The sequence below is a fragment of the Amblyraja radiata genome, chromosome 47 (genome assembly GCF_010909765.2).
Source record: "Amblyraja radiata isolate CabotCenter1 chromosome 47, sAmbRad1.1.pri, whole genome shotgun sequence".
NCBI classification, from domain to species: domain Eukaryota; kingdom Metazoa; phylum Chordata; class Chondrichthyes; order Rajiformes; family Rajidae; genus Amblyraja; species Amblyraja radiata.
The window spans coordinates 5,080,997-5,152,384 of NC_046002.1; the positions used below are offsets into that span (position 1 = coordinate 5,080,997).

The 71,388-nt window shown below is 48.0% G+C and overlaps 2 protein-coding genes across 6 annotated transcripts in view; both read right to left on the reverse strand.

Moving 5' to 3' along the window:
* Positions 1 to 240: 240 nt before the first annotated feature.
* hormad1 (HORMA domain containing 1) lies at positions 241 to 23,498 on the reverse strand. The gene is made up of 14 exons (XM_033015884.1): positions 23,212 to 23,498; positions 21,406 to 21,550; positions 19,356 to 19,419; positions 14,997 to 15,033; positions 12,325 to 12,345; positions 12,079 to 12,108; positions 10,064 to 10,131; positions 8,994 to 9,145; positions 6,959 to 7,209; positions 6,209 to 6,287; positions 5,004 to 5,068; positions 3,379 to 3,462; positions 1,828 to 1,920; positions 241 to 747 (listed from the first exon to the last, which is right to left on the reverse strand). Exons 1-14 carry the CDS (start codon positions 23,242 to 23,244, stop codon positions 658 to 660), a joined length of 1,212 nt encoding a protein of 403 aa, XP_032871775.1. The 5' UTR covers positions 23,245 to 23,498; the 3' UTR covers positions 241 to 657.
* Positions 23,499 to 32,782: 9,284 nt separating this feature from the next.
* LOC116968900 (aryl hydrocarbon receptor nuclear translocator-like) overlaps positions 32,783 to 71,388 on the reverse strand; it is a 66,945-nt gene continuing 28,339 nt past the window's right edge. For 2 of the 5 annotated variants that reach the window (XM_033015883.1, XM_033015879.1), the window contains exons 6-20: positions 69,588 to 69,801; positions 68,250 to 68,358; positions 64,456 to 64,521; positions 61,667 to 61,752; positions 59,389 to 59,465; positions 54,443 to 54,577; positions 50,731 to 50,805; positions 46,630 to 46,781; positions 43,790 to 43,850; positions 42,735 to 42,849; positions 42,142 to 42,244; positions 41,145 to 41,286; positions 39,744 to 39,912; positions 36,367 to 36,512; positions 32,783 to 33,730 (exon numbers count right to left, since the gene is read on the reverse strand). In XM_033015883.1, the coding sequence (XP_032871774.1) occupies positions 33,641 to 33,730; positions 36,367 to 36,512; positions 39,744 to 39,912; positions 41,145 to 41,286; positions 42,142 to 42,244; positions 42,735 to 42,849; positions 43,790 to 43,850; positions 46,630 to 46,781; positions 50,731 to 50,805; positions 54,443 to 54,577; positions 59,389 to 59,465; positions 61,667 to 61,752; positions 64,456 to 64,521; positions 68,250 to 68,358; positions 69,588 to 69,801 (1,740 nt within the window). In that variant the 3' untranslated portion in view covers positions 32,783 to 33,640. The remainder of the gene's footprint in view (positions 33,731 to 36,366; positions 36,513 to 39,743; positions 39,913 to 41,144; positions 41,287 to 42,141; positions 42,245 to 42,734; positions 42,850 to 43,789; positions 43,851 to 46,629; positions 46,782 to 50,730; positions 50,806 to 54,442; positions 54,578 to 59,388; positions 59,466 to 61,666; positions 61,753 to 64,455; positions 64,522 to 68,249; positions 68,359 to 69,587; positions 69,802 to 71,388) is intronic. The other 3 variants (XM_033015881.1, XM_033015882.1, XM_033015880.1) reach the window with 3 other exon arrangements.

The window sequence follows — 71,388 nt, forward strand, 5'->3', positions numbered from 1 at the left end:
GGGTGAGGCAGCATCTATGGAGCGAAGGAATAGGTGACATTTCGGGTCGAGACCCCACATCAGTCTGAAGGGTTTCGACCCGAAACGTCGCCTATTTCCTTCGCTCCATAGATGCTGCCTCACCCGCTGAGTTTCTCCAGCATTTTGTCTACCTTTGATTTTTCCAGCATTCGCAGTTCTTTCTTAAACATAGGAATCTGAGGGGTGAATTTTTCACACAAAGGGTGGTGGGTGTATGGAATGAGCTGCCAGAGGAGGTAGTTGAGATGTCACCCATTCATTCCTACTGTCCAAAGATGCTGCTTGTCCCGATGAGTTACTCCAGTATTTTGTATCTGTGCAAGGTTCTGTGCAGTTCAGGTGATGGAGGAAGAGGTGAAGTGCGTACAACAGCGGTGGAACAGGCTCATGGGGGTTGTGCAAGCATAACCCTGACGAGGGAGCAGAGATGAAATGCAGGACTGGGCAGGGGGGGCATTCTTCAGGGGACGGGGTCATTTAAGGAAGTTGGTATTCCTGCCTCACCCCCAAACTTCACGGCAGCATCCAGGAAGAGGAAAAGCCCGACGGACATTTCGTACCATCGAGAAAAAAGACAGCTATGCCCGAGCAGACAAATAAATCACGAGAGCTGATGAATGCTGCTGACTTTGTCGGCTAACGAAACCGCTCCTTAGGCTCGCTGAATTTCTTCCTTTTCCTCATCGAGACTTCGTCCTGGCTGCAAGGGATTTCAAACTGATATACCTGGAGAGAGAGAGAGAGAGAGACACGGACAATGAGGAAGGGTGGCGCAGCAGGTAGAGGTCACTGCGCCAGAGACCCAGGTTCGATCCTGACCAAGGGTGCCCTCTGTATGGAGTTTGTACGTTCTCCCCGTGACTTGACTCTAGCACAGTAGTAAAATGGTATGAATCCCTCCCCCTCCCAATTCGCACTAGTCTGTTTCCTTCACCACCATCATCACCACTTTTTTGCATATCTTTCATTCATTGTTCTTTATCTCTCCACATCATCTCCTATATCTCTCGTTTCCCATATCGCAGTCTATTGCAGTTGCTGCTTCAAAAAGGCTGCCAGCATCATCAAGGACCCACACCATCCTGGCCTCATCTCCCTGCTGCCTTCAGATAGAAGGTACAGGAGCCTGAAATCTGCAACATCCAGGTTCAGGAATAGCTACTTTCCCTTCAGCCATCAGGCTGTTAAACTCAACACAAACAAAACTCTGATCATTAATAGCCCATTGTACTTTATCTGTTTATTTATGTGTGAGTGTATATATATATTCATTGGTATATGGACACACTGATCAGTTCTGTGCTGTATTTATTTATGCCTACAATATTCTGTTGTGCTGAAGCAAAGCAAGAATTTCATTGTCCTATCTGGGACACATGACAACAAACTCTCTTGAATCTTGAATCCCTAACCAGTCTGAAGAAGGGTCTCGACCCGAAACATCACCCATTCCTTCTCCCCAGAGATGCTCCCCCCGTGACCTGCGTGGATTTTCTCCGAGATCTTCAGTTTCCTCCAAAAGACGCGCAGGTTTGAAGGTTAATTTGTTGCAAAATTAATTGCAAAATGTCCCTTGTGTGCGTAGGATAGAGTTAGTATGCGGCGGTGGCTGGCCGGCACGCACTCAGTGGGCGGAAGGGCGTTTCCGTGCTGTATCGCTGACCTAAACCAAGTTACTTGTTAGAGTTGTTTGCACTTGTTTTGTGGGCATCTGTTTTACTCGGATAAAAAACCTCACACTCCAGGGCAACCGGACTCTTCCCCAACAGACCTCAAAGGCTCATTAATGGGTGATTCTGAACTCACTGGTTTTGATTGTTCCCTGCCGGTCGGCCTCTTCCCCACCACCTTTTTCTTTGAGTTCTCCTCTTGCTCGTTGTCCAACGGCTCCACGGATGCCTAGAATTTTTTTTTGAGGAATATAAAATTACGACAGGCATGGATAGATAAGGAAGGGTAAGGCAGTCAGAACCTGCGTCCCCCGGGTGGAAACGTCAAAGACTAGACAGCACAGCTTTAGCGCGAGAAGAGCAAGGTTTAAAGGAGACTAGACCAAGCGCAGACCCGTTGGGTCTGTTCCCCCAACGTGTGGTTGCGGGGGAAGGGGGGGCTGGGGGGCAGCATGCTGCGTCACACACACCAACTACCCCCCCGCACACACGTTAACTATCCCCCTTGGCACGTCTAGAGGGGGGGGGGTAGAGAGTGAGGGCAGAGAGAGAATGGGGAGAGACAGAGAGCGAAAGGGGCAGAGGCAGAAGGGCAAGTGACAGAGGGAGAGCTTTAGTGTGAGAAGAGCAAGGTTTAAAGGAGATAAGACACAAAAATGCCGGAGTAACTCAGCGGGGCAGGCGGCATCTCTGGAGTGAAGGAATGGGCGACGTTTTGGCTCGAAACCCTTCAGCATCTTCGGTTTAAACCAGTATCGGCAGTTCCTTCCTGTACAAGGTTTAAAGGAGCCCGGGCACTGGAGGGAAGGTAGAGGAAAACGACGGCTGACTCTGTACAAGGGACGGTAAGAAGAACTGGGAGGGGGTGGGATGGTTTGGCCCTAAACTGGTTGCCAAACACTTTTAACTCCCCTTTGCCATTCCCACACTGACCTTTCTGTCCTGGGCCTCCTCCACTGTCAGAGTGAGGCCCAGCGCAAATTGGAGGATCAGCACCTCATATTTCACTCAGGCAGCTTATACCCCAGCGGTATGAACATTGAATTCTCTTACTTCAAGTAACCCCTGCATTCCCTCTCTCTCTGTCCCTCCCCCATCCTATTCTCCGACTAGTTTCACTGTCCTCCTGATTGTACGCCTCGTTGTCACCTTCACCATATCCAGCAATGAACCATTGTACATTTAGACAATAGACAATAGGTGCAGGAGTAGGCTAGTCGGCCCTTCGAGCCAGCACCGCCATTCAATGTGATCATGGCTGATCATCCCCAATCAGTGCCCCGTTCCTGCCTTCTCCCCATATGCCCCTGACTCCGCTATTTTTAAGAGCCCTATCTAGCTCTCTCTTGAAAGAATCCAGAGAACCGGCCTCTGAGGCAGATCATCGTCTGATTTGATCAGATCATCTCGACCCGAAACGTCACCTATTCCTTTTCGCCAGAGATGCTGCCTGTCCCGCTGAGTTACTCCAGCTTTTTGAGTCTATCTTCTGTCTTTTCATGCCATGCATGCTCTTTGTACCCTTCCATATCTGGTTTCCCTCTCCCCTGACTCTCAGTCTGAAGAAGGGTCTCGACCGGAAACGTCACCCATGCCTTTTCTCCAGAGAAGCTGCCTGTCCCGCTGAGTTACTCCAGCATTTTGTGTCTGTCTAAAGTGCAGCGGTTACAATTAGATGGCTACTCACAAAGCTTCCGTCAAAACGCCTTCCGCTCCGGGTCCTTCTGCCGGATGGCCCCATCTCCGAGGTCTTGTTCACCAGGTTCTCCACCTGTCAGTGGGAAGAAAGAATCACACTTCTAGGTCATGTATCGCCCACTTGGCACGGTGGTAGAGCTGCTGCCTCACAGTGCCAGAGACCGGGGTTTGATCCTGACCCTGGGTGCTGTCTGTATGGAGTTTGCACGTGCTCCCCGTGACCGTGTGGGTTTTCTCCTGATGCTCCGGTTTCCTCCCACACTCCAAAGGCAAGCAGGTTTGTAGGTGAATTAGATTTTTTGTTTTTAGAGATAGATCGAAGCAGGACCTTCGACTCTCTGACCAATGATCACCCCGAACACTAGTCTATTCCTCCTCATCTCCTTTCTAAAGAGATGTCCTTTTATTATGAGGATACGGCCTCTGGTCCTAGACTTTCCCATTGGTGGAAACATCCACTCCACATCCACTCTATCCAGGCCTTTTACTATTCTGATTAAGAAGGAACTGCAGATGCTGGAAAATCGAAGATAGACAAAAGTGCTGGAGAAACTCAGCGGGTGCGGCAGCATCTATGGAGCGAAGGAAATAGGCAACGTTTCGGGCCGAAACCCTTCTTCAGTATACCTTTTACTATTCTGTACGTTTCAATGAGGTCCCCCCCCTCATCCTTCTAAACTCCAGCGAGTACAGGCCCAGTGTCGTCAGACGCTCATCGTACGTTAACCCAATCGTTCCTGGGATCATTCACGTAAATACTAGCTCCTGCAGTCAGTGGCGGACTGGCCTGGGTGTCAGCTTGCCCGATGGCAAGTGAGCTCCTGATGAAGTGATAGCAAGTGGGCCCCTGTTAAATGATAGCATTGTAGTTGTGGGTGGGCCCCCTTTGTCTCCTGGCAACCAATATTTTTAGACCCAGTCCGCCACTTGGATTCTTGGTTTCTTGATCCTCCAAAATATTCCAAATGGAATTTAAACTGGAGGTGGTGAAAGGAGGGCTTAAGCCAGAAAGGGTTATTGGGAAGAAAAAGCTACTTTAAATTTAGTTGCATCTGGTTGGGAAACTATAGTTGGGTGGAGATTATTCCGTGCTTTAATTGTGCGGGGGAAGAACGAATTGCTGTACACATCTGTCTTTGTAGCTGGGATCACAAATTGGAACGAATGCCCTCGTCTGCTCCTAATTGGTTTGGGTTTGGTGTAGGTCTTGTAATCTATGTCGAGCTGACCATTTAACATTTTGTAAAAACAGGTCAAACGGTGAGCTTCACGTCTGTCTGTCTTGGAGAGGGTTCCACCCCAGAGAATTCAGAAGTTTGGTGACACTCACTTCTCTCTCTTAGGTGTTAGTAACAAATCGAGCTGCCTGTCTTTGGACACGTTCGATGGAAGAAATGTTTTTATTTGTGTATGGGTCCCATGCTGTAACTGCGTAGTCCCAAATGAGGTCTAACGAGGGTGAAGTATAGCTTCTCCTTGACAGAAGTTGAACAATTATGAAAGTTGCGCCTCAGAAAGTTTAGGACACCTGTTGCATGATGAGTCTGACCACTGCCTGCAGTTCCTTTTTTCCTCAAGAAAAGATGGATTTGTAGTCAGAGAGTCTGCCCTCACCTGTGTCAGGGGACTGTTGCTCTTTGGATTTGCATTCTTTCCCGCCTCGGGTGGGATTCTTGTTTCTGTAGGCAAAATGATTAACACGGATTTTTAAGAATCGGCACAAAATTCTGGAGTAACTCAGCATTTGGTCGAATGCTTACAAATAAATATGGGGGCTAACTTCATAGCCCCAACTTCCTTAGAAGGCCTCTGAGAACTTCCTCACAACTCTCACCAACTTCTACAGATGCGCCGCAGAAAGCGTTTTATCGGGATGCATCACAGCTGGGTTTGGGAACAGCCCCATCCAAGACCGCAAGAAATGGCAGCGAATTGTGGACGCAGCCCAGACCATCACGCAAACCAACTTCCCTTCCATTGACTCCAACCAGCATAATCAAGGACTAGTCCCACCCCGGTCACTCCCTCTTCTCCCCCTCTTCCTGGGCTTGTATACTCTGGAGTTTAGAAGGATGAGAGGATATCTTATTGAAACATATAAGATTATTAAGGGTTTGGACACGCTAGAGGCAGGAAACATGTTCCCGATGTTGGGGGAGTCCAGAACCAGGGGCTACACACAGTTTAAGAATAAGGGGTAAGCCATTTAGAACAGAGATGAGGAAACACTTTTTCACCCAATGGAATTCTCTGCCTCAGAGGGCGGTGGAGGCCGGTTCTCTGGATGCTTTCACGAGAGAGATAGATAGGGCTCTTAAAGATAGCGGACTCAGGGGATATTGGGGAGAAGGCAGGAACGGGGTACTGATTGTGGATGATCAGCCATGATCGCATTGAATGGCCTAATGGTGCTGGCTCAAAGGGACAAATGGCCTACTACTGCACCTATTATCTATTGCCTATAGTCTCCCATCAGCAAGAGTTATAGAAGTGGGAAACACAAACCTCCAGATTTAGCAACAGTTTCTTCCCAGCTGTTATCAGGCAACTGATCCATCCTATCACCAACTAAAGAGTGAGCTTGAGCTACCATCTACCTCATTCGAGAACCTCGGACTATCTTTAATTGTACTTTTTCTTGCTGTCAGCGTTATTTCCTTCATCATGTATCTGTACACAGTGAATGGCTCAATTGGAATCATGTATATAGTCTTTTAACTGACTGGTGAGCGTGCAACAAACGCTTTTCACTGTACCTCGGTACACGTGACAATAAAATAAAATAAACTAAAGCCCTGAAAGACGGCAATTTAACGTACCTCCATCTTGTTCATCATCGTTGACATTTTCTGGTGCGAGTGTTTGAGACGCAGCTGGGCTTTCCGCTGGTAAAGTATCCTTTGTGGAAACAATATGGAACATGGGAGACAGGAGTCAGGTGTGTAGGAACTGCAGATGCTGGTTTAAATCGTACAAAGCTGAGTTACTCCAGCATTTTAAGCAAAATGCTGGAGTAACTCAGCGGGACGGGCAGCATCTATGGAGAGAAGGAATTGGTCATGTTTCGTGTCGAGACCCCTCATCCGCTGCCTGTCCCACTGAGTTACTCCAGCATTTTGTGTCTCTAGAAAATAGACAATAGGTGCAGGAGTAGGCCATTCGGCCCTTCGAGCCAGCACCGCCATTTAATGTGATCATGGCTGATCATCCTCAATCAGTACCCCGTTCCTGCCTTCTCCCCATATCCCTTGACTCCGCTATCTTTCAGAACCCTATCTAGCTCTCTGTTGAAAGTATCCAGAGAACCGGCCTCCACCGCCCACTGAGGCAGTGAATTCCCCTTCACCTTCAAAGTTAAAAGTTAAAAGAAAGTTAAAAGAAAAAGTTACCCCTCAGATTCCCATTAAACCTTCCCCCTTCACCTTCAAACCATGTCCTCTGGTTCTCGGGGGGGGGGAGCATCTCTGGAGAAAAACGACCGGCGACGTTTCGGGTCGGGACCCGTCCCTTCGGCCTTCCTTTTTCTCCAGAGATGCAGCCCAAACTGCACTCGGCGCACGGAGTCTTACGTTTATTTCCACCTGCTCGCTCTGATCCATGCCCGCTCGCTGGCCGGGCGGGACGTCGACGCTGCCCGTCTCCTGCTCCAGGCTCCGGTCCGTCTGCGCCATGCGCTCGCTGTCGGTCGTCACCTTCAGCTTCAGCACGTGGAAGGGGGTGGCCACCTCCCCCACACGCAGGAAGACGGGATCGCCTTCGAAGATCATGCTCTCCGAGGTGCCCTCTCTGAAGCCCGGCGGCTGGTACTCCGGTGGGGTCACTGCGCACAAGGAACACGACGGACATTTTGCCGACCACGCCAACATGTGGAGGAAATACAGAACAGCCTGAAGATGGGTCTACAACATCGCCCCCCTCATCCTCCTGCGCTCCAAGGAATAAACTCCTACCCGGCCCAACCTCAGGCTCTCGAATCCTGGCAACATCCTCCTAAATCATCTCTGAAGTCTGAAGAAGGGTTTCGGCCCGAAACGTTGCCTATTTCCTTCGCTCCATAGATGCTGCTGCACCCGCTGTGTTTCACCAGCATTTTTGTGTCTTCCTCCTAAATCATCTCTGAAATCTTTCCATCTTGACAACATCTTTCCTATAACATCGAGTCAAACAGCGTGGAAACAGGCCCTTCGGCCCAACTTGCCCACACACCGGCTAACATGTCCCAGCTACACTAGTCCCACTGGCTCCCATTTGGCCCATATCCTTCTAAACCTGTCCTATCCATGTACCTGTCTAAACGTTGCGATAGTCCCGGCCTCAACAACCTCCTCTGGCAGCTCATTCCATGCACCCACCACCCTTTGTGTAAAAACATTGCCCCTCATGTTCCTCTTAAATCTTTCCCCTCTCATCTTAAACCCATGACCTCTGGTTCTTGATTCCCCTACTCTGGGTAAGAGACTGTGCATCTACCCGATCTATTCCTCTCTTAACGACACCTCTACAAGATCACCCCTCATCTTCCTGCGCTACAAGAAATAAAGTCCTAGCCTTCCCAACCTCTCCCTATAGCTTAGGCCCTCGAGTCCTGGCTACATCGTCCCTTGCATTTTAGTCTGCCAGACATTTTTCCATTCACACCACCCCTCTGTATCCCACCCTCACCCTGCCCGTGCAATTTAGTTTAGTTTAGAAATACAGCGTGGAAACAGGCCCTTCACCCGTCCGAGTTGGTGCCGACCTGCAGTCACCCTGTACACTCTAATCCACACACTGGAGACAATTTACAGAAGCCAATTAACCCACACGTCTTTGCGATGCGGAAGGAAACCGACGCGCACGCAGCCACGGGGAGAACGTGCAAACTCCATACAATAGGTGCAGGAGGAGGCCATTCAGCCCTTCGAGCCAGCACCGCCATTCAATGTGACCATGGCTGATCATCCACAATCAGTACCCTATTCCTGCCTTCTCCCCATATCCCCTGACTCCGCTCTCTTTAAGAGCCCCATCTAGCTCTCTCTTGAAAGCATCCAGAGAACCGGCCTCCACCGCCCACTGAGGCAGAGAATTCCACAGGCTCACAACTCTCTGTGTGAAAAAGTGTTTCCTAGTCTCGGTTCTAAATGGCTTAGCCCTTATTCTTAAACTGTGTGTGTGGCCCCTGGTTCTGGACTCCCCCAACATCGGGAACATGTTTCCTGCCTCTATCGTGTCCAAACCCTTAACAATCTTATATATTTCCAGAAGATTCCCTCTCATCCTTCTAAACTCCAGAGAGTGTACAAGCCCAGCTGCTCCATTCTCTCAGCATATGACAGTCCTGCCATCCCGGGAATTAACCTGGTGAACCTACGCTGGGCTCCCTCAATAGCAAGAATGTCCTTCCTCAAATTCCTCCAGAAGAGACCCTCTCATCCTTCTAAACTCCTGAGTATACAAGCGCAGCTGCTCCATACAGACAGCACTCGAGGTCAGGGATGAACCTGGGTCTCCGACGCTGTAAGGGAGCAACTCTACCGCTGCGCCACAGTGCCGAGGTCAGGGATGAACCTGGGTCTCTGGCCCTGGGAGGCAGCGGCTCTACCGCCGTGGTGACCAAGTTACCTTCGTCATAGTAGGTGAGCTTCATCTTCAGGCAGATGTCGTTGGGCAAGGGCCCCAGGCTCTGCATCAGGACGTAGAGCTTGCGGATGAGCAGGATGCTGGTCCTCTTCGTGTCCGAGCAGTGGACGGTGGAGCGGACCTTCCCGTTGTTGCTGGACAAGAGTCAAGAGAGTCCCACTGTCACACTCCAACTACAAAACCCTTACTTGCAGCAGCACATAGAAAATAGGTGCAGTAGGAGGCCATTCGGCCCTTCGAGCCAGCACCACCATTTATTGTGATCATGGCTGATCGTCCCGTATCAATAACCCGTGCCCGCCTTCTCCCCATATCCCTTGACCCCACTAAGCCCCTAGAGCTCTATCTAACTCTCTCTTCAATCCATCCAGTGACTTGGACTACACTGCCCTCTGTGACAGGGAATTCCATAAATCCACAACCGATTTCACAGAAATTCACAACAGATATCTAGAGATATTTAGGGTGGCACGGTAGCTCAGCGGCAGAGTTGCTGCCTTACAGCGCCAGAGACACCATTGGTAATAGACAATAGGTGCAGGAGTAGGCCATTCGGCCCTTCGAGCCAGCACCGCCATTCAATGTGATCATGGCTGATCATCCCCAATCAGTACCCCGTTCCTGCCTTCTCCCCATATCCCCAGACTCCGCTATCTTTAAGATACCCTGTCCAATCCTCTAAGAATGTTGTATGTTTCTGTAAGATCTCCTCTCATCCTAAATTCCAGCGAATTCCAGCTAAATCCTAAATTCCAAGCCAAGTCGACCCATTCTTTCATCATATGTCAGTCCTGCCTTCCCGAGAATTAACCTTGTGAACCTACGCTGCACTCCCTCAATAGCAATAATGTCCTTCCTCAAATTAGGAGACCAAAACTGCACACAATACTCCAGGTGTGGTCTCACCAGGGACCTGTACAACTGCAGTAGGACCTCCTTGCTCCTAAACTCAAATCCTCTCGCAATGAAGGCCAAGATTAGCTTTCTTCACTGCCTGCTGTACCCGCATGCTTATTTCAGTGACTCCCCCTTTCCTAAAATTTGGAAACTACCTTGTAAAATCCATCGAGGGTCCGTCTTTCATGTATTTGAACTTGAACTGGTAACATTCAGTTACTGTCTGCAATGGAAACACAGGCAATGAATGAATACTTGACAAAGCTTCACAGGGAGTGGGCTGGTGTTCAGCAAACCATTAGAGTCCCTTATCCCAACGAAGAGGCATCTGCTACGAAACCGTTCACCAGTTATGAGAGGGTGGCTGCTATATAGACACCAGCTGGCAGCGGTAACATGGTTAGAGACCTTCTGAATGCGCGGTCTTGTACCCAGTCGGAGAATTAAAAACCAGAGGATAGAGGTTTAAGGCAAACCACATCTGCGGTTCCTTTGTATTTAACCGACATTGGGGGAGTTAGAAACATAGACAATAGGTGCAGGAGTAGAGGCCATTCGGCCCTGCGAGCCTGCACCGCCATTCAATATCATCATGGCTGATCATCCAACTCAGTATCCTGTACCTGCCTTCTCTCCATACCCCCTGATCCCTTTAGCCACAAGGGCCACATCTAACTCCCTCTTAAATATAGCCAATGAACTGGCCTCAACTACCTTCTGTGGCAGAGAATTCCAGTTATTCACCACTCTCTGTGTGAAAAATGTTTTTCTCATCTCGGTCCTAAAAGATTTCCCCCTCATCCTTAAACTGTGACCCCTTGTTCTGGACTTCCCCAACATCGGGAACAATCTTCCTGCATCTAGCCTGTCCAACCCCTTAAGAATTTTGTAAGTTTCTATAAGATCCCCCCTCAACCTTCTAAATTCTAGCGAGTACAAGCCGAGTCTTTCTTCATATGAAAGTCCTGCCATCCCAGGAATCAGTCTGGTTGCAGAGACGAAGGCTGTCAGAAGATATAGCTTCGATTTAAACCAGCATCTGCTGTGCCTTCCTACGCAGAAGACACCGCGCGGAATGTAGACCAGCTTGGTGAGGCCGTGTTTAAGAGTAATGTGTTCAGTTTTGGTCACCGTGTTATAGAAAAGATGTTGTCAAGTGGAAAGGGTGCAGAGATGATTTACGAGGATGTTGCCGGGACTCGAGGTCCTGAGCTACAGTAAGAGGTTGGATTGGCCAGGACTTTATTGTACTCCTCCATAGTCAGCGCAAATTGGAGGAGCAGCACCTCATATTTCGTTTGGGTAGTTTACACCCCAGCGGTATGAACATTGACTTCCCCAACTTCAAGTAACCCTTGCTTTCTCTCTCCATCCCCTTCCCCTTCCTGGTTCTCCCACTAGTCTTACTGTCTCTGCCTATATTCTATCTTTGTACCGCCCCCTCCCCTGATATTGGTCTGAAGAAGGGTCTCGACCCGAAACGTCACCCATTCTTTTTCTCCAGAGATGCTGCCTTTCCCTCTAAGTTACTCCAGCATTTTATGTCTACATCAGGCTAGGACTTTATTCCATGGAGTGCAGGAGGCTGAGGGGTAATCTTATAGAGGTGTTTAAAATTAATAGGGGAATAGATAGGATAGATGCACAGAATCTTTTGCCCAGAGTAGGGGAACCAACAACCAGAAGACATACGCTTAAGGCAAGGGGGGAAAGAGTTAATAGGAACCTGAGGGGTAACTTTTTTACACAAAGGATGGTGGGTGTATGGAACAAGCTGCCAGAGGAGGTAGTTGAAGCAGGGACTATCACGTTTAAGAAACATTTAGACAAGTACATGGATAGGACAGCTTGGAGGGATATGGGCTAAGCGTAGGCAGGTGGGACTAATGTAGATGGGACATGTTGGTCAGCATGGGCAAGTTGGGCTGAAGGGCCTGTTTCCACACTCTTATGAGTGGTGCTATGATATCCAAAAGGCATTGCTGTGTGAAAAAGGGTCCCGACCTATCCATGTTCTCCAGAGATGCCGCATTGACCCGCTGAGTTACTCCAGCACTTAGCCTCTGGCATTCCTGTTGGACTGATTCCTCTTGAAGGACGGAATGGTGGAAATATACCCCAACCCTCTGGCCCATATCACTGCAGTCTACTAGTCAAAGTATTTAAATACCTGGCAGTCCACGTCCTGGTTTGTGTAGATCTGAAAATAAAGGGGAAAGTCTCACATTGTGTCTTTTTTAGTTTATATGGATGTATGGTAATCTAATTTTTTTTCTCTGTTAAGCACTTTGGCTTCAACAAGATTTGATTTAAAAGTGCTATATAAATAAAAAATTACTTACTTACGTGCTATAAATAATCAACCAACGAGAAATACAATTAACAAATTAAAATCGTCAAATTAGTCAGTACTTACGGCCAAAATCAGCATCCGCAGCTGTTGGAAGGAAAAGACATGCTTTAAAAGCGATTAAAAGTTGGTATTTACCGACTTGTTGAAGATAATAAGCATTTATTGTAGGCTGCAAACTTTAGTAATACAGCGTAGAAACGGGCCCTTCAGCCCATCGAGTCCGTGCCGACCAGCGATCATCCCGTACACTAGCACTATCCTACACACTAGGGACAATCGTAGATCAGTTGGGTTTAGAGATACAACGTGACTTGGAGTAACGGGAGACGGGAATAAATTAACCACATTTCAAAATTCATTTTTTAATTATGGGTTAATAATAGCAAAAAAACTTATACTCAAATTTTGGAAAAATACACCCATTCCAACGCTTAAAATGTGGATTATAAATATGTTGGAAACAGCACCTTGAAGAAATGCGATTCCTCCTAATAGATAAACCAGACCAATTCTTAACGGAAGGTACACAAAAATGCTGGAGAAACTCAGCGGGTGCAGCAGCATCTATGGAGCGAAGGAGATAGGTAACGTTTCGGGCCGAAACCCTTCTTCAGACTGATAGGGGGTGGCGGGGAGAAGGAAGGAAAAAGGAGGAGGAGGAGCCCGAGGGCTGGGGGATGGGAGGAGATAGCTCGAGGGCTAAGGAAGGGGAGGAGACAGCAAGGGGTTGGACGATCGTTTCACCGAACACCTCCGCTCGGTCCGCAAGAACCTACCTGACCTCCCGGTGGCTCAGCACTTCAACTCCCCCTCCCATTCCCAATCCGACCTCTCTGTCCTGGGTCTCCTCCATTGCCAGAGTGAGCAACACCGGAAATTGGAGGAACAGCACCTCATATTCCGTTTGGGGAGCCTGCATCCGGCGGGCATGAACATTGAATTCTCCCAATTTTGTTAGCCCTTGCTGTCTCCTCCCCTTCTTTAGCCCTCGAGCTGTCTCCTCCAATCCCCCAGCCCTCGGGCTCCTCCTCCTCCTTTTTTCCTTCCTTCTCCCCGCCACCCCCTATCAGTCTGAAGAAGGGTTTCGGCCCGAAATGTTACCTATTTCCTTCGCTCCATAGATGCTGCTGCACCCGCTGAGTTTCTCCAGCATATTGACTTCTTGGATGCATGTGGAGCATTGTACTTGTTGTGTTGTACTTCCGGTGGCGCTGGTGCCAGCAGCCTCCACCTACACCTACGGTATCTTTTTGTTTTTTTGTTTATTTAGTTATGTAAAAGTGTGGTTTTTTTTGTGTTTTGATGTGGGGGAAGAGGGTACGGTGCGGGGGATACCGTCCTTCAGCCGCTTCCTGGTGAGGATGCGACTATTATTCGAGTCGCGTCCTCACCCCCCCCCCCAGCGGCCTACCTACTGGATTGGCACGGCCTTTCCTGCCGGGATCGACCAGAGCTCCAGCAGCGGCGGGACAGCGCTGTAACATCGCGGGGCTGGCGATGCCTTACCAGGGATTGCCGTCTGGAGCCCGGAGTGCTGGACCTGCTGCACCGACATCATGGAGCTGCGGTTTGCGGGCTCCCAACGCGGGCGGCGCTGATGGACAGCGCGGGGTCCTGCGACTCCGCCCGGCTCGGGAGCTGCGGACTCGGGAGCTGCGGACTCCGGCTGTGGGAGCCGGCTGATCAGGAGGTCCGGGCCGCTGAGGACGAGGATGTTCACCGTCGGGGTTCGGCGTCGGCGTTCCACCAGCCCGAACAGTGAGGGCCTGAACATCGGGCCACCCGGGGCGGCGACTGCGGGTGCTAGGAAGGCCTCGACCACGAGTGAACATCTGGGAAGTACGGAGGGGAGGCTGGCTGGACTATGGTGCCTTCCTCACCTTGGTGCCACTGTGTTATGTTGTGTCGTGGACTTTCAGTGTTTGTGCTTTTTTAAAATTCTATTTTATTTTTAATATGTTTTATTATTTATTATTATTTATTTATTTTTATTTTTATGATACTGCCTGTAAGGGAAATTCATTTCGTTGTCTCTAACTGAGACAATGACAATAAATTTGAATACAATACAATACAAGCAACAGAATCGTAAAAATCAACTGTTTCAGGTCTGGGTGAAAGATGGTCAAGAATACAAATACTCATCTCCTATCTATTTTCTACTCTTTCTCTCTCTTTTTCTTCTTTTTTACTTTTCTCCCTCACTCTCTCTTTCTCTTCGTTTTCTTTATCTTTCTTTACACACACACTACATGTTTTTTCTACTCTCTATTATCTAGTCTCTTTTTCTCTCTCTCATTTCTTTAAAAAAAAAATAAAAAATGAAGTTGTACACAGAATGTAACATGCCAACATATATTTGGCACCTGAAAAAAGGTGCCACTGTATTGTACTTCTAATAAATAAACAACAAAAAAAGAGATACAGCGTGCAAACTGACTCTTCGGCCCACTGAGTCCACGCCGACCAACGATCGCCCCGTACACTAACACTATCCTACACACTAGGGATAATTTACAGGGACAATTAACCTACAAACCTGTACGTACGTCTTTCGAGTGTGGGTGGAAACCGGAGCACCCGTGAAATATTGTCCCAAGTGTGTAGGATAGTGCTAGTGTACGGGGTGATCGCTTATCGGCATGAACTCTCGGGGAGACGTCATTCAGCGTTTCCACGTTGTATTTCTAAAACTCTACTAGCAAACTTCTAAAAAAGATCAACATATAACTTACGTATTTCTTCTGCAACGCGTCATAACATCCCATCATCCTACATAAAGCAGAGTAACACGCAATAAATAAAGCGCTAATGGACACATTTGTTTTAAACGATTACTGGTAGATCTGTGCACATTGGTTATAATGCAATTGTGTTTAAGAAGGAACTGCAGATGCTGGAAAATCGAAGGTAGACAAAAATGCTGGAGAAACTCAGCGGGTGCAGCAGCATCTATGGAGCGAAGGAAATAGGCAACGTTTCGAGCCGAAACCCTTCTTCAGAATTTCGGCCCGAAATGTTACCTATTTCCTTTGCTCCAAAGATGCTGCTGCACCCGCTGAGTTTCTCCAGCATTTTCGTCTACCTTATAATGCAACTAGTAATGAGGACAATATTTGTATTGCGCTGGCCAATTTTGTCATAACGCAATTTCAATCTGGAATTAGAGAGCCACTTAAAAGTCACTTTGCAAATTGACAAGCAGAAAAAAAGTTGTATTGGAAAAAACAATCACGAGAATAAAAACTGTTTCCATGTAACCTCCGCGCGGTAATCAGACACCACTATCTCTTCAGTTTCACCTTGGGAAATCATTGAAATTGACAAGCAATCACTTAACATAGAAACATAGAAATTAGGTGCAGGAGTAGGCCATTCGGCCCTTCGAGCCTGCACCGCCATTCAATATGATCATGGCTGATCATCCAACTCAGTATCCCGTACCTGCCTTCTCTCCATACCCTCTGATCCCCTTAGCCACAAGGGCCACATCTAACTCCCTCTTAAATATAGCCAATGAACTGGCCTCGACTACCCTCTGTGGCAGGGAGTTCCAGAGATTCACCACTCTCTGTGTGAAAAAAGTTCTTCTCATCTCGGTTTTAAAGGATTTCCCCCTTATCCTTAAGCTGTGACCCCTTGTCCTGGACTTCCCCAACATCGGGAGCAATCTTCCTGCATCTAGCCTGTCCAACCCCTAAAGAATTTTGTAAGTTTCTATAAGATCCCCTCTCAATCTCCTAAATTCTAGAGAGTATAAACCAAGTCTATCCAGTCTTTCTTCATAAGACAGTCCTGACATCCCAGGAATCAGTCTGGTGAACCTTCTCTGCACTCCCTCTATGGCAATAATGTCCTTCCTCAGATTTGGAGACCAAAACTGTACGCAATACTCCAGGTGTGGTCTCACCAAGACCCTGTACAACTGCAGTAGAACCTCCCTGCTCCTATACTCAAATCCTTTTGCTATGAAAGCTAACATACCATTCGCTTTCTTCACTGCCTGCTGCACCTGCATGCCCACTTTCAATGACTGGTGTACCATGACACCCAGGTCTCGCTGCATCTCCCCTTTTCCTAGTCGGCCACCATTTAGATAATAGTCTGCTTTCCTGTTTTTGCCACCAAAATGGATAACCTCACATTTATCCACATTATACTGCATCTGCCAAACATTTGCCCACTCACCCAGCCTATCCAAGTCACCTTGCAGTCTCCTAGCATCCTCCTCACAGCTAACACTGCCCCCCAGCTTAGTGTCATCCGCAAACTTGGAGATATTGCCTTCAATTCCCTCATCCAGATCATTAATATATATTGTAAATAGCTGGGGTCCCAGCACTGAGCCTTGCGGTACCCCACTAGTCACTGCCTGCCATTGTGAAAAGGACCCGTTTACTCCTACTCTTTGCTTCCTGTTTGCCAGCCAGTTCTCTATCCACATCAATACTGAACCCCCAATGCCGTGTGCTTTAAGTTTGTAAACTAATCTCTTATGTGGGACCTTGTCGAAAGCCTTCTGGAAGTCCAGATACACCACATCCACTGGTTCTCCCCTATCCACGCTACTAGTTACATCCTCGAAAAATTCTATAAGATTCGTCAGACATGATTTACCTTTTGTAAATCCATGCTGACTTTGTCCAATGATTTCACCACTTTCCAAATGTGCTGCTATCCCATCTTTAATAACTGACTCTAGCAGTTTCCCCACTACCGATGTTAGACTAACTGGTCTGTAATTCCCCGTTTTCTCTCTCCCTCCCTTCTTAAAAAGTGGGGTTACGTTTGCTACCCGCCAATCCTCAGGAACTACTCCAGAATCTAAAGAGTTTTGAAAGATTATTACTAATGCATCCACTATTTCTGAAGCTACTTCCTTAAGTACTCTGGGATGCAGCCTATCTGGCCCTGGGGATTTATCGGCCTTTAATCCATTTAATTTACCCAACACCACTTCCCGGCTAACCTGGATTTCACTCAATTCCTCCAACTCCTTTGACCCGCGGTCCCCTGCTATTTCCGGCAGATTATTTATGTCTTCCTTAGTGAAGACGGAACCAAAGTAGTTATTCAATTGGTCCGCCATATCCTTGTTCCCCATGATCAACTCACCCGTTTCTGACTGCAAGGGACCTACATTTGTTTTAACTAATCTCTTTCTTTTCACATATCTATAAAAACTTTTGCAGTCAGTTTTTATGTTCCCTGCCAGTTTTCTTTCATAATCTATTTTTCCTTTCCTAATTAAGCCCTTTGTCCTCCTCTGCTGGTCTCTGAATTTCTCCCAGTCCTCCGGTATGCTGCTTTTTCTGGCTAATTTGTACGCATCATCCTTCGCTTTGACACTATCCCTGATTTCCCTTGTTATCCACGGATGCACTACCTTCCCTGATTTATTCTTTTGCCAAACTGGGATGAACAATTTTTGTAGTTCATCCATGCAGTCTTTAAATGTCTTCCATTGTATATCCACCGTCAACCCTTTTAGAATTAATTGCCAGTCAATCTTGGCCAATTCACGTCTCATACCCTCAAAGTTACCTTTCTTTAAGTTCAGAACCATTGTTTCTGAATTAACAATGTCACTCTCCATCCTAATGAAGAACTCAACCATATTATGGTCACTCTTGCCCAAGGGGGCACGTACAACAAGACTGCTAACTAACCCTTCCTCATTACTCAATACCCAGTCTAAAATAGCCTGCTCTCTCGTTGGTTCCTCTACATGTTGATTTAGATAACTATCCCGCATACATTCCAAAAAATCCTCTTCCTCAGCACCCCTGCCAATTTGATTCACCCAATCTATATGTAGATTGAAGTCACCCATTATAACGGTTTTGCCTTTGTCGCACGCATTTCTAATTTCCTGTTTGATACCATCTCCAACTTCACTACTACTGTTAGGTGGCCTGTACACAACACCCACCAGCGTTTTCTGCCCCTTAGTGTTTCGCAGCTCTACCCATACCGATTCCACATCCTGCAAACTAATGTCCTTCCTTTCCATTGCGTTAATCTCCTCTCTAATCAGCAACGCTACCCCACCTCCTTTTCCTTTCTCTCTATCCCAATAGAAGCAATCACTTCTATTGACACGTGCAATGATTTTGCATTAAACAATGTAACATAGTGCCTTTAATATTATCTCATCCCCCCCTTTTCTTATTTCTTTTCTTTCCTCTTGCACTTCTTTGGTAGCTTAAGGGTCTTTTTCTTGCTTTCTTTTATTTTTCTTCTCTTTCTTCATTCTCTTCTTTGTTCTCTCTTTTTTCCTTTTTTAATTTTATTTTTTTAATTTAGGTTTCATTGTTAAAAATGAAGCTGTATAATAATTGTATAACTGTTATGTCGATTGCCTTATCCCTGTACAATTGCTTCTAATAAAATTAATTCAAAAAAAACGTATTCATTCATTCATTCATCCATTCATTAAGGCGCTCCTTAAAACATCCTTCTTTGACAGGGTCAAGTACCTTCTAATGTCTCCCTACGTGGCATAGTTAACGTTCTTGTTTACTTTGGCTTAGTTCGGAGATACAGTGTGGAAACTGGCCCTTCAGCCCATCGAGTCCCCGCCGACCATCAAGTTTATGAGCTTCTGAAGTTTATGGATAAGTTTATTGGCCAAGAATTCACATACAAGGAATTTGCCTCGGCGCTCCGTCCCGCAAGTGACAACTACATACAGTTGGGAATGACCTGTTCACACTAGTTCTATGCTATCCCACTTTTTCAACCGCTCCCTACACGCCAGGGATAATTTACAGAGGGCCCATTAACCCACAGACCCGTACGTATTTGAGATGTGGGAGGAAACCGGAGCACCCGGAGGAAACCCACGCGGTCACAGGGAGAATGTGTACATTCTCTGCACAGCCAGCACCCAGGGTCAGGATCGAAACCGGGTTTCTGGTGCTGTGAGGCAGCAGCTCCACCGCCCTAAATCTTGACTGATGAAGTGATTTATGACTTGACAAATGTCTGGAATATTTTAGGACATTAAATGCATGAAAGAAAGGACAGATAGTGCTATTGAAAGATTCAACTGCATTTTGTGGATTTTACAATTGGGGACAAACACAACAAACCATTTCACGATCTGCGACGATCCAGGGCAGCTGTCGTCTTCCCGTAGGATTTTTACACAAAGGTCTGAGGAGAAAAATAACAAAGAACATGAATTTCTGGCTGGAAGAAATGGATCAACAACCAGATTGGCTAATGATGGAAAAGGAAGACTGTCTACCTTTTGAAATTGGACCGATCATATTTGCCCCCACAAAACTGCACAAAAAAACCTATAAAGAAAACCCCATAATACATAGTGGAATACGAATTTGGAAACAAATAAAAAAAGATTTAAAATTGAATAATATACCACTCTGCCTTCCCATTGTAAATAATCCTTTATTCAAATCATCCTTTATGGACAAAGGTTTCACACAATGGAAAAATTATGGAATCAAAAATATAGGACATCTTTATGGGAAAGGTACTTTTCTTTCATTTCAAGAGTTACAACAGAATTATGGACTGCACTCAAATAATTTCTTCAGATATCTACAAATTAGAGATTATGTTAAATCTAATACACAAGTTTACAGGAATAGGGAATCAGAAATTCTTGATGAATGTCTGAACAAGCATCCTAATACTGAAAAACTAATAGCTTATATTTATAACACCCTACTAAATAACGAGGTACCACCGACCGAACCATATAGATACAAATGGGAAAATGAAATAGGTCATCCTATCACGAAAGATATGTGGGACGAAGGTTTACAACAAATACATCAATGTTCATTAAATGCCAGACATACTTTAATACAATTCAAGGTCTTACATAGACTACACTTCTCTAAAATAAAACTAAATAGAATCTTCCCACAAATCTCTCCTATTTGTGATAAATGTCTACATTTAGAGGCTAATTTAACACATACGTTTGCAAACTGTATAAAACGTAAACATTTCTGGACTGATATTTTTGAAATAACTTCAGAAGTTATTAATACAAAACTGGACCCAGACACAAAATTAATAATACTTGGAATATCAGAACAAAGCTTAACACTCACAACAAACCAAAGAAACTTCCTCAATTACAGTATAATAACCGGAAAAAAATTAATATTAAAATTTTGGAAAGGCCCTACAACCCCCACAATTAAAATGTGGATTACGGAATTGTCGGAGACCCTATACTTAGAAAGAATTAGACTTGTCTTAATGGACAAACAAGATCTTTTCCATAAAATTTGGGCTCCATTCATTAATTATCTGAAGGGATAGATTGGCACAGCACGAGGACCCAGCTGAAACTTGAACTCAGGAATAGATGAAAAGCTATACTTTTTGACCTACGAACCTATCTCCATTGATGTATTACAGGTAACCCATTCCACCTCCCTTGTTTTTCTGTTGTGTTTTTTTTTTTTTTGCTTTCTTTTTTATTTGTAACTTTCTACCCTCTCTTTTTCCCTCTTTCTATAAAAAATAAAAACACTAGAAGCAGAAGTAATTGATAATGGAAAATTTTAATAATGTATGACTGATGTATATGAAAAGTTTTTTTTTACTATAATATGTAACTACATTTTATAATATGTCTACTTCTAATAAATAAATAAATAAATAAAATAAAAGATGGAAAAAATTAAAAAAAAGAAAAATAACAAAGAACAAGCTGGAACCAACAGGAGAAGGCAATTGATTGGGGACGATCAGCCATGATCACAATGAATGGCGTGCTGGCTCGAAGGGCCGAATGGCCCCCTCCTGCACTTATTGTCTATGTTTCTATGTTTAACGGTAGCACTGGAGAAACTAATGAGCAAGAGAATGAGTGTGGAATTCTCTGCCTCAGAGGGCGATGGAGGCCGGTTCTCTGGATGTTTTCAAGAGAGAGCTAGATAGGCTCTTAAAGATAGCGGAGTCAGGGGACATGGGGAGAAGGCAGGAACGGGGTATTGATTGGGGATGATCAGCCATGATCACATTCTGGAGTAACTCAGCGGGTCAGGCGTGGAGAACATGGATCGGTGATGATTCGGGTCGAGACCCTTCTTCAGAAGTCAACTTGTCTTAATGCCATGAACGTTTCGATCCAATCACCCTGTAACCTCTGCTGCTTACCTTCCAGGTATCGCGTGCCGTAAGCATGTTCAGGAAATATTCCTCTAAGGTAGGTGATGCAGGAGATTGCCACCGCCAGCAGGCGTTTCACGAGGACAAGTGACTGATGCTCTGTGGCTACCTTGCTGGGAAACATGGCTGCACTCTATATCACACAGATATAAAACAAACATGAGAATGACGATCATGTTAGCGGGAGCCTTGTAACAGTTACAGCCCAGCAACTCTTGCACTAAATGTTATTCCCTTTGTAGTCATAGAGAGATACAGTGTGGAAACAGACCCTTCAGGCCCAAATATCCCACACCGGCCAACATGTCCAAGCTCCACTAGTCCCACCTGCCCGCATTTGGTCCTTATCCCTCCAAACCTGTCCGATCCATGTACCTGTCTAACTGCTTCCTAAATGTTAGGATAGTTCCAGCCTCAATTACCTCTTCTGGCAGCTCGTTCCATACACCCACTACTCTTTGTGTGAAAAAGTTACCCCTCAGATTCCTATTAAATCTTTTTCCCTTCACCTTAAACCTGTCGTCTGGTCCTCGATTCCCCTACTCTGGGCAAGAGACTCTGTGCATCTACCCAATCTATTCCTTTCACGATTGTATACACCTCTATAAGATCAATTATACACCTCTATAAGATCATTCTGTATCTGCACACGACAGTAGGCAGGACCGGTAACCCGCCCAAAAGCTTGCCGGACGGCTTAACCGGGAGGGAGCTGGAGACGGCGGATGTGTGGAGTGCGGGCCGGTAGGAGGGTGAACTGGGGTAGCGTCTCCAGCGCCTTCAAGGTCGTCTGCAGGAGGCACCCCCCGGGACACAAAGACGGCTGGGCATGAAGAGGAGAGGGACGTCGGTTCGCGGGGACTGCTCCAGAACATCGAGCAAACTGGACCTTGTATAATGGCGCCAAAAATGGCGGCGCCCTCATGTGTAATATATGCAAGATGAATTTCACTTTCTAATTACTATCTAAATGGCGTCAAGTTGGGAAAAGGGGAAGTACAACAGGATCTGGGGGTCCTTGTTCATCAGTCAATGAAAGTAAGCATGCACGTACAGCAGGCAGTGAAGAAAGCGAATGGCATGTTGGCCTTTATAACAAGAGGAATCGAATATAGGAGCAAAGAGGTCCTAATGCAGTTATACAGAACCCTAATGAGACCACATCTGGAGTATTGTGTGCAGTTTTGGTCCCCTAATTTGAGGAAGGACATTCTTGCTATTGAGGGAGTGCAGCGTAGGTTTACAAGGTTAATTCCCGGGATGGCGGGATGATCATATGCTGAGAGAATGGAGCAGCTGGGCTTGTACACTCTGGAGTTTAGAAGGATGAGAGGGATATCACATTGAAACATATAAGATTGTTAAGGACTTGGACACACTCGAGGCAGGAAACATGTTCCCGATGTTGGGGGGAGTCCAGAACCAGGGGCCACAGTTTAAGAATAAGGAGTAAGCCATTTAGAACGGAGACGAGGAGGAGAAGGCAGGAACGGGGTACTGATTGGGGATGATCAGCCATGATCACATTGAATGGCGGTGCTGGCTCGAAGGGCTGAATGGCCTACTCCTGCACCTGTCGTCTATTGAAAGTGGGAAAACCGACGTAGGTCACAGGGAGAACGTGCAAACACCACACAAGACAGCACCCGTAGAGTCAGGACGGAACCCGGAACTCTGGCGCTGTAAGGCAGCAACTCTACCGCTACGCCACCTTACAGATGGGAGGATTGAGATCCCGTCCCTTGTCGGAGCGTACAAACCTGTGACTTTTAATCAATAAAATGTAAACTGTACCACAGCATTCTTAGTCGTCTGAACAACTGCCATTGTTGCGTGGAGGTCTGCCTCACGAGTATGATTTGCGACTTTGGAATACCTGCAAACGTAGTCAACAACACAGCTCAGAAACTGGCACCGACCAATGACACTAATCCCATTTTAAGCACCACACACATTCCCCATCAACTACGGCAGCACACGGTGGCGTGGCTGGTAGTCGCTGCCTCACAGCGCCACAGACCCAGGTTCCATCCTGACCTCGGGCACAGCCTGTACATGGAGTTTACCTGTTCTCCCCGGACCGCGTGTTGATCCTGCACTCTTTTCCTTTCTTTGCCATAGAGAGAGTACAGAGAAGGTTCACCAGACTGATTCCTGGGATGTCAGGACTTTTATATGAAGAAAGACTAGATAGACTCGGCTTGTACTCGCTAGAATTTAGAAGATTGAGGGGGGATCTTATAGAAACGTACAAAATTCTTAAGGGGCTGGACAGGCTAGATGCAGGAAGATTGTTCCCGAAGTTGGGGAAGTCCAGAACAAGGGGGTCACAGTTTAAGGATAAGGGGACCTAGGACCTTTTAGGACCTAGATGAGAAAAAAAAAATTCACACAGATAGTGGTGAATCTGTGGAATTATCTGCCACAGAAAGTAGTTGAGGACAGTTCATTGGCTATATTTAAGAGGGAGTTAGATGTGGCCCTTGTGGCTAAAGGGATCAGGTGGTATGGAGAGAAGGCAGGTACAGGATACTGAGTTGGATGATCAGCCATGATCATTTTGAATGGCGGTGCAGGCTTGAAGGGCCGAATGGCCTACTCCTGCACCTATTTTCTATGAAACATCCGAGCATAGAGGGTGGCTCGGTGGCGCAGCTGGTAGAGTTGCTGCCACACAGCGCCTGAGACCCAGGTTCGATCCTGACCTTGGCCACTGTCTGAGGTGGGGGGGGGGGGGGACATGAGGGCTATCGTATGGGTAGGGTGTGGTCAGGGTAACCTGGTTAAAGCCAGTCTAAAGAAGGGTTTCGACCCGAAACGTCACCCATTCCTTCTCTCCAGAGATGCTGCCTGTTCCGCTGAGTTACTCCAGCATTTTGTGTCTACCTTCGGTAATATAATATATACTGGTAATATTAATAATACATTAATAATATTAATAATATTAATAATAAATATACCGGTAATATTAATAGTACATATACTGGTAAGATGCATTTCCTGGGTAATATTAATAACATATCTAACAAGTTAGACACTTGTTATATGATGCATACACTGGTAATATTAATAACATGTACACCTGGTAATCATTAATGTGCTAGTTATCCTGGAAGTGGTCATTCTTGTTATTGAGGGAGTGCAGCGTAGGTTTACAAGGTTAATTCCCGAGATGGCGGGACTGTCCTATGCTGAGAGAATGGAGCGGCTGGGCTTGTACACTCTGGAATTTAGAAGGATGAGAGGAAATCTCATTGAAACATATAAGATTGTTAAGGGCTTGGACACGCTAGAGGCAGAAAACATGTTCCTGATGTTGGGGGCGTCCAAAACCAGGGGCCACACAGTTTAAGAATAAGGAGTAAGCCAAGGGACTAGAGACGGAAATTAGCTACTGATTGGCTACAATCTCGCATATTTACATGTAAAATGTTCATTAATATGCACTGTCCTATAAACAAATTATTATTATTATTATTTAGAACGGAGACGCGGAAACACTTTTTCTCAGAGAGTTGTGAGTCTGTGGAATTCTCTGCCTCAGAGGGCGGTGGAGGCCGGTTCCTGGATGCTTTCAAGAGAGAGCTAGATAGGGCTCTTAAAGATAGCGGAGTCAGGGGATATGGGGAGAAGGCAGGAACGGGGTACTGATTGGGGATGATCAGCCATGATCACATTGAATGGTGGTGCTGGCTCGAAGGGCCGAATGGCCTACTCCTGCACCTATTGTCTATTGGTCAATTACATCACTAACCACCACCTTTTTCTGGTTATTTAATTAGTTAATCAGTAAACTTTGGTTTCTAATTGTAAACTATTAATAATCAAAGATGAGTAAATGGTTAAGTGTTAATTAATAGCTGTGGGTGCTGGTTTACGGCATGGTCAACTGGTAAAGCACTGGTTAGTGGATTACAGCCTAGTTACTCTGTGAATACCCTAATTGTAGATAGGTTAAGCGTTAGTTAATAGCAATGGGTGCTGGTTAACGGCATGGTTGACTGGTAAAGTGATTTACAGCCTAGTTACTCGGTGAATATCCTAATTGTAGATAGGTTAAGTGTTTATTAAAAGCAATGGGCATTGGTTAATGGCATGGTTTACTGGTAAAGTGATTTACAGCCTAGTTACTCGGTGAATATCCTAATTGTAGATAGGTTACGTGTTAGTTAATAGCAATGAGCGTTGGTTAACAGCATGGTTGACTGGTAAAGTGCTGGTTAGTGGTTTACAGCCTAGTTACTCGGTGAATATCCTAATTGTAGATAGGTTAAGTGTTAGTTAATAGCAATGGGCGCTGGTTAATGGCATGGTTGACTGGTAAAGTGATTTACAGCCTAGTTATTCTGTGAATATCCTAATTGTAGATAGGTTAAGTGTTAGTTAATAGCAATGGGTGTTGGTTAACAGCATGGTTGACTGGTAAAGCACTGTTTAGTGTTTACAGCCTAGTTACTCAGTGAATATGCTAATTGGAGATAGGTTAAGTGTTAGTTATTAGCAATGGGCGCCGGTTAATGGCATGGTTGACTCGAAAAGTGGTTTACAGCCTAGTTATTCTGTGAATATCCTAATTGTAGATAGGTTACGTGTTAGTTAATAGCAATGGGTGTTGGTTAATGACATGGTCAACTGGTAAAGCACTGGTTCGTGGTTTACAGCCCAGTTACTCGATGACTATGCTAATTAGATAGGTTAAGTGTTAGTTAATAGCAATGGGTGCTGGTTAACAGCGTGGTTGACTGGTAAAGCACTGTTTAGTGTTTACAGCCTAGTTACTTGGTGAATATGCTAATTGTAGATAGGTTAAGTGTTAGTTAATAGCAATGGGCGCTGGTTAATGACCTGGTTAACTGGTAAAGCGCTGGTTAGTGGTTTACAGCCTAGTTACTCGGTGAATATCCTAATTGTAGATAGGTTAAGTGTTAGTTAATAGCAATGGGTGTTGGTTAATGACATGGTCAACTGGTAAAGCACTGGTTCGTGGTTTACAGCCCAGTTACTCGATGACTATGCTAATTAGATAGGTTACGTGTTAGTTAATAGCAATGAGCGCTGGTTAATGGCATGGTTGACTGGTAAAGTGATTTACAGCCTAGTTATTCTGTGAATATCCTAATTGTAGATAGGTTAAGTGTTAGTTAATAGCAATGGGTGTTGGTTAACAGCATGGTTGACTGGTAAAGCACTGTTTAGTGTTTACAGCCTAGTTACTCAGTGAATATGCTAATTGGAGATAGGTTAAGTGTTAGTTAATAGCAATGGGCGCCGGTTAATGGCATGGTTGACTCGAAAAGTGGTTTACAGCCTAGTTATTCTGTGAATATTCTAATTGTAGATAGGTTAAGTGTTAGTTAATAGCAATGGGCGCTGGTTAACTGCATGGTTAACTGGTAAAGCGCTGGTTAGCGGTTTACAGCCTAGTTACTCGATGAATACCCTAATTGTAGATAGATAACGTTCATAACCAGCGCCAGAGCGGGCGCTAGTTAAGGATAACCCGCTAACTATCGCTAGTTACCGGTAACCACCGCCGTTCCTCCCTTCAACTCGACGACTGGCTTCTTGCCGCCCAAAAAAGTGATCACGTGCATCACGCCGCGTGGGAGGGGACCGGCCAATCAGCGCCGCGTGTGACGATCACGGGGCACATGGGTGCCGCCATCTTTGAGACAGGCAAACTCCACCTTGCCAGGATCTGGCCTTGAACAATGTCCAAAGGTGGTGGTTAGTGATGTAACTAACCACTTCCAGGATAACTAGCACGTTAATGATTACCAGGTGTATGTGTTATTAATATTACCAGTGTATGCATCATATAGCAAGTGTCTTAGTAGTATATATTATTAATATTACCCAGGAAATGCATCTTACCAGTATATGTACTATTAATATTACTGGTATATTACCAGTATATTTATTATTAATATATTATTAATATTACCACTATATATTATATTACCGAAGGTAGACACAAAATGCTGGAGTAACTCAGCAGGACAGGCAGCAGCATCTCTGGAGAGAAGGGAATGGGTGATGTTTCGGGTCGAGACCCTTCTTCAGACCAGTCAGGGGAAAGGGAAACGAGAGACATATTGAATTCAAGATAGTCAGAATATTTAGGTGGGAGAGAACTGCAGATGCTGGTTTAAATCGAAGGTAGACACAAAATGCTGGAGTAACTCAGCGGGACAGGCAGCTGGTTCTTCGGTTTCTTCTGCAGTTCCCCTCCAGAGGTGCTGGAGTTACTCCAGCATTTTGTGCCTAGTCAGAATATTTTATTGTCATCTGTCCCCAAAGCAAAATAAAATTCCTACTGAAGTTAGACACAAAATGCTGTAGTAACACAGGTGAAGGGGGAAAGATTTAATAGGGATCTGAGGTGTAACTTTTTCCCACCAAGGGTGGTGGGTGTATGGAACGAGCTGCCAGAGTAGGTAGTTGAGGTAGGGACTATCCCAACATTTAAGAAACAGTTGGACAGGTACATGTCCAGAACTAGGGGTCACAGTTTAAGGATAAGAGGGAAGTATTTTAGGACCGAGATGAGAAAATCATTTTTTACACAGAGTGGTGAATCTGTGGAATTCTCTGCCACAGAAGGTAGTTGAGGCCAGTTCATTGGCTATATTTAAGAGGGAGTTAGATGTGGCCCTTGTGGCTAAAGGGATCAGGGGGTATGGAGGGAAGGCAGGTATGGGATATTGATTTGGATGATCAGCCATGATCACATTGAATGGCGGTGCCGGCTCGAAGGGCCGAATGACCTACTCCTGCACCTATTTTCTATGTTTCTATGACTCCGTGAGTTAGATGCAGGATTCACCACTCTCTGTGTAAAAAATGATTTTCTCATCTCGGTCCTAAAAGACTTCCCTCTTATCCTTAAACTGTGACCCCTTGTTCTGGACTTCCCCAAGATCGGGAATAATCTTCCTGCATCTAGCCTGTCCAACCCCTTAAGAATTGTGTAAGTTTCTATAAGATCCCCCCTCAATCATCTAAATTCTAGCGAGTACAAGCCGAGTCTATCCAGTCTTTCTTCATATGAAAGTCCTCCCATCCCAGGAATCAGTCTGGTTCCCATTCTCCCCTCCACCCGCTGCTAAAGTTTCCCAATAACCCATTCTTCCCACATTCCCTTCAAAGTGCTGGAGGAACTCAGCGGGACAGGCAGCATCTCTGGAGAATAAGGGTCAGGTAACTTAGAGCCCGGCGTGGTGGGGATGAGATGTGTGTGGCTGTGTGTATATTTAGGCATTAGGGCTGCAAATGAACTGCAAACAGGTAGATTGGAAGATACTCTTAGTATCTTTATGAAGATACTTTATGAACATTGACTTCTCCAATTTCAGGTAGTCCTTTCTTTCTCCCTCCTTCCCCTCCCCTGGAGGAATGTTCCCAATGTTGGGGGAGTCCAGAACCAGGGGCCACACACAGTTTAACAATAAGTTGTAAGCCATTTAGAACGGAGACGAGGAAACACTTTTTCCCAGTGTTGTGAGTCTGGAATTTTCTGCCTCAGAGGCCGGTTCTCTGGACACTTTCAAGAGAGATCTAGATAGGGCTCTTAAAGATAGCGGAGTCAGGGGATATGGGGAGAAGGCAGGAACGGGGTACTGATTGGGGATTATCAGCCATGATCATATTGAATGGCGGTGCTGGCTCGAAGGGCCGAATGGCCTACTCCTGCACCTGTTGTCTATTGCCAGTAAGGATTTCGTTGTCCCATCCGGGACATGACAATAAAACACTCTTGACAGATTCTTGATTAGTACGGGTGTCAGGGGTTATGGGGAGAATGGGGTTCAGAGGGAGATATATATAGAAACATAGAAATTAGGTGCAGGAGTAGGCCATTCGGCCCTTCAAGCCTGCACCGCCATTCAATATTATCATGGCTGATCATCCAACTCAGTATCCCGTACCTACCTTCTCTCCATACCCTCTGATCCCCTTAGCCACATCTAACTCCCTCTTAAATATAGCCAACGAACTGGCCTCGACTACCCTCTGTGGCAGAGTTCCAGAGATTCACCACTCTCTGTGTGAAAAAAGTTCTTCTCATCTCGGTTTTAAAGGATTTCCCCCTTACCCTTAAGCTGTGACCCCTTGTCCTGGACTCCCCCAACATCGGGAGCAATCTTCCTGCATCTAGCCTGTCCAACCCCTTAAGAATTTTGTAAGTTTCTATAAGATCCCCTCAATCTCCTAAATTCTAGAGAGTATAAACCAAGTCTATCCAGTCTTTCTTCATAAGACAGTCCTGACATCCCAGGAATCAGTCTGATGAACCTTCGCTGCACTCCCTCTATGGCAATAATGTCCTTCCTCAGATTTGGATATCAGCCATGATTGAATGGTGGAGTAGACTTGATGGGCCAAATGGCCAGATGATGCGCCTATCACTTATCAAGTGGCATATCCTGCATCCCAGCCTCGAGGTAAACAGCACGGCATTGGACACGAGACAAGTAATCAAAAATGGATTCTCTTTCCTCTTTATTAATGCGATGAGACGATTAATAGCATATTAATCTGAATAAATAAGTGAAATAAAAATCGTGTGCAGGAGATAAGCGACACAGAGGTTCATCGAGAAGAAAGAAAGAGCTCGTTCCCACGCTGTATTACTTTATCCAAAAATAGATCGGAACGGTAGCAAGACATACCCGTGACATTCAATGGGCAGACTGGTCGAGTTACGTCTCATGGTCTTGGCAAGATCGGAAGGAGGGAAGAGAGGAAAAGAGGGCAGACTCTGTGGGAACAGATACCCTGCTAGGTTGGGTTCACAGGGCAACACACACCATCAAGCTCCGAATTACAGCCGTACCTCTTAAAACAGTGGTCCTGCTGCTCATCGGGAGCCCTTGCTAACTCTAATGGGCCTGTCCTTGAAGATAGACACAAAATGCAGGAGTAACTCAGCGGGACCGGCAGCATCTCTGGAGAGAGGGAATCGATGATGTTTCGGGTCGGGACTCTTCTTCAGCCTGAAGGAGGGCCTCGACCCTTGGCTTGTACTCGCTAGAATTTAGAAGATTGAGGGGGGATCTTATAGAAACGTACAAAATTCTTAAGGGGTTGGACAGGCTAGATGCAGGAATATTGTTCCCGACGTTGGGGAAGTCCAGGACAAGGGGTCACAGTTTAAGGATAAAGGGGAAATCCTTTAGGACCAAGATGAGAAAAACATTTTTCACACAGAGAGTGGTGAATCTCTGGAACTCTCTGCCACAGAAGGTAGTTGAGGCCACAGTATTGGCTCTATTTAAGAGGGAGTTAGATGTGACCCTTGTGGCTAAAGGGATCAGGGGTTGTGGAGAGAAGGCAGGTACAGGATACTGAGATGGATGATCAGCCATGATCATATTGAATGGCGGTGCAGGCTCGAAGGGCCGAATGGCCTACTCCTGCACCTATTTTCTATGTTTCTATGACCCGAAACGTCACCCATTGCTTCTCTCCAGAGATGCTGCCGGTCCCACTGAGTTACTCCTGCGTTTTGTGTCTATCTCCAATTGTCTTGGCCCAGCTCTGGGAGTAGGAGTGGGGGCGGACCCGGATCCACAACGGCTGTGAGCCCCAGGCTGAGCTCGGCGATCGTTTGCCTGCTTCTGCTGCTGTTGGAGGTGAGGCGTTGCGCCGCGCGCCAGGGTCTTGGGCCTGTCCCACTTTGGCCGTCAGTTACGCGACAGGCCGGTGGCGCGCGAAGATTTAGTGCAGGACGAAGTCCACACTCCTCCACGCCACTCCATGCGCCCGTCCCCGCGCTACCCACCGCTAGCAGGTCGCGTAAATGGCGCTCGAATGACGGCCAAGTGGTACAGGCCCTTTAGTGTACAGGCGGTAGAGAGGGTCAAGACAAAGGGATCAGGACCACCCTAGCCCACTCCGAGAAAGCAGCCAACCATTTCCCATCTCTGCTGCCACGTCCGTTACTGTTTCACAAGAAAACTAGATATATATATCACACATATATATATATGTACATTTTTTTCATAAAAAGTTATTTAAAATGTCCCCGCTTCCCCATTCCCCCTCCCACCCGCCCCCGATACTTTGCATTTATTTACAAATCAGCCCCAAATAGAAAAAAAGAGTGAAGATACAATGACTCTTTGAGGGTTAACAAAAGTGGTGAACAGTCAATCAACTCTTGGGCTGTTCAATATAGATCTATGTTACAACTTCCAACATTAAAAAAAACACACACACGCACACACCACATGCATACACAGACATGCTTAACACAGCCTTGAACTGCAAACATACAAACCTCTTCTGGCGGGGACAGAAGTGAATGTGCCACTTGTGTAGAATTTAAATTTCGTTTAGAAATAGGCCCTTCGGCCCACCGAGTCCGCACCAGTCAGCGGTCCCCGCACACTAATGGGCCTGTCCCACTTAAGCTATTTTTAGGCGACTGTCATAGTCGTAGCAGGTCGCCAAAGAAACGGAGACTGGACCCCCTCCTTCGACATAAAATTTGGAATAGAATCATTACTTTGACGACAAAAGAAAACCGAAGTCAGAACCTACCTTAACCTGGTGACAACCTGGTGACAGCACCTGCGTCAGGAGAAGTCAAGCTACGCTCATTGGCGTCAAACCCACTGTCGCCGACTGTGTTTGAACATGTTTGAACATGTTGAAAATCCAGCGGCGACCAGAAAGCCGCTACGCCTCTGGTCGACTGAGGAGACGGCTCACGATCATACAGGCGACAGCCTAATCGCCTAAAAAACAGTCTAACAGGCCCTTAACACTATCCTACACACACTAGGGACGAATTTACATTTATACCAAGCCAATTAACCTACAAACCTTTACGTCTTTGGAGGGTGGGAGGAAACCGGAAAATCCACGCCGGTCACGGGTGGGACGTACAAACCCCGTACAGACAGCACCCGTAGTCAGGATGGAACCCAGTCCCTGGCGCTGTGAGGCAGCAACTCTACCGCTCTACGCGCCACCGCATTGCCCCTTTACTAAAAAAACGACTGAAAAAGACCCGTGTCACAAAAGAGTCCGAGCCAAAACAATACCAGGCGATCCATTTTTTTTCCGAAGGCGGACACAAAGGGCCTGAAATATCGGGCCGCCGTAGTGGCGACTGCGGAGGCCTCAATAGGCCCCGACCACGGGTGATTACAGTAAGAGGACGGAACGTTGTGGCCTTCCCTCACAGTGGGAAACGTTGATCCCGCTGTGGGGGGATGTTTTTATGTTTAATGTTAAATTCTATAGTGTTGTGTTCATCTTATTTGCGTGCTGCATGCTAACTCAAATTTCACTCCACCAATAAATGTCCTTTGTCCTTCTGGAGTAGGACTTTGGAAATGTCCTTTGTCCTTCCGGTCAGGCAGCATCTCTGGAGATAAAAGGATGGCTGACATTTCTGGTCGGGACCATTCTCCAGACGTCTTTTCAATCTTGAGTTTAAGGCCTCACTCTGAGGCTACTCAAGCCTGGGGCTTGCCTGGAACGGGCAGCGCTCATGAGGACCAAAATCCCAGGCTGGACTTTGAATTTGGCGCCTCCTGCATGCGGCTCAGTGGACGTATTCATGTACACTTGCTGATCGGGGATGTGCTTCGGTTTGCCAACACTCTACTGACTTTAGTTATTGTTTTAGAGATACAGCGTGGAAACAGGCCCTTCAGCCCACCGAGTCTGCATCGACCAGCGATCACCGATACACCAGAACCATCCTACACACGGCTAGGTAACAATTTTACCAAGCCAATTTGTGCCTACAAACCTGTACGTCTTTGGAGTGCGGGAGGAAACCAGAGCACCCGGAGAAAACCCACGCACAGTCACAGGGCATGTTGGTCGGCGTGGGCAAGTTGCGGCGAGAGGCCTGTGTGACTCTGACGAGGGGATCAAGTTGGTCAAAGAGCAGGCGGCTAAACACCACAGGGAGGGACACTCACCAGCTTCGTGGGGTAGCGAGACAAGTCACCATTTGCCACAACATTTCTCCCGGTTCAGCGCACAACACAAAGGCCACAACACACGACGGGAGCACAAGTCAGGGCGGCCCAACGCCATTTTTCAAGTCTTGACGACAAGGCCGAGATACTTTTGCAGCACACAGTCGCGCACGCATACACACACACACACACGCACGCTTTCGTCAAGGGGAGAGTGGGGTGTGTGAGAAAGAGAAAAAAAACTACAGACGAGGCGGGTTTCCCTCCCCCGCCCTTCCGGGCTATTCCGAGAACGACGGGAACATGGGCAGCTCGGAGAACTCGTCGCTGTTGTATGTGGCGTTCTGTTCTTCGTAAATGGACAGCATTTCCTGCGTGGCCCAAGACAAGGAACAAAGGGGAAAAAGGTTACAGGCCATTCAGCCCCTCAGAGCTCCCCAGACTGGCCACTCGGCCCAACCCTGTTGGGGCAGTCGTGTCGCTACTTTTGTCAAACGGCCCGGGTGGGAGGGAACTGCAGATGCTGGTTTAGACCAAAGATAGACACAAAAAGAAACTGGAGTAAATCAGCGGGTCAGGCAGCATCTCTGGATAAAAGGAATAGGTGACTTTTCGGGTTGAGACTCTCAGTCTCAAGAAGGGTCTCGACCCGAAAGGTCACCTAGTCCTTTTCCCCAGAGATGCTGCCTGACCCGTTGAGTTACTCCAGCTTTTTGTGTCTGTTAAACGGCTGGGTCTTAGGCCGCAAGTTAACTCGCCACATTTATAGAAACGTTTTTATATATAGATATGGAACAAGCATAGATATGTAGTTGAGGCATAACTTTTCACACAATTGGACATGTATGTGGCTAGGTAGACAAAAGTGCTGGAGAAACTCAGCGGGTGCGGCAGCATCTATGGAGCGAAGGAAATAGGCAACGTTTCAGGCCGAAACCCTTCTTCAGACTGAAGCAGGGTGGGAAGAAGAAGCTGGACACCTCCGCTTAGCCCGCCTTGACCTACGTGATCTCACGGTTGCGAGACACTTTAACTCTCCCCCCCCATACCCTACATCAGTCTGAAGAAGGGTTTCGGCCTGAAACGTTGCCTATTTCCTTCGCTCCATAGATGCTGCCGCACCCGCTGAGTTTCTCCAGCACTTTTGTCTACCTTCGATTTTCCAGCATCTACAGTTCCTTCTTGAACATGTATGTGGCAAGGACAGGTTTAGATGGTTATGGGCCAAGCACGGGCAGGTGGGACTAGTGTGGATGCGGCACGTTGGTCGGTGTGGGCGAGTACAGTTTTGGTCTCCAAATCTGAGGAAGGACATTATTGCCATAGAGGGAGTGCAGAGAAGGTTCACCAGACTGATTCCTGGGATGTCAGGACTGTCTTATGAAGAAAGACTGGATAGACTTGGTTTATACTCTCTAGAATTTAGGAGATTGAGAGGGGATCTTATAGAAACTTACAAAATTCTTAAGGGGTTGGACAGGCTAGATGCAGGAAAATTGCTCCCGATGTCGGGGAAGTCCAGGACAAGGGGTCACAGCTTAAGGATAAGGGGGAAATCCTTTAAAACCGAGATGAGAAGAACTTTTTTCACACAGAGAGTGGTGAATCTCTGGAACTCCCTGCCACAGAGGGTAGTCGAGGCCAGTTCATTGGCTATATTTAAGAGGGAGTTAGATGTGGCCCTTGTGGCTAAGGGGATCAGAGGGTATGGAGAGAAGGCAGGTACGGGATACTGAGTTGGATGATCAGCCATGATCATATTGAATGGCGGTGCAGGCTCGAAGGGCCGAATGGCCTACTCCTGCACCTAATTTCTATGTTTCTTTGTTTCTATGTTAGGCCGAAGGGCCTAATTCCAATCGGTATGACTCTATGTAGATGAGGCAGGTACAGTAACCACCCAGGAGATATTTGGACAGGTACATGGATAAGAAATGTTTGGAGGGTTATGGGCCAGGCATGAGCAAACGGGACTAGCCTGGATGGGGCATGGTGGTTGACATGGACAAAATTGCTCAAAAACTCTGAGATTTAGGGTCATGGCCGCTCGTCGGTACTCGGGGCTCTCGTGGACATTTTTCAACATGTTGAAAAATCTTCACGAGTCTTCCCCTGCTTATCTGCCGTTAGCGAGTCTTCCCGAGTGCCTGCCGTTCGCGTTACGAGCCGCTAAGAGACGTCCCCGAGCTCCGACGTACCCGCTACGTTCATTCTCCGTGCTTACCACGAGTTTGATTTTTTTTAAACTCGGGAGAGCTCTTGGAATGAACTCGTACCGTGGGACAGGGCTATTAGAGTTGTGAGGTGCCCAAGTTAACCCAGGGCTGGGTTGTGAGGTGCCCAAGTGAAATATCAGGTGCCGATCCTCCAATTTGCGCTGGGCCTCACTCTGACAGTGGAGGAGGCCCAGGACAGAAAGGTCAGAGGGGGAATGGGAGGGGGGGGGGGGGGGGGGGGGGAGTTAAAGTGTCTCGCAACGGTGAGATCACGTAGGTCCAGGCGGCCTGAGCGGAGGTGTCCAGCGAAATGGGTCTGCGCTTGGTCTCGCCGATATATATATATAGGAGTGATCTCTTACACTGCCTTATCTCTGTAACTCCATCTCCCCTCCCCCCTCCCTCTGATGCTCAGTCTGAAGTAGTCACAATAGACAATAGGTGCAGGAATAGGCCATTCAGCCCTTCGAGCCAGCACCGCCATTCAATGTGATCATCCCCAATCAGTACCCCGTTCCTGCCTTCTCCCCAATCCCCTGATATTTTTAAGAGCCCTATCTTGAAAGCATCCAGAGAACCGGCCTCTGCGGCAGAGAATTCCACAGACTCACCACTCTATGTGAGAAAATGTTTCCTCGTCTCCGTTCTAAATGGCTTACCCCTTATTCTTAAACATCGCCCATCCCTTCTCTCCAGAGAAGCTGCCTGTCCCGCTGAGCTACTGTCCCAGCGTTTTGATGTCTCCCTTCGGCGGGAGCAGGGTAAACGGGCTACGTTTCACGGCCGCTCACCTGATAGACCTCTGGCTGGCTCTGAGGCTGGTGTGCGTGCGGCTCGGCCGATGTTTGCCCGTGATGTTGACCCTGCCACTGCGGCCACACCGACGCTCCCTCCGCAGGCCGACTCTGGAACTGCGCGCCTGTCTGCCCAGCCTCTGCTGCAAGTCACAGTCACAAAGTCAAAGCTTACCAAAGCTTTAGATCTCCATAGAAACATTCAAAGCTAAACAGAACTATAGGCAATAGACAATAGACAATAAGTGCAGGAGTAGGCCATTTGGCCCTTCGAGCCAGCACCGCCATTCAATGTGATTTCACACAGAGAGTGGTGAATCTCTGGAACTCTGCCACAGAAGGTAGTTGAGGCCAGTTAATTGGCTATATTTAAGAGGCAGTTAGATGTGGCCCTTGTGGCTAAAGGGGTCAGGGGGTATGAAGAGAAGGCAAGTACAGGATACTGAGTTGGATGATCAGCCATGGCGGTGCAGGCTCGAAGGGCCGAATGGCCTACTCCTGCAACTATTTTCTATGTTTCTATGTGATCATGGCTGATCATCCCCAATCAGTACCCCCTTCCTGCCTTCTCCCCATATCCCCTGACTCCGCTATCTTTAAGAGCCCTATCTAGCTCTCTCTTGAAAACATCCAGAGAACCTGCCTCGACCGTCCTCTGTGGCAGAGAATTCCAGAGATTCACCACTCTCTGGAATTCTCTGCCACAGAAGGTAGTTGAGGCCAGTTCATTGGCTATATTTAAGAGGGAGTTAGATGTGACCCTTGTGGCTAAAGGGATCAGGGGGTATGGAGAGAAGGCAGGTACAGGATACTGAGTTGGATGATCAGCCATGATCATATTGAATGGCGGTGCAGGCTTGAAGGGCCAAATGGCCTCTACTCCTGCACCTATTTTCTATGTTTCCATGTTTCTCTGTGAGAAAAAGTGTTTCCTCGTCTCCGTTCTAAATGGCTTACTCCTTATTCTTAAACTGTGTGTGTGGCCCCTGGTTCTGGACTCCCCCAACATCGGGAACAACTACAATTGAATTGCAGCCAGATTTTAAAAATATATATATTTTTTAAATTATCCATTCACTAATATCTCTAGGAACTATCGAGGAGTGGCCCAGCGGTAGAGTTGCTGCCTCACAGCGCCAGAGACCCGGGTTCGATCCCGACCACGGGTGCTGTTTGTGGTACGTTCTTCCCGTGACCGCATGGGTTTTCTCCGGGATCTCTGGTTTCCTCCCACACTCCAAAGACGTGCGGGTTTGTAGGTTAATTGGTTTGGTAGATGTGAAAAAATTTCCCTAGTGGGTGTAGGATAGTGTTAGTGTGCGGGGATCGCTGGTCGGCGCGGATTCTGTGGGCCGAGGGGCCTGTTTCCACGCTGTATCTCTAAAGCAAACTAAACTAAAGTGCTGTGTGGGAAGGAACTGCAGATGCTGGTTTAAACCGAAGGTAGACACAAAAAGCTGGAGTAACTCGCTAGAATTTAGAAGATTGAGGGGGGATCTTATAGAAACTTACAAAATTCTTAAGGGGTTGGACAGGCTAGATGCAGGAAGATTGTTCCCGATGTTGGGGAAGTCCAGAACAAGGGGTCACAGTTTAAGGATAAGGGGGAAATCTTTTAGGACCGAGATGAGAAAAACATTTTTCACACAGAGAGTGGTGAATCTCTGGAATTCTCTGCCACAGAATGTAGTTCATTGGCTATATTCAAAAGGGAGTTAGATGTGGCCCTTGTGGCTAAAGGGATCGGGGGGGGGGTATGGAGAGAAAGCAGGTACAGGATACTGAGTTGGATGATCAGCCATGATCATATTGAATGGCGGTGCAGGCTCAAAGGGCCGAATGGCCTCTACTCCTGCACCTATTTTCTATGTTTCTAACTCAGCGGGACAGGCAGCATCTCTGCAGAGAAGGAATGGGTGACATTTCGGGTCGAGACCTTTCTTCAGTCTCGATTGTAATTATGTATTGTTTTTCCACTTACTGGGGACAGCACGCATCACAAGCTGTCCGCTGTACCTCGGTACACGTGACAATAAACTAAACTGTAAACTGTAGTTATAAAACAATCTTCCACCGCCCTCTGAGGCAGAGAATTCCACAGACTCACAACTCTCTGTGAGAAAAAGTGTTTCCTCGTCTCCGTTCGAAACTGAGAAAACTATAATAGAGAATTTCCTCTGCAAAATATCTCGATGGAATTCCACCCTCCACCACTCCTGCTGAGTTAAGGGCCTGTCCCACTGTACGAGGTCATTCAAGAATTCTCCCGAGTTTTCCCCTGATTCGAACTCGGAGAAGGTCTCGTAGCGGCTCGTACGAGTAAAAAGTAACACTTTTTTTCCCATCACGAGTATTTTTTTACTCGTCGACATTTTTCACAGTGTTGAAAAAATGTCGGATTTCCCGAGTACCTACCATTACTCATACAAGCCACGAACTCCTACGGGCCCGCTTTGGACATTCTCCGAGTTCGAACCAGGAGAAAATTCGGAAGAACTCGGGAGAACTCTCGAATTACTTCGTACAGTGGGACAGGCCCTTTACCGCAGCATTGTGTGTCCACCTCAGGTCTGTAGGCTAATTGGCTTCGGTAAAATTTGTAAATTGTCCCTGGCGTGTAGGATAGAGCGGGGTGGGGGGGGGGGGGGGGAGAACCGCTGGTCGAGGCCTGCCAGCGGGCCTGGAGCGGCATTTCCTGAGGGGACCGCCCGGAGCCTCGGCGGCGGCGGCGGCACCAGCACCGGCGGCACCGGCATCGGCGGGGCTGCGGGTCTGAGGACGGCGGTGCAGCGCTGGAGCGCCATTGCGAGGCGGGCAGTGCCTTGCCTGGGTCGCTGAGCTGGAACTCCGGTGAGCTGGGTCCGTTGCGGAGCTGCGGGTCTGAGGACTGGCTGCGGGCTGCGGCGCTGAACTTTCCATCGGGAGCCTGGGATCTCTCGACGAGATCGCCAGTTGAGCTCCATTCGGCGCGGCCTTGTCGGCTCCGGAAGCCACGGTCTCGAGTAGGGAGGTGGCCGTTTCAGGGTTCCCATGCCGCTGAGAGGATTCTCCCGACGCCGGAACATCATCACCTGGCGAGGACGGTCTGGAACATCGGGCCTCCGTAGAGGCAACTGTGGAGGCCTCAATAGGCCCGACTATGGGTGGACATTGGGGATGGGACTGGACTCTGTGCCTTCCCCCATAATGGGAACCATTGTGGGGGGATGTTTTTATGTTAAAGCTATTTATTATTGTTATGTTTGTATTCTTTTTTATGTGCTGCATTGGCAAAAGGAATTTCGCTACATTTAGGTGTATGTGACAATAAATCAACCTTTGAACCTTTAAAACTGGACTAAACACGGAGGAGAGTCGACAAGATGGTTACCCACCGAAAGCAGGGGTGCGGTTGGGGAGGGGCGGGTAGGCGGTGCCACCGGCTGCGGGCGTGACCGCGGGATTGGCGAGGGGGCTGAAGGAAGCCGCGTTGGCCGGGAAGTTGTGGTTCGCTCCCATTCCAAACGGAGGTGACTGCGTTTTCACTCCCTGCATCGCCATCTGCTGGACAAGCACAAAGAAAGACATTTCTGCAGCCGGCGTTGCCGCTGTGCAAAGATCCTACAGCGAGCAAGATAGTCCACTCGACGAAAAAGAAATAGTATGGTCATGGACGACAGATGGCACAATGGGCTAAGTGTTCGGCTGGCAACCGGAAGGTAGCCGGTTCGAATCCCGCTTGGAGTGCATACTGTCGTTGTGTCCTTGGGCAAGACACTTCACCCACCTTTGCCTGTGTGTGTGTGGATGTAATTATGTGAAGCACTTTGGTCAATGCAAGTTGACTAAAAATGTGCTATATAAATAAAGAAATTAAAAATTTTAAATTTAATGGGCAGATTCGTAGGTAATTTTCGGCCCCATCTCCGTAACCGGCTTCCGTCTCTGCACCAAAGATCCCACAAGATACTAGTGCGGAGACGGAAGCCGGTTACGGAAACATCCTCGTAAAAAAATACGCTCTTTGGTAAAAATCCTCTCCTCGTTTTCATCATTTTAATTCTCCGAGATCTTCGGTTTCCTCCCACCCTCCAAAAACGTGCAGGTTTGTAGGTTAATCGGCTTGGTGTAAATGTAAAATTGTCCCCGGTGTGTGTAGGATAGTGCAAGTGTCGGCGCAGACTCAGTGGGCCGAAGGGCCTCTGCGTCTCTAAACTATAACGAAACCGATTCTGGCCTCTCCCCACTGGCTCCCAGTACGCTACAGAATCAATTTCAAGCTCCTCCTTTATGTATACAAAGCCCTTAACGGGCTTGCCCCCACCTACATCAAAAATCTGCTAACCCACCATTCCACCTCCAGGTCCCTCAGGTCGGCCGACTTGGGGCTACTGACCATCCCGCGGTCCAGGTTTAAGCTCAGGGGCGACCGTGCTTTTGCGGTTGCAGCACCTAGACTGTGGAACAGTATCCCTCTCCTCATCAGAACTGCCCCCTCCATCGACTCCTTTAAGTCTAGACTTAAAACTTATTTCTACTCACAAGCGTTTCTTGAGGTCCTCTGAGGGAGCGAGGTGTGTATGTGTGTATTTATGTATGTATTGTTAGATCTATGTACCACTGTATGTAGCACGTTAGTTCCTGCACTGATGTAAAGCACTTTGGTCAACGGGAGTTGTTTTTAAATGTGCTATAGAAATGAAATTGACTTGACTTAACTAAACAGGTGGGACGGGGAAGGTAAAAAGCAGGCGGACCGTCGGAGGGGAATTGAACGTCAAGAGTCGGGCGAGTACCTGTGCCGGGAACGGGGGACGGCTTCCGCTCCAGGCGTTCCCGGAAACCTGGCCGCCGGACGACTGCCGGGATATCTGGGCCAGGATCTGTCCCGCCGCGCTGGGCTGCTGCACCACATTCACCGACGGAGCCATCCCGGTGCTGCCGGCGAGAGAGAGGAGAGGAGAGGACCATCAGCAATAGACAATAGACAACAGGTGCAGGAGGAGTAGGCCATTCGGCCCCTCGAGCCAGCACTGATAAAGCTGAATGTTAAATTGTTCCTTCCATCGAGGGGATTTATCGCAGTCGCTGCCTCAAAAAGGCTGGCAGTATCATCAGAGACCCACACCATCCTGGCCACACACTCATCTCCCCGCTACCTTCAGGTAGAAGGTACAGGAGCCTGAAGACTGCAACAACCAGGTTCAGGAATAGCTACTTCCCCACAGCCATCAGGCTATTAAACCTGGCTCGGACAAAACTCTGATTATTGGTGGCCCATTATCTGCTATTTGCACTTTATCAGTTTATTTGTTTATGTGTGTATATATTTATATTGTGGTATATGGACACACTGATCTGTTTTGTAGTAAATGCCTACTATGTTCTGTGTGCTGAGCAAAGCAAGAATTGCATTGTCCTATCAGGGACACATGACAATAAACTCACTTGAACTTGAAAATATAAGAAAATATTAAATGGATTCATGGCTAGATTATATTTAGTCTCAAAGCAGGCTTTTCTCCAGTAGATTGATACAGAAAGGCAAGCCCAGGCTAGCCTCAGGTTGCTGTGTGTTGAGACAATGACCGATGACTTTGAAATGTGTCTACCAATTGATGAGAGAGGAAGCCCAGATGAATCCCAGTAAGGGGTATTGAGACAATGTCCGATGCCTTTGAGGTATGCAATGACAGGATGCCTTTGATATGTGCCTTGTACCCAATGACCGATGCCTATGACGGCCTTGGGCTCGGGTGGTCTGAGCAGCTCTACAGAAGAGGGCGGACGTACCTGAAGTTCTGCGCTGGGCGTGCCGACGGGAAGGAGGTCCCTTGCTGGTAGATCTGCTGGTTCCCAGCAGCCGGGCTCGATGGAACTGCCTTGTTCTGGTCAACTGCACAACACAAAATACATCTTTCACACCGTTATCCCCCACAACAACAACAACAGCATGCATCACTATGTCAGGCACAAAATGCTGGAGTAACTCAGCGGGTGAGGCAGCATCTCTGGAGAGAAGGAACGGGCGACGTTTCGGGTCGAGACCCTTCTTCGGACTGAGAGTCAGGGGAAAGGGATACGAGAGAGTCCGAAGGCTCGACCCGAAATGTCACCTATTCCTTCTCTCCAGAAAAGGAGCATTGAAGTGTGGGAGGAAACCGGAGCACAGGCTGTATGGTCGTGAGAGGTCTCCAAAGAGTCGTAGCGTCTTTCTGATTGCCGCTGAATTTTCAACATGTTAAGAATTTCGGCGGCCTATCAAGGGTGCCAGCTGTCGCCCGCAAAGGTCACGTAAGTGGGACAGGCTCCGACACCTGCACATACTGACAATACAACACTCCTGACTGGATGGAAGTGGCAAAGACATTGCAGAGTTTACTTGCCTGTGGTGATTCCGGAGTAGATGTCCGCGTACCGAGCGTCCGCCTCCCTGTTGTAGTGCGGCTCCGTCTTGCTGGTGGGCTTGGTGCGTTCTGTGGCTGGGGCCTGGACACCGACCTGACACGCGAGGCAGCACAGAGAGAAAAACAACGAGCACATTGTCACGGGGAGAGGAATTCAACGTCGGGGAGGGGAAGGAGAGATAGGAACAGAGACCGACCACACACGCACGCGCACACACACGCAGTCACACACACACACACACAGACACACACACACACAGTCACACACACACACACACACGCTTACACACACGCACACACAGACACACACGCACGCACACACAGACACACACGCAGACACACACGCACAGACACACACGCACACACACGCTTACACACACGCACACAGACACACACGCACACACACACGCACACACACACGCACACGCTTACACAGACAGACACACACACGCTCACACACGCACTTACACACACACACACGCTTACGCACACGCTTACACACACACGCTTACACACACTCTTACACAGACACACACGCGTGCGCGCACACGCACACACACTCACACACATAGTGAGATGTAGGCAACGGAGTGAGAGATATGAGTGAGAGGGAGAGAGAGAGAGGAAGAGAAGGAGAGGGAGAGGGAGAGAGAGAAAGAGGGAGAGAGTGAGAATGGAGGGTGGAAGAGAGAGAGGGAGTGGAAGGGAGGGAGGGGGAGAGGGAGAGAGTGAGAGGGAGAGAGAGGGAGAGGGAGGGGGGAGGGAATGTTCTCTAAACATCAGGGACAATTTCACAATTATGACCGAACCCAATTAACCTGCAAATCTGGAGTGCGAGGGGAAACCGGAGCACCCGGGCAAAACCCACGTGGTCACGGGGAGAACGTGCAAACTCCGTACAGGCAGCAGCTCAGGTCCGGATTGAACCCGGGTCTCTGGCGCTGGGAGGCAGCGGCTCGACCGCTGTGCCACCGTGCGTGCTGCAGACGGGTCAGGGCTTTGCGACTCTGGATTTCGGTCACTCTTCAGTTTACCTGCGGGTGTTCATACGTCAGCTCCTCGGGTCCGGTGAGAGCGGGCGTCTGCTGCAAATGCCTGTGGAGAAAGTCGAACGTTACGCCCATGCATGAAACCGGCATGAATTCATTTTTAAGAAAAAGATTAAGCCACAAGGTCAATGATGACAAAGACAGACAGAAAAAGCTGGAGTAACTCAGCGGGACAGGCAGCATCTCTGGAGAGAAGGAATAGGTGACGTTTCGGGTCAGAGTCCTTCTTCAAACCGTTGAATCCTAAATTGGCTTGACGGTAGCAAGCAGAGGGCAGTGTTTCAAGGAAATGTTCCCAATCAATAGACAATAGGTGCAGGAGCAGGCCATTTGGCCCTTCGAGCCAGCTCTTAGAAACATAGAAACTAGGTGCAGGAGTAGAGGCCATTCGGCCCTTCGAGCCTGCACGGCCATTCAATACGATCAATACATCCAACTCAGTATCCTGTACCTGCCTTCTCTCCATACCCCCTGATTGTACTTAAGCAAAGCAAGAAGATCATATTCAGTGTCCTATACAGGGACACATGACAATAAACTCACTTAAACTTGAACTTGATCCCTTTAGCCACAAGGGCCACATCTAACTCCCTCTTAAATATAGCCTCTTGCACCTCTACTAATGTCTATTGATCGATGTCTGTGGCCAGTGATGGAGATTTCAGAGGTACAGTGCAGAAACAGGTCCTTCGGCCCACTGAGTCCTTGCCGTCCAGCGATCACTCTGTACACTCGCACCATCCTACCTTGTACCTTCCGAAGAGTCCGCCAGGGACAAGAGACAAGAGGCATTTATTGTCACATGCACCAATTGGTACAGTGAAGTTTGTGGTCACCGTACAAGTCAAGTCAAGTTTATTCGTCACATACACATACGAGATGTGCAGTGAAATGAAAAGTGGCGATGCTCGCGGACTTTGTGCAAAAAGACAAACAACCAAACAAACTAAAAACAGAATCACATATTCTTTTACATATTAAATATTGTGGGCGGAAGGAAACATAGAAAATAGGTGCAGGAGTAGGCCATTCGGCCCTTCGAGCCTGCACCGCCATTCAATATGATCATGGCTGATCATCCAACTCAGTATCCTGTACCTGCCTTCTCTCCATACCCCCTGATCCCTTTAGCCACATCTAACTCCCTCTTAAATATAGCCAATGAACTGTGGCCTCAACTACCTTCTGTGGCAGAGAATTCCACAGATTCACCACTCTCTGTGTGAAAAATGTTTTCCTCATCTCGGTCCTAAAAGATTTCCCCCTTATCGTTAAACTGTGATCCCTTGTTCTGGACTTCCCCAACATCGGGAACAATTTTCCTGCATCTAGCCTGTCCAACCCCTTAAGAATTTTGTAAGTTTCTATAAGATCCCCCCTAAATCTTCTATATTCTAGCGAGTACAAATCGAGTCTATCCAGTCTTTCTTCACATGAAAGTCCTGACATCCCAGGAATCAGTCTGGCGAACCTTCTCTGTACTCCCTCTATGGCAAGAATGTCTTTCCTCAGATTAGGAGACCAAAACTGTACGCAAAGGTTCAGTAAAGTTAGTCCCTGGTGAGATAGGAGTTTACAGTCCGAATGGCCTCTGGGAAGAAACTCCTTCTCAGCCTCTCCGTTCTCACAGCATGGCAACGGAGGCGTTTGCCCGACCGTAGCAGCTCGTACAGCCATACGAATAAAAAAACAAAACAAAGAACACGATAGTCTTTAACACAAACATCCCCACACACAGCGGAGTCAAAGTTTCCCACTGTGAGGGAAGGCACCAAAGTTCAGTCAACCTCTGAAGAAGGGTTTCGGCCCGAAACGTCGCCTATTTCCTTCGCTCCATAGATGCTGCTGCACCCGCTGAGTTTCCCCAGCAATTTTGTGTACCTCCTCTTTGATGTTCTTTGATGAATGAAGGGTGAATGACTTAATTTATTCAGATATTATATACAAGGGAGATTGAGATGAAAATTACCAAAAGACATAAGAACATTTAGTCGAGGGTGAATTAAGTTTTGTGATAAAGACTCAAGGGTGAATGACACTGAAATAGTTTAAGAAGCACTGTAATAGTTTATGTTTAAATCAAGACCAGATAAAATTGTGAGTTTAAATAAACACGGGCAGCCAGTTCCATCCAGGACAGGCGGAGGTACAGACAATGAATCAATGAATGAATGATAGATTGATTGAAGGAACATATAAATGAACGGACAAACAAATGTTTAAGAAAACTGTGCAGATGCTGGAATATCGAAGGTAGACAAAAATGCTGGAGAAACTCAGCGGGCGAGGCAGCATCTATGGAGCCAAGGAAATAGGCGACGTTTCGGGTCGAGACCCTTCTCCAGACTGATGTGGGGGTTGGGGTGGGGCGGGAAAGAAGTAAGGAAGAGGCGGAGTCAGTGGGCTGCGGGAGAGCTGGGAAGGGGAGGGGGAAAGAGGGAGGAAGCAGGGACTACCTGAAATTGGAGAAGTCAATGTTCATACCGCTGGGGTGTAAACTACCCAAGCGAAATATGAGGTGCTGCTCCTCTAATTTACGGTGGGAACTCACTCTGGCCATGGAGGAGGCCCAGGACAGAAAGGCCAGATTGGGGATGGGAGGGGGAGTCGAAGTGCTGGGCCACCGGGAGATCAGGTTGGTTATTGCGAACCGAGCGGAAGTGTTGGGCGAAGCGATCGCCAGGCCTACCGATGTAGAAAAACAAATGAATACCTTGTTGTCACGCATGATAAGGCACATTGAAACTCTTTGTTTTTGCGAACCCAAGGTATGCAAAGGGGGGCCACATAAAGGGCGCCGACAAGGGTTAACGGGCAATACGTACTTGACGTTTGTGTTGGTGCAGACGATGTACTCGATGTCGTCGGAATAAGGGTTCTGGAAGGTGAAGCAGCTCGTCCGGATCACCGCCCACTCTCGGCTCTTGGTCTGGAAGCGGAACATGACGGACAACACCTGCCCCTTCAGGGTGACCACCTGCGAAGAGCACGGGAGAGGCGTCAGTGCCCAGCGGGGGGGGGGGGGGGGGGGGGGGGGGGGGCAACGTGAACAAAGAGTTAGCAGGCCGACAGGGGGCGATCGTTGGCCTTTAGTGCAGTGAAACCTCCATCTCGGGGGCACAACCCTGTTTCGGGACACCTCGTCGTGTGCCTCTCCCGCGCCCTTTATATGACCTTCTAAACTATGTGGGAGAGAGAGAGAGAGAGGAAGGGAGGGAGGGAGAGAGGGAGAAGGAGGGAGAAGGAGGGAGAGGGAGGGAGAGGGAGGGAGAGGGAGGGAGAGGGAGGGAGAGAGGGAGAGAGGGAGAAGGAGGGAGAAGGAGATAGAAAGAGGGAGAAAGAGGGAGAAAGAGGGAGAAAGAGGGAGAAAGAGGGAGACAGTGCGAGTGGAGGGTGGAAGAGAGAGAGGGTCATAGTTTAGAAAAGTGATTCCCAACCTGGGGCCATGGCAAATTTCAGTGGGGCCACAGAAAACTTTAGGGGGCCACAGGTTCAATGAAGGGGGCCACAGAGCTACCACCCTGTTGCCTCCTAAATTTCAGTTCTAATAAATTTAAATCCATGTAGTTGAAATATGTTTGATGTTTGTGGAATAGAATAAAAGAGAATATATGTGCAATGAATAGACACTGATATTTTTATGGAAGGTATTATAATATTGAAGTACTTTTTTTCCGCTAATAATGTCAGGGGGGCACAGAAAAATTAAAAGATCCCATGAGCTAAAAAAAGGTTGGGAACCACTGGTTTAGAAGGTTGAACCAAAGAACAGCAGATGCTGGTTTATACCAGAGACGCACAAAGTGCTGGAGTAACTCAGCGGGTCAGGCAGCTATCTCTGGAGAAAGAGGAAGGGTGACCCTTCCTCTAAAGACCCGAAACGTCACCCATCCTTTATTCTCCAGAGATGCTGCCCGACCGGCTGAGTTGCTCCAGCATTTTGCGTCTCTCCGTAGGGTAGAGTTTACTAATCCTACAGCGAGCAAGATAGTCCACTCGACGAAAAAGACGTAGTACGGTCATGGGCGGATTCATGGGGTAATATTCGGCCCCATTTCCGTAACCGGCTTCCGTCTCCGCACCAAAGATCCCGTAGCGGAGCAAAGATACTAGTGCGGAGACGGAAGCCGGTTACGGAAACATCCTCGTAAAAATATACGTTATTTGGGAAAAATCTTCTCCTCATTTTCAGAATTTTAATTTATTAACACAAACTGTTCCCCTGCAACGTTGATTACACTGCTGGTCGGGTCGGGTTACTGAAATGGATGAAAAAAAGGCCCACGTTCCGCTGCGTTGCGTACTACACGTCAGCCCATTGCATTTAGCAGGAGTGGTCTATCTTGCTTCGCTATAGGATCTTTGGTGAATAGCTTGTGTTTGTTTGCGGCTATAGGCGGACCGTTCCAGTTCCATTGGACTCCTCTCATAGAAACATAGAAAATAGGTGCAGGAGTAGGCCATTCGGCCCTTCGAGCCTGCACCGCCATTCAATATGATCATGGCTGATCATCCAACTCAATATCCTGTACCTGCCTTCTCTCCATACCCCGATCCCTTTAGCCACAAGGGCCACATCTAACTTCCTCTTAAATATAGCCAATGAACTGGCCTCAACTACCTTCTGTGGCAGAGAATTCCACAGATTCACCACTCTCTGTGTGAAAAATGTTTTTCTCATCTCGGTCCTAAAAGATTTCCCCCTTATCCTTAAACTGTGACCCCTTGTTCTGGACTTCCCCAACATCGGGAACAATCTTCCTGCATCTAGCCTGTCCAACCCCTTGAGAATTTTGTAAGTTTCTATAAGATCCCCCCTCCGGAAGTGGTGGCGCTGTGATACGGCTGCGGCTCGCCTGCAGTCTGTCTGTTTTTACTTTTTTGTGTTGTTTTTTTTGTCTAGTTTAGTAAATGTTTTGGTTATTAGGTGGTGTTATGTGTGTGGGGGGAGGGGGGGTGAAACAGGGCTTTCTGTCTCTCCCTTCGGGGGAATGCGACTTTCTTGTTGTATCCCCCTTCTCTTCCCCCGTCTGCGCTTAGGCCTAATGGCGGAGCTGGCGGCCTCCAACCTGCGACCGACCTCGAGGGTCCGGAGGTAGAGCCAGCCAGGACTCACCAACGCGAGGCTGGCCGTCTTCGAGCTGTGGCGACGTCCGGGTAGCGGCACGACTCGGCGCTCCGGTGGGGGCGGACGGCGCGGGGCTGAGACACTCCCGTGCGGGCGGCACGGCTGCCGGCTGGAAGGCGCTCCCGTGTGAGCGGCCTGGGTCCTGGCTGGAAGGCGCTCCCGTGGGGGCAGCCCGGTGCGGGGCTGAGACGCTGCCGTGTGGGTGGCCTGGCTACCGGCTGGAAGGCGCTCCGGTGAGGGCGGACTGGCTCCCGGCTGGAAGGCGCTCCCGTGGGGGCAGCCCGGTGCGGGGCTGAGACGCTGCCGTGTGGGCGGCCCGGTGCGGGGCTGAGACGCTGCTCCGGCGGCTGAGGCGGCGGCGACCTGGATCCGGGGCTCGGCCGCGGGCCAGTGGATGACAACGTCGGGAGCTCGCAGGTCACAGGCTGGTACCTGTTTTCCGGAGCTCCCGTTGCAACAGCTGCGTCCGCTGGACTGGAGGGCGGCAGCTTCGACCACCCCCGGGCTGCGGAGCTTGAACCGCGGGACTGATACCATCGCCCGGTGGGGTATCGCCTCGGCGCAGAGGGAGAGGAGGGAAGAGACAGTAACTCTAAGACTTTTGCCTCCATCACAGTGAGGAGGTGTTTGGTGAACTCACTGTGGTGGATGTTAATTTGTGTTTATTGTGTGTTGTTATTATTACATGTATGGCTGCAGGCAACAGCATTTTGTTCAGACCGAAAGGTCTGAATGACAATAAAGGAAATCTAATCTAATCTAATCTAATCAATCTTCTAAATTCTAGCGAGTACAAGCCGAGTCTATCCAGTCTTTCTTCATAAGACAGTCCTGCCATCCCAGGAATCAGTCTGGTGAACCTTCTCTGTACTCCCTCTATGGCAAGAATGTCTTTCCTCAGATTAGGAGACCAAAACTGCACGCAATACTCCAGGTGTGGTCTCACCAAGACCCTGTACAACTGCAGTAGAACCTCCTGCTCTTATACTCAAATCCTTTTGCTATGAATGCTAACCCGGGTCTCGTAGGCCGTGACCTCTGTTGGTCCGGCAAAAGAGATAATCTGGCATGGCTCCAGAAACAATGGTGCTGGAAAATCGGTGGTGGACCTGTACAAAAACCGATTGAACCAGGAGTATTGACCAGGCATGTCCAGGCATATTAAACCGCAGACCTCGCCAGAGGAGTTAGTTTAAAGGCCCTGTCCCACTTTCCCAAGTTACTCATGAATTCTCCCGGATTTTCCGCTCGATTCAAACTCGGAGAATGTCCGTAGCGAGTCTGTAGGAGTCCGTAGATATATCGTAGCGGCCCGTAATGCCAGCCGTAGGTACTCGGGTCATCAGGTAAGTCGGGGCGTTTTTTTCAGCGCGTTGAAAAATGTCCACGAGTGACAAATATAGCCCCGAGTACCAACGGCTGGCTATTACCGTAATTCTCCGAGTTTGAATCAAGGGGAAAACTCGGGGGAATTCGTGAGTAACTCAGGAAAGTGGGACAGGGCTTTAAAGATACAACGTGCGATCCCCGCACACTAACTATCCAACACACAACTAGGGACAATTTAATTGAAGCCTACAAACTTGTACGTCTTGGGAGTGTGGGAAGAAACCGGAGATCCCGCGGGTCACGGGGAGAGCGTACAATCTCCGTACAGACAGCGCCCGTGGTCAGGATCGCACCCGGGTCTCTGGCGGCTGTGAGATGGCAACTCTACCGCTGCGCCACCGTGCCTCCCCGTAAAGAGTGTAAGAACAAAGCCTTTTAACCACCAGGATTAAACAAGGTGGTTCATTACCTGCTGAAAGCTGTCGCGCAGGAGTCCTTTATCCTCAGGGTGGGCAAAGTCCACAATATCTTTCCCCAGCAGCTCCTTACAAAAAGAAAAATGTGGAATTTTAATGCACGTAAGGAAAAGACTACAAAAAGTAGTAAACACTGCCCAGTCCATCATCGGCTCTGACCTTCCTCCCATCGAGGGGATTTATCGCAGTCGCTGCCTCAAAAAGGCTGGCAGTATCATCAAAGACCCACACCATCCTGGCCACACACTCATCTCCCTGCTACCTTCAGGTAGAAGGTACAGGAGCCTGAAGATTGCAACAACCAGGTTCAGGAATAGCTACTTCCCCACAGCCATCAGGCTATTAAACCTGGCTCGGACAAAACTCTGATTATTAATAACCCATTTTCTGTTATTTGCACTTTATCAGTTTATTTATTCATGTGTGTATATATTTATATTATGGTATATGGACACACTGATCTGTTTTGTAGTAAATGCCTACTATGTTCTGTGTGCTGAAGCAAAGCAAGAATTTCATTGTCCTATACAGGGACACATGACAATAAACTCACTTGAACTTGAACTTGAGCGTGGCAAAACAAAAAGCTGGACTTTTCCACCGACGAGAACATAGATCAGATGCCGAACCAGGCCCTTCGGCCCATCAAGTTGGTGCTGACCATCGACCGTTTCGGGTTGGGCCCCATCCTTTTTCTTCGGAGATGCTGCCGGACCTCAAGTTCAAGTTCAAGTTCAAATTTAAATTGTCACATGCACCGGCTCGGGTACGGTGAGATGAATTTGCCACCCAGCGATGCAATTGAAAAAGGAACACACAATACACAATAGAATTTAACATAAACATCCACCACAGCATTCTTCACTGTGGCGGAAGGCAACAAGGTTCAGTTTCGGGCCTGTCCCACTTGGCTGATTTTTTCGGCGATTGCTGGCATCATCGACTAACGTATCAGGTCACCGAAAAACTCATGGCGTGATGCGGCGGAGATGACAATAGACAATAGACAATAGGTGCAGGAGGAGGCCATTCGGCCCTTCGAGCCAGCACCGCCATTCAATGTGATCATGGCTGATCGTCCCCTATCAATAACCCGTGCCTGCCTTCTCCCCATATCCCTTGACTCCACCAGCCCCTAGAGCACTATCGAACTCTCTCTTAAATCCATCCAGTGACTTGGCCTCCACTGCCCTCTGTGGCAGGGAATTCCACAAATTCACAACTCTCTGGGTGAAAAGGGTTTTTTCTCACCTCAGTCTTAAATGACCTCCCCTTTATTCTAAATGACCTCCCCTTTATTCTAAATGACCTCCCCTTTATTCTAAGACTGTGTGGCCCCTTGGTTCTGGACTCGCCCAACATCGGGAACACGTTTCCTGCCTCTGGCGCGCCCAAGACCTGACGTACGACGCGCGGTGTTTTTTCCGAGTGTCGCAACGTTTTTTTTTTTGTCGCCGCTGGATTTTGAGACGTTCAAAATCTTTTGGCGACACTGATATGACGCCGGGCAGTCGCTGAAAAAAAATCGGCAAGTGGAACAGGCCCTTTAGTCCTCCTCCTTTGTTCATCCGTGGTCGGGGCCATGAACCCTCTGTAGTCGCCACTGTCCAAACGGCCGGATGTACAGGCCCTCTCGTCGGGGTGATCGGCCTGCTGAGTGACTTGATTCGGATTAGACTGGGTCGACGCACACGACGATTCTCACCGTTTCTTGGAACACGAGACAATCATGTAAAGAAAAATCATTTCTGATCCCTCCCACCCAGCTCACCACATCTTCCACCTGCTGCCATCAGGAAGGCGCTACAGCTCACTGCCCGCCAAGACATCTCGATTTAAAAAGTTTTTACCCACACGCAATCCGAATTCTGAACACACTATGATAACTGCACATATCCTCCCCATGCATGTGCTGTATATTGTATGATGTTGTGTTTTATGTTATGTTTGACGGGAATCAGCCTATCTTGTAACATCCTGTACTGAACCTGAATTCCACCAGCTTGACTGTGTGGTCATTAAATAATCTAATCTAATCTAATCTAATCCTGGTTTGGGAGCTGCAAGGCTTATGAACAAAATCAACTCAACAGGATAGTGAAGACAGCCAGCAGGATCATTGGTGCCCCACTCCCTTTCCTGGTGGAGATCTATAAGAAGCGGAGCCATCTCCGTTATCAAGGACCCCAACCATCCATCACACCACATCTTCTCCATTCTGCCATCTGGGAAGAGGTACAGGAGCATCAGCTGCAAAACCAGGAGGATGCTCCACAGCTTCTTCCCACAGGCAATAAGACTGGTTAACAGACTGTGTCCCCTCCCCATATATCGTTCACCAACATATCCAACCTCGCCCATACTTTGACAGCTAGCCACCTGTCAAAACAAAGCCACTGTCGGTCGGAATGTCAGTTTTTATTCTATTGTAAATTTTAGGCCTACTGTCTGTTTTTAGATATGGTCATTTTAATTATTTTTTTAAATCTCTATGTATTTATCCTTTTTTTTTATTAACTACACTGAATGGAAACTGATCGAGTAGCGTTTTTTCGTTTCATCTGTGTATGCAAGTAGAAACATAGAAACATAGAAAATAGGTGCAGGAAGAGGCCATTTGGCCCTTCGACCATTCGGCCATTCAATATGATCATGGCTGATCATCCAACTCAGTATCCTGTACCTGCCTTCTCTCCATACCCCCTGATCCCTTTAGCCACAAGGGCCACATCTAACCCTCTTAAATATAGCCAATGAACTGGCCTCAACTACCTTCTGTGGCAGAGAATTCCACAGATTCACCACTCTCTATGTGAAAAACGTTTTTCTCATCTCGGTCCTAAAAGATTTCCCCCTTATCCTTAAACTGTGACCCCTTGTTCTGGACTTCCCCAACATCGGGAACAATCTTCCTGCACCTAGCCTGTCCAACCCCTTAAGAATTTTGTAAGTTTCTAAAAGATCCCCCCTCAATCTTCTGAATTCTAGCGTGTACAAGCCGAGTCTATCCAGTCTATCTTCATATGAAAGTCCTGCCATCCCAGGAATCAGTATGGTGAACCTTCTCTGTACTCCCTCTATGGCAAGAATGTCTTTCCTCAGATTGGGAGACCAAAACTGTACGCAATACTCCAGGTGTGGTCTCACCAAGACCCTGTACAACAGCAGTAGAACCTCCCTGCTCGTATACTCAATTCCTTTTGCTATGAATGCTAACCCGGGTCTCGTAGGCCGTGACCTCTGTTGGTCCGGCAAAAGAGATAATCTGGCATGGCTCCAGAAACAAGGGTGCTGGAAAATCGGTGGTGGACCTGTACAAAAACCGATTGAACCAGGAGTATTGACCAGGCATGTCCAGGCATATTAAACCGCAGACCTCACTAGAGGAGTTAGTTTAAAGGCCCTGTCCCACGTTCCAAGTTACTCCCGAATTCACCCGAATTTTCCCCTCGATTCAAACTCGGAGAATGTCCGTAGCGAGTCTGTAGGAGGCCGTAGATATATCGGCCCGTAATGCCAGCCGTAGGTACTCGGGACATCAGGTAAGTCGGGACGTTTTTTCAGCACGTTGAAAAATGTCCATGAGTGAAATATATAGCCCCGAGTACCCACGGCTGGCTATTACCGTAATTCTCCGAGATTCTCTCAGTTTCTTGGTACACCAGACAATCGTAACCCAACAACGATGCCAACGAAAGTGCCTACCTGGGGTTGGTATCCCACGGTGCCCACGCACCGGTGATCGACGAAGGTGAAGATGCCGTTGGTGTTGTGGCGGGAGAGGAACTCGGTCGGGAGGCTGATGCCTTTCATGTCGACGCAACTCGGCGAGCTGGTGACCTGCGAAGCAGGGCAGGGAAAGGGTTAAAGGCCAAGTCAAGAGAGTTTATTGTCATGTGTCCCAGATTGGGACAATGAAATTCTTGCTTGCTGCAGCACAACAGAACATGTAAACCTAATACAGAACAGGAGATAAAAGTTCAGGGTACACAAAAATACTGGAGAAAGGCAACGTCTGAAGAAGGGTTTCCTTCGCTCCATAGATGCTGCTGCACCCGCTGAGTATCTCCAGCATTTTTGTGTACCTTCGATTTTCCAGCATCTGCAGTTCCTTCTTAAACAGATAAAAGTTCAGTGTGTTTATATACAATAGCCCATATATACACACAATAAATAAACAGATAAAATGCAATAGTCTGCTATTGTTCAGCCCTCCACCACCTCCAGTTTAAATTCCATTTAGAATATTTGGAAGGACATTATTGCCATAGAGGGAGTGCAGAGAAGGTTCACCAGACTGATTCCTGGGATGTCAGGACTTTCATATGAAGAAAGACTGCATAGACTCGGCTTATACTCACTAGAATTTCGGAGATTGAGGGGGGATCTTATAGAAACTTACAACATTCTTAAGGGGTTGGACAGGCTAGATGCAGGAAGATTGTTCCCGATGTTGGGGAAGTCCAGAACAAGGGGTCACAGTTTAAGGATAAGGGGGAAATCTTTTAGGTCCGAGATGAGAACAATATTTTTCACACAGAGAGTGGTGAATCTCTGGGACTCTCTGCCACAGAGGGTAGTTGAGGCCAGTTCATTGGCTATATTTAAGAGGGAGTTAGATGTGGCCCTTGTGGCTAAAGGGATCAGGGGGTATGGAGAGAAGGCAGGGATGGGATACCGAGTTGGATAATCAGCCATGATCATATTGAATGGCGGTGCAGGCTCGAAGGGCCGAATGGCCTACTCCTGCACCTATTTTCTATGTATCTATGTATTATGGAGGACAAGGAAACCAGAAGGAAGAGTTACTCCAGGGAGTTACTCCAGATCCAGAGTATTGTAGACAAAAATACAGAACAGTTCAGTTCAATATACACATAAATAAGCAGATAAAGTGCAATAGGCTGTTACAGTTCAGAGTCTTCTTCTTCTTACGTATGGCGTGCACAGCCTAAAGTTGCGGGACAACTTGTTCTATTTGATCTTACTTGATTGTGCACGCCTTGTTGATTGCATTCGTCGAAACAGGGCGGACCACGTGAAGGTTGCAATCTCCCACCCCGTTCAGAGTCTGTTTGTTGGCAAGTTTAATAACATTTGATGGCTGTGGGGAAGAAGCTGGATGTACCAGATTTCAGGCTCCTGTACCTTCTGCCCGATGGTAGCGGAGAGATGAGTGCGTGGCCAGGATGGTGTAGGTCCTTGATGATATTGGCTGCCTTTGTGAGGCAGCGACTGCGATAGATCCCCTCGATGGTGGGGAGGTCAGAGCCGGTGATGGACTGGGCAGTGGTCACAACTTTCTGCGATCCTTTTCGGCTCCTGGACGCTCAAGTTGCCGAACCGAGCCACGATGCAACCGGTCAGCATGCTCTCTACTGTCCGATGCAGCCGGCCGAACTAGCAAACCAACCAGCCCGAGACAGACGCTAGCCTCTTTTACCAACCGGGGTTAGGTCTGCGCCCGGGTTGTGTTAGAGAGGGCCCTCAGTCCCTCTCGAAACAACACCCATGGATTTCCATTCATCAGCCATTGTAATCTTTCAAGATGGAAGGTTACCTCTTGAAGATGGAGTTCTGATCAGAGGTCTCTGGGGGCTAGGGGAGAGATGAGCACAGCAGCGCGGCAATGAGAGTTGCTACCCTAGAGCCCGAGGCCCGGGTTCGATCCTGACCTCGGGTAACGTTTGTATGGAGTTGTTCAAGAAGGAACTGCAGATGCTGGAGAATCGAAGGTAGACAAAAATGCTGGTGAAACTCAGCGGGTGAGGCAGCATCTATGGAGCGAAGGAAAGAGGCAACGTTTCGGGCCGAAACCCTTCTTCAGACTCCATTTGTATGGAATTGCACGTTCTCCCCGTGACCTGCGTGGGTTTTCTCCGGGTGCTCCGGTTTCCCCCTACACTCCAAAGACGTACAGGTTTGTAGGTTGATTGATATAATTGTAAATTCTCCCGAGCGTGTGTAGGATAATTGAAGTGTGCGGGGATTGCTGTACGACAATAGACAATAGGTGCAGGAGCAGGCCATTCGGCCCTTCGAGCCAGCACCGCCATTCAATGTGATCATGGCTGATCATCCCCACTCAGTACCCTGTTCCTGCCTTCTCCCCATATCTCCTGACTCTGCTATTTTTAAGAGCCCTATCTAGCTCCGGAGAAGCGGCCTCCACCGCCCTCTGAGGCAGAGAATTCCACAGACTCACCACTCTCTGTGAGAAAAAGTGTTTCCTCGTCTCCGTTCTAAATGGCTTACCCCTTATTCTTAAACTGTGTGTGGCCCCTGGTTCTGGACTCCCCCAACATCGGGAACATGTTTCCTGCCTCTAGCGTGTCCAGGCCCTTAACAATCTTATATGTTTCAATAAGATTCCCTCTCATCCTTCTAAACACCAGAGTGTACAAGCCCAGCCGCTCCATTCTCTCAGCATATAACAGTCCCGCCATCCCGGGAATTAACCTTGTAAACCTACGCTGCACTCCCTCAATAGCAAGAATGTCCTTCCTCAAATTAGGGGACCAAAACTGCACACAATACTCCAGGTGTGGTCTCACTAGGGCCCTGTACAACTGCAGAAGGACCTCTATGCTCCTATATTCGATTCCTCTTGTTATAAAGGCCAACATGCCATTCGCTTTCTTCACTACCTGCTGTACCTGCATGCTTACTTTCATAGACTGATGTACAAGGACCCTCAGATCCCGTTGTACTTCTCCTTTTCCCAACTTGACACCATTATATGCTGAGAGAATGGAGCTGTTGTTCACACTGCTCACACATGACTGTGCTGCCAGATTCAGGGACAATAAGATCATAAAATTCACGGATGACACAACAGTGGTGGGACTCATCAGCGGAGTTGACGAGTCAATGTACAGGGAGGAAGTAAAACAACTAGTGGACTGGTGCGGCAAAAATAATCTAGAATTAAATGTCGACAAAACAAAGGAGATGGTTGTCAACTTCAGGAGGGCGCAGCCAAAGCATACACCCCTCAACATCAGTGGCACCACAGTGGAGAGAGTGGAGAGCATAAAGTTCCTCGGTGTGCAAATTACAGACAGCCTCACCTGGTCCAGGAACACCACTGGGACCGTCAAACGGGCCCATCAGCGACTGCACTTCCTGAGGAAACTAAAACAGGCCTCACTCCCCACCAACATCCTCAGGGCTTTCTACAGGGGTACGGTGGAGTCTGTACTCACGTACTGCATAAATACGTGGTACTCCACCTGCAACTGCTCGGACAGGAAGGCTCTGCAGAGGGTAGTGAGGGGAGCAGAGAGGATCATTGGCGTCTCCCTACCCTTGATACAAGAACTGTTCCAGAGCCGCTGTCTGAAAAAAGCTCAGAGAATTGCTAAGGACAAACTGCACCCCCTCCACATACACCTGGATCTCCTGCCATCAGGCAAGAGATACCGTAGCATCAAAGCCCGGACTACAAGACTGCTAAACAGCTTCCTGCCACAGGCTGTGAGGCTGCTAAACAGTCACTCTGTACTCACAGTCACCTGATTCTGCGGCTTGGCACGGACACTTTAATATCTGGCACTGGCCACTTTAATAACTGGCACTGGCAACTCAAATCAGCTGCCCCGGACATTTCTATGATTGGTTTTACTGTATTTTAACGTTGTTGTTTTACCTGCTTTTAACTATTTATTTATACTGTTCCATCAGGGACTGGATTGTTTTTAGTGTTATTATGTGTGAAATGTTTTAAATTTCATGTGCGATGCTCCGGTATTCCCTGGGAAACGTCTTTTCATTTTGAACTGTACAACTGTTGCTTGCAAGATGACGGCGTGCGGAGAGGCGGCAGTGCGGAGAGGCGGCAGTGCGGAGAGGCGGCGCCGACTTTATCATCGGGAGCCTGGGAGCTCCAAACCGGCGCGGCCTTGTCGGCTTCGGCAGCCGCGGGCTCCAACCAGTAAGCGGCCGTTCCAGGTGGCCCAGCCGCCGAAAGGACTCTCCCGACGCCGGGGCAAGACCACCCGGTGAGAACGGCCAGGGACATCGGGCCTCCGTAGAGGCAATTGCGGTGGCCTCAATAGGCCTGACTTTGGGGTGAACATGGGGTGGGGACTGGACATTGTGCCTTCCCCCACAGTGCTATCCACTGTGGGGGGATGATTTTATTGTCTAATTGTAGTCCTGTAGGTCTGTGTCCAAGATGGCTGCCGTGAAGAGAGAGTGGACGCTGGCGCGCTTTGGCTGCCGCTGCTCTCTCTTCACACTGTGTTTTTGATTTTCTGTTTTTGGATTGAATTCTGTTTTTAATTTGTGTCTCTGTGATGTCTTTTTTACCTGTTCTATTCCGATTATATGTTTTTATTCCGATTACTATGTAAGGTGTCCTTGAGATGTCTGAAAGGCGCCCATTAAACAAAATTTATTATTATTATTATTATTAATAAAGGTTGATTAATTGATTGATTGATATGATAATTAGAAAGTGAAATTCATTTTGCATATATTACATATTGTGTGGCCCCTGGACTCCCCAAAATGTCGGACTTTGGTAAAAATTGGAAGTGGTCCCTGGTGTGAAGGATCGTGCTGGTATACAGGCTAGCCGCTGCGGGCCAAAGGGCCTGTTTCCGCGGTGTACCTCTGAAAGTTTCAAATCAAAGGAGGTGGGACCTTACCTGCAAACGGCCAATAGTCACCAAGCAGAACTTGTTTCCTTGACTCCCGTCTGGTTCATCGTCAGGTAACGTCACACCTGGACAACAACAACACCACCATGTTCATGCTTCTAATGAAGAAGCCCATTCCCATGTGTTGCCCTGCACCAACCCCACTAGCTTTAAAGGGGAATCCGGGGATGAAGGGGTTCGGCCTGAAACGTTGCCTATTTCCTTCACTCCATAGATGCTGCTGCACCCGCTGAGTTTCTCCAGCAGTTTTGTCAACCCGGGGATGATGTTGCTCGTAAATCAACAATAGACAATAGGTGCAGGAGTAGGCCATTCGGCCCCTTCGAGCCAGCACCGCCATTCAATGTGATCATGGCTGATTATCCCCAATCAGTACTCCCGTTCCTGCCATCTCCCCTGACTCCGCTATCTTTAAGAGCTCTATCTAGCTGTCTCTTGAAAGTATCCAGAGAACCGGCCTCCACCGCACTCCGAGGTAGAGAATTCCACAGATTCACAACCCTCTGTGAGAAAAAGTGTTTCCTCATCTCCGTTCTAAATGGCCGACCCCTTATTCTTAAACTGTGTGTGGCCCCTGGTTGTGGACTCCCTCAACATCGGGAACATGTTTCCTGCCTCTAGCGTGTCCAAACCCTTTGCCTATTTCCTTCACTCCACAGATGCTGCCGCACCCGCTGAGTTTCTCCAGCACTTTTGTCTACCTTAATAATCTTATATGTTTCAATAAGATTCCCTCTCATCCTTCTAAACTCCAGAGTGTACAAGCCCAGCCGCGCCATTCTCTCAGCGTATGACAGTCCCGCCATCCCGGGAATTAACCCTGTAAACCTACGCTGCACTCCCGTACAGACACTCTTCCGCTGAGTACTCCTACATATAAACCAAGATAACTCCTTAATGCATCTCCGTCGTGAATGTTAAAACCTTCCCTCTTTAATTCAGGAAGAAATGAATATTGTTTTTTAATTCACAGGTGCAGCATGACGGCATAGTGGCGCAGCGGGTAATAATAATAATAATGGATGGGATTTATATAGCGCCTTTCTAATACTCAAGGCGCTTTACATCGCATTATTCATTCACTCCTCAGTCACACTCGGTGGTGGTAAGCTACTTCTGTAGCCACAGCTGCCCTGGGGCAGACTGACGGAAGCGTGGCTGCCAATCTGCGCCTACGGCCCCTCCGACCACCACCAATCACTCACACACATTCACACACAGGCAAAGGTGGGTGAAGTGTCTTGCCCAAGGACACAACGACAGTATGCACTCCAAGCGGGATTCGAACCGGCTACCTTCCGGTTGCCAGCCGAACACTTAGCCCATTGCGCCAGCTGCTGCCTCACAGCGTCAGGGACCTGGGATCAATCCCGACCTCGGGTGCTGTCTGTGTCACGTTTCTACGTTCTCCCTGTGACCCGCGTGGGTTTTCTCCGGGTGCTCAGGTTTCGCCCCCACATCCCAAAGACGTGCCCGTGCGGGTTTGCAGGTTCATCAGCCCCTCTGTAAATTGCCCCCTAGTGTGTCGGGAGTGGATGAGAAAATGGGATAGCATGAACCTAATGTGAACGGGTGATCGATGGGACGACAGACGGCACAATGGGCTAAGTGTTCGGCTGGCAACCGGAAGGTAGCCGGTTCGAATCCCGCTTGGAGTGCATACTGTCGTTGCGTCCTTGGGCAAGACACTTCACCCACCTTTGCCTGTGTGTGAATGTGTGTGAGTGATTGGTGGTGGTGGTCGGAGGGGCCGTAGGCGCAGATTGGCAGCCACGCTTCCGTCAGTCTGCCCCAGGGCAGCTGTGGCTACAGAAGTAGCTTACCAGCCCCGAGTGTGACTGAGGAGTGAATGAATAATGCGATGTAAAGCGCCTTGAGTATTAGAAAGGCGCTATATAAATCCCATCCATTATTATTATTATTATCGATGGTTGGAGTGGAATCAGTGGTGTGGAATCAGTGGAATTCTCTGCCTCAGAGTGTCTGTTTCCTTGAGGTCTCGAAACAAAAATGACATCGCCATGATTTCCACAACTCCAGCAAAGCCTTCATAATCACCACACTACCACTTCACTCCCAAATACAGGGTCACAAGCAGGCACACACACAGGCAGAACGGAAGACACACACACATTCACACACACACACACACACACACACACATTCAGGAACACACACCCAGAGGCAGACACACACACACACAGTCTCTCACACACACACAGTCTCTCACACACACAGACACACACACACAGACACACACACCTACCTGCGGGAGGCCATGCTTTGATGAAGCCGGTGCAGTGCACTACCACAAACTGAGGCTCTCCTTCCTTTAGGGGTCCCAGGCCATTTCTGAAAACAGAAATAAACAGGGAGATGTGTGCAAGGTTACGAACTGCACAAATGACCCACGGGGAAGATTCAGGCTGGCACCTCTGCACCGTGTCATGAGAGCCAGCTCCAAAATGCTCCACTCAGAAAGCGGGAGCTGTCCCTGCCACTTGCATCCTGCCCCATGACAGGCCGGGAGGTTTGCTTCAGCGAAACAACTCAGCCACAGACTGGCTCCACAAAGATAGATGCAGCACTGACACCACACGAGATCCTTTCCCCCCTGTGGCTATCAAACTGTACAACTCCTCCCTCTTCTGTCCTGGGGTAGACTGACTCCCTCCCTCAGTCTTTGCACCTCCCCATCATGTCATGTCTCATGTATCTTGTTATGTTTTATGGTGTTCATTAAGGACATAAGGCATAAGAGTAGAATCCAATAGACAATAGGTGCAGGAGTAGGTCATTTGGCCCTTCGAGCCAGCACCGCCATTCAATGTGATCATGGTTGATCATCACCAATCAGTACCCCGTTCCTGCCTTCTCCCCATATCCCCCGACTCCGCTATCTTTAAGGGCCCTATCTAGCTCTCTCTCTTGAAAGTGTCCAGAGAACCGGCCTCCACCGCCCTTGGGTAGAGGCGAGACGAAGAGCAATCCACTGGTCCCCCAGGTTGGAGGTTGAGCACAGGGCTAACAACCCTGTCTCGCAAAACAACTATGTTACGGAAACAGCAACTGAAGGAATCAACACTACTGGGTGTGATAAGACTTCCAGGGCTGTAGTGTCCAGAAGCTAGTCCAGAACAGACAGGAGTGGAGGTACCTTCGTTGCTGCCCTACATGCCAGGAGGCACAATAGGCAGTAAGTAAGTAAGTAAGCTACTAATAACACCTAGGAGGTGCCGCACGATGGCAGCTTCGCCAATAGTCTGTCTGTTCGTCTTTTTTTTAAGTTTTTTTTTTAGTGTGTTTTAAAAGTTCGTGATAATGTTCTCTGGTTTGTTTTATGTGGGGGGTGGGTGGGAGGAAACTTTATCTCAATCTCTTATCTTGCTAGAGATGCGATTGTTTTCTGGGTCGTATCTCCGGTCGCTCTGCGGCCTAACATCGTGGAAACATAGAAAATAGGTGCAGGAGTAGAGGCCATTCGGCCCTTCGAGCCGGCACTGCCATTCAATATGATCATGGCTGATCATCCAACTCAGTATCCTGTACCTGCCTTCTCTCCATACCCCCTGATCCCTTTAGCCACAAGGGCCACATCTAACTTAAATATAGCCAATGAACTGGCCTCAACTACCTTCTGTGGCAGAGAATTCCACAGATTCACCACTCTCTGTGTGTGAAAAAAAAATGTTTTCCTCATCTCGGTCCTAAAAGATTTCCCCCTTATCCTTAAACTGTGACCCCTTGTTCTGGACTTCCCCAACATCGGGAACAATCTTCCTGCCTCTAGCCTGTCCAACCCCTTAAGAATTTTGTGAGTTTCTATAAGATCCTCCCTCAATCTTCTAAATTCTAGCGAGTACAAGCCGAGTCTATCCAGTCTTTCTCCTCATCGTGGAGCTGGAGGCCTCGCTCGGGACTGACTTTGAGCCCCACCGCGGGGCCGTGGACTTACCATCGGAGCCTGCGATCCCTTGCCTGGGATAGACGCTCCAAACCGCGGCTGCGGACTTTAACATCGAGGAGCTCGCAGTCTCGGGTTGAGACCGACGATGTCGGGAAGCACCAAAAGCCGCGCGACGTTTCGACCAGCCCCGACCGGGGGGAGCTGAGATCCCCCCCCCCCTCCCATGCAGGAGCTTGATCGCCCCGACCGCTGGCTACGGGAGTGAGATCGTCCCGTCAACAGAAGGTTCGAGGTCCCGCTGGAGGACAACGAAGGGAGAGATCAAACTTTTTTTCGGCTTCCATCACAGTGAGGAATGTGGAGGAGTCACTGTGGTGGATGTTGATGTTAAAATGTATTTGAGTGTTCTGTTGCTTTTTATTGGTAGGACTCTGGCAAATTAAATTCCTCGTATGTTACAAAACATACTTGGCTAATAAAGTATGATTATAGAAACATAGAAAATAGGTGCAGGAGTAGAGGCCATTCGGCCCTTCGAGCCTGCACCGCCATTCAATATGATCATGGCTGATCATCCAACTCAGTATCCTGTACCTGCATTCTCTCCATACCCCCTGATCCCTTTAGCCACAAGTGCCACATCTAACTCCCTCTTAAATATAGCCAATGAACTGGCCTCAACTACCTTCTGTGGCACCAACTCAGTATCCTGTACCTGCCTTCTCTCCATACCCCCTGATCCCTTTAGCCACAAGGGCCACATCTAACTCCCTCTTAAATATAGCCAATGAACTGGCCTCAACTACCTTCTGTGGCAGAGAGTTCCAGAGATTCACCACTCTGTGTGAAAAATGTTTTTCTCATCTCGGTCCTAAAGGATTTCCCCTTTATCCTTAAACTGTGACCCCTTGTCCTGGACTCCCCCAACATCGGGAACAATCTTTCTGCATCTAGCCTGTCCAACCCCTTAAGAATTTTGTAAGTTTCTATAAGATCCCCGTCAATTTTCTAAATTATGATGATTCCTGAGATTCTCATTCTTTGTAAAGGGGCAGAGAGCACGAGATGGATGGAGCACTTATGAAGGAGCGAGGGCGGGGGGGGGGGGGGGGAGCGTTGAAAATACAGTATTGGGGAGAGTTTGTTACCTGCATCTGTTTCTCAGGAAGCTGAGCCTGTTCATGGACGCTGGATTCACTGGAGCGTTCCCACATCTGAAAGAATAAGACTTTAGACTTTAGAGATACAGTGCGGAAACAGGCCCTTCGGCCCATCGAGTCCACGCCGACCAGCGATCACCCCGTACACTAGTATTATCCTACACTCTAGGGACAATTTGCAATTTTACCACAATTTTACTAATCTGCTGAGAGAATGGAGCAGCTGGGCTTGTACACTCTGGAGTTTAGAAGGATGAGAGGGCATCTCGTTGAAACATATAAGATTGTTAAGGGCTTGGACACGCTAGAGGCAGGAAACATGTTCTCGATGTTTGGGGGAGTCCAGAACCAGGGGCCACAGTTTAAGAATAAGGAGTAAGCCATTTAGAACGGAGACAAGGAAACACTTTTTCTCACAGTGAGTGGTGAGTCTGTGGAATTCTCTGCTTCAGAGGGCGGTGGAGGCAGGTTCTCTGGATGCTTTCAAGAGAAAGCTAGATAGGGCTCTTAAAAATAGCGGAGTCAGGGGGAGAAGGCAGGAACGGGGTACTGATTGGGGATGATCAGCCATGATCACATTGAATGGCGGTGCTGGCTCGAAGGGCTGAATAGCCTACTCCTGCACCTATTGTCTATTGTCTATTAATCAATAATCTATCTATCTCTGCCTTAAAAATATTCACTGACTTGGCCTCCACAGCCTTTTGTGATAATGAATTCCACAGATTCACCACCATCTGACTAAATAAATTCCTTTCTAAAGGAACATCCTTTAATTCTGAGGCTGTGACCTCTGGTCCTAGACTCTCCCACTAGTGGAAACATCCTCTCCACATCCACTCTATCCAGGCCTTTCACTATTCGGTGCGTTTCAATGAGGTCCCCCACTCATCCTTCTAACGGACCTGAGGCAAAATAAGGGTCCCGACCCGAAATGTCACCTATCCATGTTACTCCTGAGATGCTGCCAGACTCTTTAGACTTTAGAACGTCAGTGTGGAAACAGGCCCTTCGGCCCACCGAGTCCGTGCCGACCAGCGATCCTCACACACTAGCACTATCCTACACACAAGGGACAATTTTATAATGTTACCATTTAGAACACAAACCTGCACGTCTTTGGAGTGTGGGAGGAAACCGTGGCACCCGGAGAAAACCCACGCGGTCAAGGGGAGAACGTGCAAACTCCGTAAAGACAACACCCGCAGTCAGGTTCTAACCCAGGTCCCTGGCGCTGTAGGGCGGGAACATTACTGCTGTGCCGCAAATGTATTTATTATAATAAAACTAATAAAAACACGAATTAGATTTCTCTTTAATTAAACTCTTTAAACAGCAGGCACAAATCAATCCCATTAAATCGCCATAATGGTCTATAAGATTCCCGAAAATTACGGGAATAGTACTGGAAAAAGGGCACTTTTTTCCCCACTTATAGAGGGGGCAGTTCCCACACATTTTTCCCATTCAGCTTGGCTCCAGCTTTAGACTTTAGACATACAGCATTTAAAGAAGACGTTTGATCATAAAGAGACCAGCGATCGCCCCTGACACTAACACTATCCTACGCACGTTTGGACAGTTACATGGATGGAAAAGGTTTGGATATGGGCCAAACACGGGCAAATGTGGCTATCTTAGTTGCGGCCAAAGATTATAGAGCAGAGCGAGATAGACCACTCCTCCGAAATCCAATGGACTGACGTGTAGTACGCAACAGAACGTCACGGCCGCCATTTGTTGATGCCAAACGCGACATCTTTGGTAGCGGGGACTGACTCCACAGTTATACAATCTGCTCTTACATCAGATCGTAGGGAAAAGCAAAGATACTAGAGGCTCCTCTAGCATCTTTGGGGGAAGAGGACGTTTCCTCCACTCCTGAGTTGATCCAGGACTGATTCTCGGTCAGTCCCCCCCGATACCAGATGAAGGCGGCCGGCGGGAGAGCCTCAAGCGTCTGCCCGTGGTCGGCGCTCCCGGGACAGCGGGCAATGCTCCTCTAGTATCTTTGGTGTAATCCGTTCCAAAGATTAATCCGCTCTAGTGTAATCAGTGTTGCAGGGAACAGTGTTTTATACAGCATCGATCACTTCACATATTTAGTTAATATTATTGTAAATGTTATTAATATTATTGTAAATTGCAGCTCGTTAAAATGGCGTAGTGTCATACCCATGTCATACTACGCTTTTTTCGCAGAGTGGCGCATCTTGCTCTGCTCTATAATCTTTGGTTGCTGCGTCTTTGTTGGGCCAAAGGTGCGTGCTTCCGTGCTGAATGACTCCAATGTCATCATAGGGAGACAAAAATGCTGGAGAAACTCAGCGGGTGAGGCAGCATCTATGGAGCGAAGGAATAGGCGACGTTTCGGGTCGAGGCCCTTCTTCAGAGTCGCTGGGGCAGATACGATGAAAGCATGTAACAGATATTTGGACAGGTACAGGGATAGGAAAGTTTAGAGGGATATGGGCCAAACGCGGGCAGGCGGGACAAGTGCAGGTCCTTCTGGAGTTTAGAAGGACGAGGTGGGACCTCATTGAAACTTACCTAATAGTGAAAGACCTGAATAGAATGAACGTGGAGAGGATGTTTACAGGACCAGAGGGCACAGCCTCAGAATTAAAGGACGTTCCTTTAGGAAGGAGATGAGGAGGAATTTCTTTAGCCAGAGCGTGGTGAATCTATGGAATTCATTACCACAGACAGCTGTGGAGGCCAAGTCAATGGATACTTTTAAGGCGGAGATTGACAGATTCTTGATTAGTGCGGGTGTCAGAGGTTATGGGGCGAAGGCAGGAGAATGGGGTTAGGAGGGAGAGATAGATCGGCCATGATTGAATGGTGGCGTAGACTCGATGGGCCGAATTCTGCTCCTAGAACTTATGAACTAGATGGTAAATGTTGGTCGGCATGGGCCGAGTTGGGCTGAAGGGCCTGTTTCCGTGCTGTGTGACTCTAATGCTGATAAGTGTGAGGTGCTACATCTTGGCAGGACAAGTCAAAATAGGACGTACATGGTAAATGGTAGCGAATTGAGGGATGCAGTTGAACAGAGGGATCTAGGAATAACTGTGCATAGTTCCCTGAAGGTGGAATCTCATGTAGATAGGGTGGTAAAGAAAGCTTTTGGTGTGCTGGCCTTTATAAATCAGAGCATTGAGTATAGAAGTTGGGATGTAATGTTAAAATTGTACAAGGCATTGGTGAGGCCAATTCTGGAGTATGGGGTACAATTTTGGTCGCCAAATTATAGGAAAGATGTCAACAAAATAGAGAGCGTACAGAGGAGATTTACTAGAATGTTGCCTGGGTTTCAGCATCTAAGTTACAGAGAAAGGTTGAACAAGTTAGGTCTTTATTCTTTGGAGCGCAGAAGGTTAAGGGGGGACTTGATAGAGGTCTTTAAAATGATGAGAGGGATAGACAGAGTTGACGGGGATAAGCTTTTTCCATTGAGAATAGAGAAGATTCAAACAAGAGGACATGACTTGAGAATTAAGGGACAGAAGTTTAGGGGTAACATGAGGGGGAACTTCTTTACTCAGAGAGTGGTAGCTGCGTGGAATGAGCTTCCAGTGGAAGTGGTGGAGGCAGGTTCGATTTTATCATTTAAAAATAAATTGGATAGGTATATGGACGGGAAAGGAATGGAGGGTTATGGTCTGAGTGCAGGTAGATGGGACTAGGGGAGAATACGTGTTCGGCACGGACTAGAAGGGCCGAGATGGCCTGTTTCCGTGCTGTAATTGTTATATGGTTATATGGTTATGAGTATTTACCTAACTCGGCATATGAAGGATCGTCGTGAACCCATGCACATTCTCATGGAGGTCTGCTGACCTTCCTTCTTCACTGTCCCAGTCTTCAGATCCAAAATGCGACCTGCCCCTTCCAACAATACAACAAAAATAATTAGAAACATAGAAAATAGGTGCTGGAGGAGGCCATTCGGCCCTTCGAGCCAGCACCGCCATTCATTGTGATCATGGCTGATCGTCCACAATCAATAACCCGTGCCTGCCTTCTCCCCATATCCCTTGATTCCACTAGCCCCTAGAGCTCTATCTAATTCTCTCTTAAATCCATCCAGTGACTTGGCCTCCACTGCCCTCTGTGGCAGGGAATTCCACAAATTCACAACTCTCTGGGTGAAAACGTTTTTTATCACCTCAGCCTTAAATGGCCTCCCCTTTATTCTAAGATGTAGTAAGGGAGGCAAACGGAAGGAGTATTCATATCAAGAGGGCTACAATATGTTGATAGAATGGAGCAACTGGGCTTATATACACTGGAATTTAGGATGAGAAGGGATCTTATTGAAACATATAAGATTATTAAGGGTTTGGACACGCTAGAGGCAGGAAACATGTTCCCGATGTTGGGGGAGTCCAGAACCAGGGGCCACAGTTTAAGAATAAGGGGTAGGCCATTTAGAACGGAGATGAGGAAAAACATTTTCACACAGAGGGTTGCGAATCTGTGGAATTCTCTGCCTCAGAAGGCAGTGGAGGCCAATTCTCAGGGATGCTTTCAAGAGAGAGCTAGATAGAGCTCTTAAAGATAGCAGAGTCAAGAGATATGGGGAGAAGGCAGGAACGGGGTGCTGATTGGGGATGATCAGTCATGATCACATTGAATGGCAGTGCTGGCTCGAAGGGCCGAGTGGCCTACTCCTGCACCTATTGTCCATTGTCTAATACAAAAACAAGGATGTATTAACAGCCTCAGAATTAATACACAAAAACAGCCTCAGAATTAAAGGACGTTCCTTTAGGAAGGAGATGAGGAAAATTTTCTTTAGTCAGACGGTGGTGAGTCCGAGTAATTCTTTGTCACAGACAGCTGTGGAGGCCACAAGTCAGTGGATATTTTTAAGGCAGAGATGGATAGATTCTTGATTAGTACGGGTGTCTGGGGTTACGCGGAGAAGACAGGAGAATGGGGTTAGGAAGGAGATATAGATGGCGGAGTAGACTTGATGGGCCGAACGGCCTAATTCTGCTCCTATCACTTATGACCTTAGGACCGACATGAAACGGGTTCAGCAACATGGCCGTGGGGCGGGGGGGTCGGAGGTCGTGCGCGATGGGCCGGCGGAACTGGCCGACCACCGTTACCTGTCATGGCGTTCTCGCTGGTGGAGAGCTGCTCCCGTAGTTTCTCCACATCTTCGGGGTGGACCTGGTTGTACAGGCTGCTCCCGAACCACTCCGACTGCGGTTGGTTGAGGACTGGCATGACCGAGTCCGACACGTAGATGATCTTGCCCGTCTCGCACGCCACCACAAAGAGGAAACCATCCGCCGCCTCCAGGATCAGGTGCTTCAGCTCCTGTGGGGACCAAGGATCAATGAGGAACACCGTGACGCCAACTTAGAAACATAGAAACATAGAAATTAGGTGCAGAATTAGGCCATTCGGCCCTTCGAGCCTGCACCGCCGTTCAATATGGTCATGGCTGATCATCCAATTCAGTATCCCGTACCTGCCTTCTCTCCATACCCTCTGATCCCTTTAGCCACAAGGGCCACATCTAACTCCCTCTTAAATATAGCCAATGAACTGTGGCCTCAACTACCCTCTGTGGCAGAGAGTTCCAGAGATTCACCACTCTCTGTGTGAAAAAAGTTTTTCTCATCTCGGTTTTAAAGGATTTCCCCCTTATCCTTAAGCTGTGACCCCTTGTCCTGGACTTCCCCAACATCGGGAACAATCTTCCTGCATCTAGCCTGTCCAACCCCTTAAGAATTTTGTAAGTTTCTATAAGATCCCCTCTCAATCTCCTAAATTCTAGAGAGTATAAACCATGTCTATCCAGTCTTTCTTCATAAGACAGTCCTGACATCCCAGCAATCAGTCTGGTGAACCTTCTCTGCACTCCCTCTATGGCAATAATGTCCTTCCTCAGATTTGGAGACCAAAACTGTACGCAATACTCCAGGTGTGGTCTGACCAAGACCCTGTACAACTGCAGTAGAACCTCCCTGCTCCTATACTCAAATCCTTTTGCTATGAAAGCTAACATACCATTCGCTTTCTTCACTGCCTGCTGCACCTGCATGCCTACTTTCAATGACTGGTGTACCATGACACCCAGGTCTCGCTGCATCTCCCCTTTTCCTAATCGGCCACCATTTAGATAAAAGTCTGCTTTCCTGTTTTTGCCACCAAAATGGATCTTGTGTGGGCCCAGCCCATCTTGTGTGGGCCCAGCCACTTTGGTCTCGAACCTTCGTTTGTCGAGCTCGAGATCTGGGCTGATCAATCAATGCCGATCTGTGTGGTCAGGTGACAGGGTGCAGCAAGCCAAAGATCCTATAGCGAGCAAGATAGTCCACTCGACGAAAAAGGCGTAGTACGGTCATAATAATAATAATAATAATGATAATATCTTTTATTGTCATTGCACATAAGCGCAACGAGGTTTGGTATGCAGCTTGGGCAGATTCATGGGTAATTTTAGGCCCCATTTCCGTAACCGGCTTCCGTCTCCGCACCAAAGATCCCGTAGGATACTAGTGCGGAGACGGAAGCCGGTTACGGAAACATCCTCGTAAAAATAAAAGTTCTTTGGTAAAAATCTTCACCTCATTTTCAGAATTTGAATTTATTAACACAAACTGTTCACCCGCAACGTTGATTACACTGCGGGTCGGGTCTGGTCAGGTCTGGTCCGGTTACTGAAATGGATGAAAAAAATGCCCACGTTCCACTCCGTTGCGTACTACACGTCAGCCATTTGCATTTATCAGTTTATTTATTCATGTGTATATATTTATACAATGGTATATGGACACACTGAACTGTTCTGTATTCATGCCTACTATGTTCTGTTGTGCTGAAGCAAAGCAAGAATTTCATTATCCTATCAGGGACACATGACGGGGTGGGAGATAGCAACCTTCACGTGGTCCGCCC

Bases quoted from the DNA above. Each gene is read 5' to 3' on its own strand.
- hormad1 (XM_033015884.1), bottom strand. From the start codon at position 23,244: ATGGCAGTTGTTCAGACGACTAAGAATGCTGTG. The intron at 12,346-14,996 runs GTAAGTTATATG...TCCTTCCAACAG, and splicing joins ACGCGTTGCAGAAGAAATAC to CTGCGGATGCTGATTTTGGC. The intron at 5,069-6,208 runs GTACGTTAAATT...TTTTGCCTACAG, and splicing joins CGATGATGAACAAGATGGAG to AAACAAGAATCCCACCCGAG.